The 62,792-nt window shown below is 46.8% G+C and overlaps 1 protein-coding gene across 1 annotated transcript; it reads left to right on the top strand.

Moving 5' to 3' along the window:
* The first annotated feature begins 13,355 nt into the window (after window positions 1-13,355).
* Window positions 13,356-15,398, top strand: LOC119319364 (chloroplast stem-loop binding protein of 41 kDa a, chloroplastic-like). Its single transcript, XM_037593855.1, has 6 exons — window positions 13,356-13,768; window positions 13,858-13,979; window positions 14,058-14,160; window positions 14,251-14,389; window positions 14,508-14,785; window positions 14,874-15,398. Exons 1-6 carry the CDS (start codon window positions 13,409-13,411, stop codon window positions 15,063-15,065), a joined length of 1,194 nt encoding a protein of 397 aa, XP_037449752.1. The 5' UTR covers window positions 13,356-13,408; the 3' UTR covers window positions 15,066-15,398.
* Window positions 15,399-62,792: the final 47,394 nt, after the last annotated feature.

Raw genomic sequence — 62,792 nt, 5'->3', positions numbered from 1 at the left:
TTGATGATATTTTTAAAAAAATTATTACTGTCTTATAAAAAAAATATTACTGTTATGATTTAAACAAGTTTGAACATATTTAAACACAAATAAGTATCAAACAACATTTTAAATGCATAAAAAAAATTGTGGAGCCTGGGAATCGAACCCAAGACCTCCTGGTGTGAGAACTGGCTGCTGACCAATTGAGCTAGTAGAGGGAACTTGATGTGGATCAGGTCAGGTGGAGGATAACCTATTGGCTCAAGCAGAAATAAAAAAAAATACTAATGGCGCACCAGGGTGAGGTGCGCCATTAGTATGGATGTACTTATGGCGCACCGAGGGGTGGTGCGCCATTAGTATTGTGCCGCCCCCATCATTTCCTCCCCGGCCCAAACCTATCCCCTCTCTCTCCCTCGCCCTCGCCCTCGATCCCCTTCCCCTCTCCTCTCCCGACGCCGCTACCCCGCCGCCTCGACGCCGCCTCGACGCCTCGACGCCGCCTCGACGCCCCGACGCCACCTCGACGCCTCGCCCGCGCGCGGCGCAACCTCCGCCTCGCCGAGTTCAAAGGTACCCTCTTTCTCCACGCCCCCGCTCCCCGGACCCTGGCTAGGGTTCTAACTGAACTGCTGGGGGTTTCGCATCTAGCGGCCGGCGGCGCCGCGAAGCTGGAGGAGCTGCTCGTGGAGGAGACGTGGCTGGAGGGGCTGTCCGGGGAGCTCGCAAGCCCTACGCGCTCGACCTCTACCGCTTCGTCGCCCACGAGCGCCTGCACGCCAAGGTGCCCGTCTACCCGCCGCCCCACCTCGTCTTCCACGCGCTCCACACCACCCCCTTCCACAACGTCAAAGCCGTCATCATCGGCCAGGTACCCAAATACCAAGCCACTCAAGTCTACAAATCCTGTACTTGTTCACCTGCTGCTTCATTTTCATTGTGAAGAAATGTGTGGCAGTTCCACTAACTTAATTTCATTCTGAAGAAATTTGGGCCTAGAATTTCTTTTTGTTACCATGCTGCTTGCTGAATGGAGTGATGGCATCAAATTGAAACATGGATAGAAAAAAATGATTGATTTGTGGTGACAGTGCTGCCTGCTGTATGGAATAATGACATTATACCGAAATGTGGATAGTATAATTTGGCAGTGCCATATGCATTTTCATATTATCATGCGAGAATAACTGGTTTGAGGCTATTTTGTTTGTGTGATCACATTGTGGTGCCTGACATATTTGCCACAACACTTTGTAGCCGGAAAATATGCCTGTCATATATATGCCTTTCATTCAGCTATTAGTTGGTGATCCTATTTCGCTTGCTGTACTTACCATATGGTCTTCATTTGTCTTTGAACCTACTTTGCATCTGTATCATGCACTAAGTTTCTGATTTTACCGTTTTCAGTCTATTTTTCTATTTCTGCTTTAACATAACGGAATAACTAATGGTGGCTGCCTAATGATGACAGACTAAGTTTCTGATTTATTTTCTTATAGAAGTGTAGATTCATTGGTAGCAATTGTTTTCAGTGTCTCATGTTGCAGATTGTGAATAGATAGCTAGCTAAAATATGTGTTCTGAAACACTGAGAGCAGAAACACTTACTACATACATATGCTCAAGAAACACTTACTAACGAGAAAAGGTTTTGACTTGAAATGTAATAGCACAGAGAGCACCACAAGTTAAACACCTCAATCTGTTAGTATTTGTCTGCATTTTCTCACATTCTTCTTGTATCTGATCCAGTATTGCTTGTAGTGGTTTGTCCAAAATGTTGAATGATACTGCTTGGAGATGCATATATTGTTTCACCTCTTCACATGCCAATGTATTTTCCATGTTGTGATGGAGGCCTTTTTTGCCTTGTCCACCCGAGAGGCCCTTGAGTTGGCTAGAATGTCGATTAACTTCCGTTCCGGCAAATTCGGGTACTCCATATGTCCTATTTTCAGCAAAGGTCATGCTGAAATTTTCCGTGAATTTTAGCATGACTTTGCTAAAAATAGGACATATGGGGTACTTGTGACTAATGCATGGGTGTCGACAAACCATTAATTATACAACCTTGGCTTTTAGGGTGCCTCGGTGTCGATAAAAACCGAAATGATGAAAGCTTAGGCTTTTAGGGTGCCTCGGCATCGAAAAACCCTCAATGATAAAAGCTTAGCTTTTATGATGCCTCAGTGTCGACAAACCCTAAATGATGAGACCATGATCTTGTTCCTTGACAATAACCAACCTTTTGACCAAAGTTTGTTCCTATTTAGAGAGAAACATGGCCAACAACGATGAGGCCGGGGGTTCGGGCGGCAAGGCATTCTGGGAGCTGTCCCAGGAGATGGAGGAACAACCTCACTTGTATGAGGACGTCGCCTTCCCCAACGATCCTGAGACCACTAATGGTGCCGCCGAGGATGACCCCACTGATGCCACCACTGATGATGGCGGCGCACGCACAGATGGCAGCCAACCGAAGAGGCAACGGAAGGACCGGCGCCCGACCGTGCTCTGCACCCTCAAGGAGGAAGTTACTGAAGTGGACTCCAACGGGAATCCAATGGCGCCCGAACGAATAGTCAAGGGGTACTCGCTTCAGCTCGGGTGCATTCTCCGGAGCACCGTCTCGATCAACACCGAGAACCTGAGGCATCCTGACCGAGGGAATTTGCGCAACCTCCTCTTCACGAAGCTGCACGAAAGATACAAGTTCCCCGCTAAATTTGAAAACACAAACCTCAAAGGGAATAAAGTGAACAATGCTGCCCTCACGAAGATGAGCAAGGCCCTGTCTACTTGGAAAAGCAATGTGAAGAGAATGATCGAGAAAGGTGAGAGTTATGAGAAGATCAAGGAGAAAAATCCTTCGATCACCGAAGATGACTACAACGACTTCAAGATCAATTGCTCGAGCACTGCAAACTCCGAATCAAGTCAGTGGGGGAAAGAAATGCGGGAGCTGAACTTAGGGGAACACACACTCGGTCCCGGCGGTTACAGAGTGGCGGAGCCTATATGGGACAAGGAGGAGGCGGACCGTGCCGAGAAAGGCCTACCGCCCCTCTTCGATAAATACGGTGACAAGCAGACCAGGAACTTTGTCAGGGCCCGGTACAAGAAGGACCCGAAAACAAAGGAGCTTACCACGGATCTGAAGACCAGGGCGCTTGAGCTTGTTCTGGTAAGGAGTACACCCCCTGTAATTAGCTCCATATGGTTGCATTCTAATTAATGAAGCCAAATTTCTAAATGGTTCACATTCCTTCCGCAGGCGACTGAAAGCAGTAGCGCGGGGTCGACTAAGAGCAACCCTTGGGACACCACTCTAAATAGGGCGTTGAATATAATGAAGAACAAGGATAAGCTCAGTAAGCCGACGTCAGCTGGTCGTGTGGCCGGCAAAGGCTTGTCGACAAAATGGTCGTCATACTATAACACTGGTGGGCGAAAGGAGAAAAAGACCAGCTCGGAAAGCCAGGCGCGCGAGGTTCAAGAACTCAAGGTACAGGTGGCGCGGATTCCGGAGATTGTCCAAGAGCAAGTGCAACAACAACTCGGAGCGACGATCACCGCCATTGTGCCTACCTTGATCGAGGGGTTGAGTGCGTGGATTGCGGGCGGCCAACAGGGGCCGCCCCCGATTCCTAGCTTCACGGCCAGCAACTCGCAGAACGCGATGGCGGGGCCATTGGTGTCTCCTGCGGAGGCGGCATTGGTGTCTCCGACGCCGGCACGGGAGCTTAATGCACCCGGGTGTACGCCGGCCACCACCTTTGCAGCAAGCGGCCCCTCCGTCAACTGCACGCCCGCCGTTGGCGGTGCCTCGACATTAGCTGAGCTCGACGCCATCATCACGGTAACTAATTAAGCCTCTCTCGGCCGAGGACATCATCTCCTTGCCTTTGACTGGGCATCCCTAACGCCCTACATGTTTTCGCAGGGCGCCACCGACGTTCCGTGCACTCTCCTGCACTTCGTGAACAACGAGTTGGTGGATGTCGCCAAGGGCAAAATCGTTCAACCGGGCAACCCCTTGTTCCACGGTACCCAGATGCCACCCAACTTGTTTAGGGTTCAACTGGTTCCGGTGCTGCCAGGCCGCGACGAGTTGTTACCTCCGATTCGACCCGTCGGGGCCGACGATGATGACGTGATGACCCTCAGCGCCTGCCTGAGCTGGCCCCTGCTTTGGCCGAAGAGCCAGATTCGTTTGGGGGCGGGGGACACCACCCCAAAGACAACACCGCCAGTCGTGCCGGCGCCAAGTCAGCCCCATGGCAAGACCGCCGCAACAGTGCCGGACATCCCTATGCCACTGGATCCAAACATGCATATGGCATAGGATCAGAACGACGACGACGAGGATACATTTGGCAACGTCGATCAGTACTTTGCCGATCATGGGTACGGTGGCGACTTCATGGGGCCTCCTTCTGAAGAACGCAACCCAACAAAAGACGTGCGCGATCTAGCTGGTACCGCGGAGAAGCCAAGTTGCAACAGGCGTCGTCTACAGTTCAGCTCTCAGGAGACGCCTCCAGCTGCCGACTTCACCGAGCCTCAGATAGGCGAGGTGCGAAATATTATCAGCCCCAACACACTCAAGAAGGCGGTCTGTGAGCAGAACTCGGTCCCATTACAGGAGAAGAAGAAGAAACGCAAAAGAAAGACTAACAAGGGTGCGGGCCAGCCGGCACCGAGTACGATCCGTGCTTAGGACGGGCCACCTTCACTTGAGGATTTAATGAGGAGGCTGCATGTGGCGGGTAGGCCGATGCTACCGAGAAATATGCTCGATGCTGCAACCGGTGCTATGCGGAGTCTGCATGACTGTGTTCTTTCTTTGGAGAAGCGGCGTCTCAGAGAGAAGGATGTGGCATACCCGGTTTTCGCGGCCAAGGTGCCAGAGGGCAAGGGCTTTGTGGATAACTCCATCGGGGGTACGATCGTCCTGAGGTTTGATGACATCCACGCTATGTTGAACCTTCATCCGCTGCACTACACCTTTGTTCGGCTATTTTTGCTGAGTATGGAGATGCGGATCATTCGCGGCAAGACCCCGGACATCGTGATAGTCGACCCCTTCTACATGCGTGCCAAGATCTTGGGCAGCGCTGGGGACCGGCAAGTCGCGAGTTCTTACCTCGAAGGCGTCATTCTGGCAAACCAAGATAAGGATAACTTCCTCGTGCCTTACTTTCCCGAGTAAGTCCTCCCCTCAACCGCCCCGTAACATATGAATTCTTAGATTTCGATCGTTTTTCTTTTAACATTCCGTGTTTTCTGCAGTGACACACATTGCACGCTCATCCTCCTAAGCCCCAAATATTCCATGGCCACGTATTTTGACCTGGACCGTCATTCGAACGTAGACTACACAAATGTCAAGAAGGTTCTTGATGATGTTCTCCCCGGCTATGCTAAATCTGGAGGCACCTTCACCAGGCCTATTCGTAAGTATGGCAAGCACGTGTTCTCCCACAATACGACGTTCTGCTGTGTCAAGCAGCCGCCTGGCGGTCAGAAGGGTGCCTACTACGCCATCCATCACATGCGGGCGATCGTACGGGACCATCATCAACTTCTGCTACCGAGTAAACTCAAAGATTGGGCCGCGAGCGTGTCGGCAATCCAGGACGCGGACATCAGACAAGAATTCTTTCGCATTCAGTCGGAGTTTGCGGAAATCATCCATCAAGATGTCCTTCGTACCTCGGGGCAGTTCTACCTCAGAAATCAACCGTCCAACAGTGACATCGACACAATGCTACAAATGCAGGCTGACAACGACCGTTATTTCATGACTCCCACGATAGACGGCGGCTTCATCCACGCTCCGGTCCCTTGAGTCGAGTCGAAAGCAGTGATGCTGTGTCTAGTTCTGAAACATCGATTGGCTCATGTTGTAATTAAACTTTAATGAACTTGTAGTATGTCTCTTTGGTTTCGAGAGTCGTTCAACTTAGATGTAATCGATGCTATTAATGTCTTGCTTTTCTCTTTCGACCGTTCTGTTGCATACTTATATATTGCTTATGTATTGTCTGTGAATTGGTACTAACGTTTCGTTTGGCTAGTGCATAGCGATGCCGTCGTATGTCGTGTACAAGGGTAAGGTTCCCGGAGTCTACGACGACTGGGAGGAGTGTCGGAGACAGGTTCACCGATTCAGCGGTAACAGTTACAAAGGGTACACCACTAGGGCCGAGGCCGAATCTAGATACGCCCGCTATCTAGTGGGAGAGGGGAGGGAGCGTTGGAGGAACCGGATGAAGACGAGTTTCTTCGTGATGATGCTCATCGTGATGACCGCAGCTCTCTTCTATGTGATGGTAGTTTAGATGATCGATATCGACTTGTAATGTGAAGACAAACTCGCTACTCGCAGTCTCGAGACTTGTAATATAATGTTCTATCTTTGTTCGGTCTTTTCAATTTGGAGACTAATATGATGAATTGTATTCGGAGACTAATATGATGAATTGTATTCAGAGACTAATCTTCTATTGTATTCGATGAATCTGTTGTTGATGTGTGCTATCTATATTTTGTCCAATTATACATTTTGTAACCTGTGCAAAAAACAGAAAATAAAAAAATAAAAAAAACTTAATATTCATACTAATGGCGCATCACATCACAGTGCACCATTAGTATGCCAAAGGATACTAATGGCACATCATTAAACAGTGCGCCATTAGTATGCCGAAGTTACTAATGGCGCATCTTGTTGTTGTCGCCATTAGTATGCCAAAGCACCTGGGTATACATGGCCCCCCTGGGAGGCATACTAATGGTGCACTGTTGTATATACTAATGGCGCATCTGAGGTCCGCCATTAATATACCAGATACTAATGGCGCACCAGTGATGCGCCATTAGTAAAATATACTAATAGTGTGGCACTAATGGCGCACCACTAATGCGCCATTAATGGCCAAATTAGGTGCGCCATTAGTAGGCCTTTTCCTAGTAGTGTGGCCCACCTCATTGTGGGCGGGACTCCTCCAGGTTTGGGCATGGTGCGTGACCTTCCGTTGGTGGGGTGCCCTACCCCCGTTCTTTTGAAGAGTGTTTTAGGCTGGCTTGCAACGGACATGGTGTCCACTTGTGGAAGTCGTGGAGATCCAACTCTAGTGCTTACTGGATTCTATGGCGAGGTGGTTCTTTTGGCAGCAGTGATGTGTGTTGTTGTGGGTGAAAGCCATGTGCTCGCTTTTGCTGGTAACAACGATGATGGTGCCTTAGGGCATTGTTTTCCTTCTTAAATGCATCATGATGGATCTTCCACACTTTCCCAGTCGTATGTTCTCCGGGCGAAAGCTTTAGATCCAGCATCTAGAGCAGAGTGTGATGGCGTCCTTGACTTCGTAACACCTTGGAGGCGCCGTATTGGAGTCGCCGACGACACGTTGCTTGTTTGATGGATTGGTTGTAGTGTGGTTGGCCCTTGGCCGGTTTGAGGTTTGTGGCTACAACTGGATGTGCCGGGAGAGGGTAGTGGTGTTTGGTCCTAGTCTTTTCTTGCTCATGTGTTCCTTTGCCAAGCTATGCACATTGGTCTTACCGTTCCAGCTAGTTAGCAGAAGAGCCTGGTGTTCTTATCCGAAGTCAGGTTAGCGAGACCGTGATCCATCTTAGTTTGCCTCATTCCCTATCAAGACCCGTCCTTAAGGGTGTTGTCGGATGGCAACCGAGCGATGACCAAGCTCAATCCCCTACCTTGCTTCGTCGAATGAAGATGGAAGCTAGATCCCTCGTCCGTGTTGGTTGTGTCAGCAAGATATGACATAGCAAGCGGTGACTATTTCCATCATTGTAGTTGTCATGTTGTTTCTTTCTTTTCTGGCGTGGCTTGTATTCACCTCATCCCCTATTTTCCCCTTTTGTATTTTCTCATCTATGTTGGTTCTTCTTCTAAATGAATGAAGCGTAGCATGTGAGTGAAACGTAAACCTGTTGTATTTCATCAAAAAAGAAGAAGAAGAAGAAGGCAACGGGTTCCACAAAATGAGAAGGAAGAATGAGGAGAGGGAAAGGAGGAAGAAAATAGCGGGCGAGTTGTTGGGCTAGTGGCTCGTTGTGACAGCGATGTCAATAGGTAGGTCAACACCACATTGGACGAGTAGTGAACTCCATGCCAAGCTTACACCAATGGCTATGGAAAATGAGGCATCAAGGTGAGAATGGGGGAAAATTACAATGGCGGATGTAGAGTGGACATCCCATATATATCAGGGAGGGTGCTGTTGAGGGAGTGGATGGAGGGAGCCATGCGTTTCTGGTCATGAGCTCAAGTGCCCTCTTTATCCCTGGCATCTAGGGCTCTCAAAAATCCTTAAGTAGACGATCGTACATGTTCTATCTAGTTTGTACATTCATTTTACTTGAAAGTGGGACAGAGCTTTTACTGCTGGTAGGTAACCGTTTCTATTGAGTCAATTCATTACAGGCAAGGATGACCCACCACCCATCCCTTGCCACCCATCGAGAAGAGGAACCAAATCCGCTGCCGCTACCATCAAGGAGCGCAAGTCTCCATGAAATTCAAGGCCTCCTTCACGGATGATGGCATCTCCCTGCTCGACAAGCATAAGTCTCAGTGCATCACACTCCTCAATTCCCCTCCCAACCTCCATTCCTCTGTCGCATTTCACCAAGCACCACACACACATTCTTCCTTCCGTTCTCACAGGGTTCCTTCTGCCATGGATATGGTGGGTTGTGTGTGCCACGTATACCTCACCCCACACATGCCATGATCCTCCACAACCTACACGAAAAATATATGTTGCATGGTGTATCCTCAGAAGCCGAGTGTAATTTATCGGCTACTCGGCGTACACCCTCTCGCGACCAACCACTGGACCTTGCCGCTCGTCATCATCACCGGACCTTGATGCTCGCCGCCACACCACCAAAGCGAGTCGCCATGACAACAGGCTCGATCCCAACCCTCCTTCCCATCCCCTCGCACCTCCCTCGTGCTCAGCCATGCCCAATTATTTTTATTGTAGAATTTTTTTAGTGTAGAATCCATGGATGATATGCTTATGGTATAATCCATAGAGTGATTGATACATACCGGATGATATGCTTCGTGTAGAATACATGGATGATATGATTATTGTAGAAATTTTTAGTGTACAAAATTTTTAGTATGTAATGATTGATTGATATACATGCCACCATGGATGATATGCTTATGGATTGATTGATTGATATGCTTAGTGTAGAATCCAAGGATGATATGCTTTGTGTAGAATCCGATTTATATGCTTAGTGTAGAATTTTTTTAGTATTAGTAATCCAATTGAAAAGTTTTGTGTGCATTGGTAATTTTGTATATGTTGGTGTATATATAGTCATATGCTTGATTGTTTGCTGCCCCTAATTGGTAGTAATTTTGTTTTTGAATGTATATGCAAATTGAATGTGTGTATGTTTTTTTATATGTTCGTGTATAGAGTGGTATGCTTTTATTTGATAATTTTGTATATGTTGGCATATATAGTGGTCTGCCTTTTTGAATGATGGATTGCTAATATTGCTCTATATAGATGACATGGATGTATGTATTATTATATACTAGCACATATGCCCATGCTTTGCAATGGGAGAGATATTTTTTTATGAGAAGCAACGGAAGAGATAAATGACGTGTACACCGAAAATGGTCTCTGTAGAGGTGGCCGATAGAGCGAGGAGCTATTGTCTTCTCAAGGGTCATGTTTTCCCATGAGATCTTGATACTGGTGGGGTTAGTTGATGTCCCTATGAGGACGTAACCAAATGGATTGCTAATTGCAGCGCATCAATCATGTTTTACTAGCATAATAAGCATATAACTAGGCATGAATGTCCCTTCTTTTGGGGGTTTATTCTCTTTGATTATTTCATGTGCCCACAATGTTTTAATCAAATAAACCAGCATATTCTCTTTTATTGATAAGTGCTCACAATCTCGACATATTATTTTTTATTGACACGTGCAAGCTACCACCGGTAATAATTTATGGAGTCCATGTTCTCATGATTCTCAAGACAAATTCCTTATTTCGAGACAACATAGAGACATATAAAAACTGATAGGATTTAGTGTAAAGCTCCAAGCTAGGACTATTCCTATTATAACTGCAAGCTAATTGAGTTAGTTTTGTCCACCAACACAATTGAGAAGGTCCATAGTTCAATCCTCTCGTGACCTCAATTTTTTTGTTGCTCGTCCACCCATGGTAGGCCCAATTGTGTGGTAGGCCCAATTCAGCCCACCCATGGGACAAAAAAAATTCAGGAATTACTTGTGGACGGAACAAAATCTATACATATATTTAATATGAGGACCAACAATTTTTGTGTAACAAAGGCCACCTTGCTCAGTTGGCATCCACCTGAGTAATTGGATGGGATGTTGTAAGTTTGATTCCTTACGGCTGTAAAATTAAAATATTTTTGCCACGCTCAGCAAGGATCGATGGGCCGGATACAGAGCAGGCCCAGTAGGGTAGTGCACCTGAGGCCCAATATAGCCTGGGTGACAAAGCAACGAAGTTTGCTTTTTAATTTCGCCATCTGTGTGGGAGCTAATATCTGACGCTAGTTGCGTCGAATAGCGCATGGGACGGGATCCACTGATGCACCAAAATGACCCATGTTTCTAAGGCACGAGAAAAAATGCAACAAAAACATGACTTGAAAGATCAAACTCACGACATGCTGCTAGCCACTCGAACAAATACGTCCGAATAACCAATGGCCAGTGTGCATATCTAAGAACATATTGTAACGTCAGATTCAAAACTTTTTTGTGTTTTTTTTACTTTTCATAAATGTAAGAACTAATTTCAGAATATTTTTGGAAACATCAACAATTTTTGAAATCCCGAATAGTTTTTTGAAAACTCAGAACATTTCTGAAAAACATGAAGAAAATTTGAATTTTTTTAAACTCACAAGCATTCTTGAAAACATGAACCTTATATAAAAAGACGAATTTTTTTCAATTAGTGAACAATTCTTGAAAAGTGAACATCTTTTGAACATGCAGAATAATTTTAGAAAATTTGTTTTCTAATGCAGAATTTATTTTGAATTTTTCAAAATTCCACTAAAACAACAATATTTTAGAATATCGATCATTTTCAAAATGCAAAAAACTTATTGAAAATCTTGAAGAATTCTGGAAATCGAAAACATTCCTTGTATTTTGAATAAATTTCAGTACTAGAAAAATTAGTTCTGAACATTTTCCAAAACAGGATATTTTTTCGAATTATGAAGAATTTTATGAAAATTTGACCAAAAGTTGAAGTTATAAATTTCTCGAATTTTGAATTTATCAAAAAAAATGGAAAATGAAAATGAAAATGAAGTTAAAAAAGTAGGGAAAAAGAACAGGGATAAGATGAAAATGAGCCAGCCCAGTCTTGGCTGAACTTTGGGAAGTTCTGTCTATTTAATGCCCCGTGCAGCAAATAGGGTTCTCCTAGCAGCGTTGGCAGGAAAATAAGTGGGCTAACTTTCTGATCCTCAGCGCACGGCCCCGGTATGAAATTCTGGACAAACTATTTTTCTTTTCTAGCAGATGGACACACTAATCCTTAGAAAAAATGCAGACAAACGCAAAAAAATTTAGTACCACCTTAGATAAAATATGCTTTTGATGGTGAACGGATGAAAAAACGAAGAAACACACGTTGCTTTGTTAATAGGTATACCGTATACATGTTGGTGTATATATATGACATTGATATTTTTTTATGCATTATTATGTTGATGTATGCCATATGGAGTGTATTAAATGTACACAAACTAGAATGTATGACTTGTTTTTGTGGTTTGATTTCGTGAAAGTGGATATCTAGTCTATTTCTCTTGATCAATATTTTGCCATTGCACTTTATTCTCTAACTAGATCGTTGATGGCGCGCGTTGCCGCACCCGTCTGTTTTTGCGATAGAATAATAATAGTATTCTTAAATATTATGCATAAATAAAGTGTGCAAAGACAGGTATTGATTTTGTGATTAAAATTTTAATCGTACAAAAAGTTATTAAGTACTTGTTGCATTACTCAGCCATACTAATAATACATAGAACCGGAAAAACAACATTACGAATTAATGAAGTGATATCTGACATATCATACATCAAATTTTGGATGTATAGTACATAGAAGCACTAAGTAGTAATACCCTAGTATCATATATATAAACAACATAAAGTACGTGGACCGTGCCTAAGGAAAACTGCATTATATAAACAACAGTACGGTTATGCGCTCTCTCTGGACGGCGACGGACCTAGGTTACCCGGGGTCGGCTGCGAGCTAAAGAGACCCGAGCGTCCAGTGTTTTGGGTTCTCCACTTTTGCTCTGGACGGGATCAGAGAGTATAGGCCCAGTAGGCCCAACTGAATCTACGATGGTCGAAAAAACCACGGGAGCAGCGGCCCGAGAAGGCTAGCGCTCGTCATGAAGCCTGCACGCGCGATTTGGATGCAATTAAGAGCAAATCCGATGGCCAAAAACGACTAAAAGTGACGATCCAACGATTAAAAATGCTGATGGCTTAAGAGGGCTGGGAGGGTGCTCAGTTTTAATATATCTAAATAGGGAAATGGCAGTCAAAGTGCGTCAACAACCTTAAAACGGGCTCATTGTTATGTGTCTATTTTCGACGGGGTTTTCTATGTTCAATGGTAACAAACCTTCTTCTCTAATAGGATATGTCATTTTTTTTACTCGCGACGCTCTGACAGATAGCGACACTTCTTCTTCGATTTTGTCTTCAGGACTTCGATTTTCCTAGAGTTCGTTCGTCCGGACGTAGTCGATGGAGCTCCGGCGTAGGTTCCTGCTGTCTCCTTGGGACAACGAAGTTAGGGTTTCTCGTCATGTGTCGAGATTTGGTGTCAGGTGTTTCGGATCTATACAAAGGTTCAACAACAACAACTACGGCTCCAAGGCATTATTGTTTCTTAGGGGAACGTGCACGAAGACTTCCCAACTGTCATCGATAAGGTCAACCGTCTCAAGTAAGGAAGCGATGATAAGGTCACGTCAGCGGCTCATTCCGACGACAATAGTGTCCTTCAGTGGTCTCGGAATATCTATGTAGTTTTTTTTAGTATGTTTGAGATGTTTTGTACTTCCATGATTTATTTGATCATATTGGCAAAAAAAGAAACTAAATTTTGGGAATGGGTTAAGGAGTCGTTTCACAAGTTAAGAAAAAATAAAGAAGCTCAGTGGACCAGCACAAGAGGGCACATGGCTCTAGGCCATCAACGACCCGACAAATTCAATCTTAGCATAGCGCACATGGCCTCACAGGTCGCAGCTACAAAATCTCCCCTATCCCAGCATCCCGTGCCCGCCACTCATCACTCCCTCCTCTCATCCCCTCGTCGTCCTCCTCCATGGCCTTCTCCCCGGCCACGACCGCCACAGCCGCGCGCGCGGCGGGCGCATTCACCTCGGGCCGCGTCTCAAGCTCGCCGCCGTCGTCGCTGTCGTCGCCGTTCCTCCCGCGGGTGAACGGCGCGATCGTCGCGAGGAGGGGACGCGGTGCCCGTGCGGCGGCCTCGCCGGTGCGCGCGCAGGCCGCCGGAGCCGCCAAGAAGAACGTGCTGGTCGTCAACACCAACAGCGGAGGCCACGCGGTCATCGGGTTCTACTTCGCCAAGGCGCTCCTCGCGGCGGGGCATGCCGTCACCGTGCTCACAGTCGGCGACGAGGGCTCGGACAAGATGAAGAAGCCGCCCTTCTCCCGCTTCTCGGTCGGACGCGCCGCTCCGTCGGAGTTTGTGATCGGAGGCTTTCCCTGCTCTGTTTCTGACGATGGATTCTGTGCGGCGCGTGCGTGCAGGAGCTGACGAGCGCCGGGGCGAAGACGGTGTGGGGTGACCCGGCGACCGTCGGCGCGGCCGTCGGCGGAGCGACCTTCGACGTCGTGCTGGAAAACAACGGCAAGGACCTCGACGCCGTCAAGTATGCCGGACAGGACAGCTTCCTCTGTTTCTTGACACGGGGACCGAGCGTGAAGTTTTGATGTTTGGTTGCGTGCAGGCCGGTGGCGGACTGGGCCAAGTCGGCCGGCGTCGGCCAGTTCCTGTTCATCAGCAGCGCCGGGATTTACCTTCAAACCGACGAGCCGCCGCACGTGGAGGGGGTGATCATTCATTCCATCTCCTCGGTTCTTCGGTTGGTCAGAGTTGAGTAGCCGATGATCCTGAATTCCTGTCTACGCTGGTGCTCGCAGGACGCCGTGAAGGAGAGCGCCGGGCACGTCGGCGTGGAGAAATACATCGCGGCGGAGTTCGGCAGCTGGGCCTCGTTCCGGCCGCAGTACATGACCGGCTCCGGCAACAACAAGGACTGCGAGGAGTGGTTCTTCGACAGTAAGTCAAAATCATTCTTCCTCTATCAGTGACTAATCACTTAATCATTCAGCCTCGATCAGTGACCAAACACACATTAATTGAGATCTTCGATTGAGATTGAAATTGAAATTGGCAGGAATCGTGCGGAAGCGGCCGGTGCCGATCCCGGGGTCGGGGATGCAGCTGACCAACATCTCCCACGCGAGGGACCTGGGCAGCATGCTCACGCTCGCCGTCGACAACCCCGACGCCGCCGCCGGGAAGATCTTCAACTGCGTGAGCGACCGCGGCGTGACGCTCAACGGCCTGGCCAAGATGTGCGCGGCGGCCGCGGGCGCCACCGTCGAGATCGTCAACTACGACCCGGCCGCCGCCGGCGTCGACGCCAAGAAGGCCTTCCCCTTCCGCAACATGGTAACAAGAGCACCGATCGACATATAATTGTCACTACGTTCGCAATCTCCGTCATGGATTGGTTGGAGCCTGACGAAGATGGTTGCAGCATTTCTACGCGGAGCCTCGGGCGGCCAAGGAGGTGCTGGGATGGACGAGCACCACCAACCTGCCGGAGGACCTCAAGGAGCGGTTCGCCGAGTACGCGAGCAGCGGCCGGGGAGAGAAGGCCATGACCTTCGACCTCGACGACAAGATCCTCGCCGCCGTCGGGGCGGCGCCGGTCGGCGTCGCCGCCTAGGGATGTTCGTCCTTCGATGCGCCGCAGCGGGAAAACCATTTTGAAAACACAGCCGCCTGATTATCATACATACATACAGATGACACAGAGCACATCTAATTATGTTCGGAGAAGCAATTTTTCTTTTTCTTTTCGAACGTGTGAGCCTGATGCAAGTAGCTGAATCAGATATCTGATCACTTCTGCATATTTTGCTCATCGCCAATCCGTTGTGATTATTTTATACAGAAGAAAGGTTCAAACGAACGAAAAAACGGAGGAGATATAGGCAATCACACGGCAGATATGTTATTTCGATTATGTTAGCATAGTAAACATGTATGTGCGTTGCAATGAGAGACAAAAAATTACTCGCTGATCAAATGAGTATAACTCAATACCCCGATATATGAGCGTCCTCTATTTCAACACGGTCGCTGATCATTATTTCAAAAAGAAAAACACGGTTGCTGATCACGTTGCCACATATTTTTCTATGCACCCTCGCTTATGATGAACGTGATGTCCACATGATTCAATGCATTCGACGTGGTAAATCCCAAAGGAATGAGCTTGCCACTGCATGACGCACTTGTCATTGTGCCGTGCAAGGGAATGTTGAATTTTTTTAAAACAAATTTCATCGACCATGACCTACTCCCAACGCCCAGGCATGGAGCTCACTACTCATCCATTGTTGGGTTGTCTTACCTACTGCCATCACCGTCATGGAGAGCCAGTAGCCCACCAACCCGAACTCTCATTTTTTCCTCCTCTTCCTCCCCATTCTTCCTTCTCATTTTGCAGAACCCTTCCCCTTCTTTTTTTTTGATGAAATGTAGCAGCGCTACGCTTCATTCATGTGCTATGTTTCATTCATTAAGAAGAAGAATCGGCAGAGATGAGAAAATACAAGGGGAAAATAGGGGATGAGGTGAATACAAGCCCCACCAGAAAATAAAGAAACACCATGATAGCTACAAGGATGAAAACAGTCGTTGCTTGCTATGTCATATCTCGTTGACACAAGCAACGCGGAGAAGGGCTCTAGCTTCCATCTTTATCTAAAGAAGCAAGGTAGGGGATTGAGCTTGGTCGTCGTCTAGTTGCCATCCGACAACACCCCTTAAGGAGGGGGTGTTGATAGGGAATGAGGCGAAACAACATGGATCACGGTCTCACTAACCCGACTTCACATAAGAACATTAGGCTCTTCTCCAAAACTAGGTGGAAATGTAAGACCAATGTGCACACCTTGGCAAAGGAACACGTGAGCAAGAAAAAGACTAGGAGCGAACACCACCATCCTCTCCCGCCACCACCAATTTTTGCCAAAAACCTAAAACCGGCCAACCGCACTACGACCCATACAGCATACAAGCAATGTTTGGCCAGCGACTCCAAGACGGCGCCTCCAAGGAGATTAGGAAGTCAAGGACACCATCCTCCTCTTCTCGAGATGCTGGATCTAAGGATTTCGCCCGGAGAACACACGAGTGGGCAAGTGTGGAAGATCCATGATGACGCGTTTAAGAAGGAAACAATGCCCTAAGGCACCACCATCGTTAGTATCAACAAGAATAAGCACTAGAGTTCGGTCTCCACGTCCTCCACAAGTGGCCACCATGCCCATTGTAAGCCAACCAAATGCCATCCTCAAAACAATCGGGGTAAGGCACCCCGCGAACGAAAGGTCGCACCATGCCCAAACCTGGAGGAGTCCCCCGCCCACATCGAGGTAGGCCAGATACACAAACCTCCCATTAGTAGAAGGCTGCGAGCAACATAACAAGGTTGTCAATGCTCATCGCTAGCCAGAATTAAGGCCATTGTTGGCCGGGTCTATGGACAAAAACCATCCACTAACCAGCACTCGTACCACTAGAGAACGCTTCCCGGAATGTTCGATGCAGGCCCACCGCCGCCGTGATAGAGGCCCGTGTTGACAGCAGGGAGCAGCACGGGGAGACCCAAGGATTGCGGTGGCGAGAGTATCCCAGGTTGCACTAGGAAGGCGACACATGAGTCGGGGGCTCACTCCCTTCCCCTTCTTCCTCAACCTAACTATTTCTTTCTCACAATTCTGCCGCCTCCTTTCCTCGTGTTGACGGCAGAGGTGTGTTCACTCACAGAGCATTTTGTCTGTGTATTTGCTACCAACATATCAATTTCTTAGCTTGGGCTATTTTTTTTCCTTGTACGCCCTTAGCCCAAAAGGTCCTTATTGCAACAAAGAAAAAGAGTCCGGCTCCTCCACTTTTCCCCACATCCATCGGAAACCCTAAATAAGATAATTTCTTCTTTAACTATGTCGGTGTGAAACGACACCTATGGGATCACAAGAATCCCTACTACGGTTGCGGGGCGCGGGGGTCGTGAGTAGAGCGGATCAAATAGATAGCACACGGTTCCTTTACCCAGGTTCGGGCCGCGAGGATGCGTAAAACCCTACTCATGCTTTGGTGGATTGTATATCAGTGTTCTTGAGCTAGCTGTGGGGCGTGAAGAGCTCCAAAAAGCCGAATCCTCCTCCTGGTCGCCTCGGGCCTCCTTTTATAGGGAAGGGGCTGCCACAGTGGTACACAGGAGGTGGAAAGGGTACAGTAATGCGAGTTTATCCCTCGCATTACATGACAAGTCACATTTAATGCGCCTTTCTTAGGTGTCCTTGCTTTATCGGGGACGGGGGAGAGCCCTGTCCCGTCCGTCGCCGCTCCCTCTTGTGTTGACACGTGCCCTGGCCAGCGGTGCTTGTGGTGCCATGTAGGCAGGCAAGCAGCTGAGGTGGCGCAGTGGTGGGTCTCCACGAAGATCTGCATGCCGCCACGCAGGTGCCTGCCCAACTGGTTGGGTCGGCAGCTGCATGCGAACGGCGGTGGGGGCGCGACTGGTGCGGGCCTGATGGTGGCCTCACGAGTGTCCTTGGCAAGGGCCTTGCCGGGGCCCCGGCAAGGGTCTTGCCGTGGCGCTCGCTGTCATCCCCGGCAAGGCTCTTGCCGGGGGCCTTGTGGTCCTCCTTGGCTGGGATCCCGCCAAGGGTCATTACCTTCTTAAGTGGGCATCTGGTCTTGAATGTCTTCACAAAGATCTGCATGCCACCGCGGGGATGTCTCCCGAATCCTTGCCCCATGGGGGCCGTGGACTCAAGGGTGACCTCGCTCCGTAGGTGTGGGGCGAGCTGCCACGGCAAGGACCTTGCCGGGCTAGCTAAAGCTGTCCCCCGGCAAGGATCTTGCCGGAGGGGGGGCTGCTCTGCCCCCTTTGCTCTTTGTGGTCTTGGCGTCGTTCTGCTCCTCTTCGAGCTTTGGTCTTACCTTGGTTTACCTCCCTTGCCGTGCTCGGTGTGGCGGCGCTCGTGGCTCAGACTGCCCGTGCACAGTTATAGGGGTACAAAAAGTGTACCCCCTTTTTGTACATCGACAAACTATAACCGGTTTCTCAATCTTTTCCTTAATAGGGGGATGATATTTAAACCATTTCTCCTTAGGGAGATCAACATGAGTAGCAAAGGATTCACAAAAAGAGGCTACTATCTCAGAGTCAAGTCCATATTTAGTGCTAAACTTGTGAAAAGTATCAGTATCCATAAAAGATTTAATACAATCGAACTTAAGTATCATACCTGACTCATTACCTTTGTCGAGTTCCCAATTTTCAGAGTTGCGTTTAATTCTTTCCAAAAGATTCCATCTGAATTCAATAGCCTTCTTCATAAAAGAGCGAGTTAAAGAAGAATCAAGCATTTTTTGATTATCATGAGAAAGCCGAGCATAAAAATTCTGCAAGATAATTTCTTTTGAGAGCTCATGATTGGGGCATGTATACATCATGTATTTAAGCCTCCCCGAACATGAGTGATGCTTTGTCCTTCACGAGGCCAAAATTTTTATATATAATTCCGATCACGATGAACTAGATGCATAGGATAAAACTTTTGATGAAATTCCAATTTCAACTCATTCCAATCCCATGCTCCAATATCATCACATAGCCTATACCATGTAAATGCCTTTCCCTTCAAATATAAAGGGAAGACCTTCTTCTTAACTTCATCTTCGGGCAAACCTATAAGCTAGTAGGGAAAGGTGGTTTCTCAATATAGGCGATAGGAACAATAGGATCAACACTATAAGTGATAGTATTTTCTTCAACTTTAGGGATTAGCCCTAATCTAGCATTACTCTTACAAACCACAGTTGAAGCTTTAGCATGATCCTTTATTCTAACAGGGAAAGGTGGTTTCTCAATATAGGTGGTAGGAACAATAGGATCAACATTATAAGTGATAGTATTTTCTTCAACTTTAATAGGTTCAACTAATTTTACTTCAATGGGAGGATGATATTTAAACCACTTCTCCTTAGGGAGATCAACATGAGTAGCAAATGATTCAAAGAAAGAAGCTACTATCTCAGAGTCAAGTCCATATTTAGTGCTAAATTCATGAAAAGCATCGGTATTCATAAAATATTTAACACAATCAAACTTAGGTGTTATACCTGACTCCTTACCTTTGTCGAGTTCCCAATCTTCAGAGTTGCGTTTAATTCTTTCTAATAAATCCCATTTGAATTCAATAGTCTTCATCATAAAAGAACCAGTACAAGAAGTATCGAGCATGGAGCGATTATTGAGAGAAAGCTGAGCATAAATTTTTTGAAAAATAATTTCTCTTGAGAGCTCATGATTGGGGCATGAATATAACATTGACTTAAGCCTCCCCCAAGCTTGAGCGATACTTTCTCCTCCGCAAGGTCAAAAATTATATATATAATTACGATCACGATGAACCAGATGCATAGGATAAAAATTCTGATGAAATTCCAATTTCAATCGGTTGTACTTCCATGATCCAATATCATCACATAGCCTAAACCATGTCAATACCTTTCCCTTCAAAGATAAAGGGATACCTTCTTCTTGATAACTTCCTCGGGCATACCTGCAAGCTTAAATAATCCACAAACTTCATCCACATAGATTAGGTGCATATGAGAATGTAATGTTCCATCTCCTGCATAGGGATTAGCTAGTAGTTTCTCTATCATACCCAAAGGAATCTCATAATAAATATTTTCATTAGGTGCAGTAGGTTGAGGAGCAACTCTTTGAGCTTCCGGTTGAGGTGAAGATACCACTAACAAACCCCTCAAACGATGGTTTTCCATATTAACAAGTAACAATAAATTTCAGCACGTAATATTTTTTTCCTTACCAAATTGCACTTGCCAGAAGTGCTTCACTCCCCGGCAACGGCGCCAGAAATGAGTCTTGATGACCCACAAGTATAGGAGATCTATCATAGTCCTTTTGATAAGTAAGAGTGTCGAACGTAACGAGGAGCAGAAGGACATGACAAGCGGTTTCAGCAAGGTATTTTCTGCAGGCACTGAAATTGTTGGTAACAAATAGTTTGATAGCTAGGTAATTTGTAACGAGAAACTAATAGTAACGGTAACAAAAGTTCAGCAAAGGTAGCCCAATCCTTTTTGTAGAAAAGGACAAGTCAGAACGGTCTCTTATAATAAGCCACTACAGGAATCAGGAACTTTGTCATCTGCCATCGCTGATGGAAAAGGCATGCCTGGCGGACGGCAAATGCCTTTGCTGTCAGCCAGCAGAGGGCAACACGTCCGGCTGAACGAGCTACGGCAAATGGAACTTTGTCGTCTGCTGGCGGTTGGCAAAGATGCAAAGGTCTTTGCCCTCCGCCAGCAGACGGCAAAGGACCTGGATGGCACACGTGGCAACTTAGGGCCGTTAAGGGGTTAACGATGTGCTTTTCCGTCTGCTGGCGGATGGCAAAGACCTTTGCATCTTTTCCGTCTGCCTGTAGACGGCAAAGTGCCCAAATATGCTAGCCCAGATGCCCCCCCGGTAGCTGCCACATGGCATGCTATGCTGTCGACTGGCAAACGGCAATGCTGCCAAATAGGCTAGCCCAGTGCACCCCAGGTTGCACAGGTAGCTGCCACGTGGCAGCTTTGCCGTCTGTTGGCTGAGGGCAAAGCTCTTTGCCGTCTGCAGACGACAAAGAGCCTATATAGCCCCTGGTTTTTCTTAAATTCATTCAATTTCACAGAATTTAACACACACGCACACACACACACACACATATATATAGATACACACACACACATTTGAAAATACTTTCAGCAAGCATAACAACACATATACATACCAAATCATATCCCTGCCATATGGATATGATCATCCAACACATATACATACCAAATCAAAAGTCCATATCCAACATATATAGCTAGCCAACATATCCAACAACAAGCATACAATAGTTTCGTCCATAACTACATATATAGGTAGCAAGTTTCACATTGTTCATCCTACAAAATCAAAATAAAAAGGAAGAACAATGAGAAGAGTATACTCCATCAACGCAAGCATCCTCATCGAAAGCAAATCTGCAAATTGGGAAAGAAGAAAGTTAGAAGAGGACAAAGAAGAAGAAGAAGACTAGAAGAAGAAGACTAGCTAGAAGAAGAAGAAGAAGAAGAAGAATTTTTCTTCTCTTTCGTTTTCTCCTCTCCTCTTCTTTATCTTCTTCTTCTTCTAACTAAGGTAGGTAAAAATGCCATTTTTTAGCTAAGCTAGGTAAAAATGTTAGGTGTAGGTCATTTTAGAGCTAAGCTAGGTAAATAGGTCATTTTGGAGCTTAGTAAGGTTATTATGTCATTTTAGAGGAAAATAAGCTAAGTCTGTGCCATTTTGGAGGTAACAAAGATTATCATGCCATTTTTGACCTAAGTATGCCAAGTATGTCATAAATGAACTAAAAAAAGCTAAGTATAGGTCATTTTGAGCTAACCTAGGTAGTTATGCCATTTTTAACCTAAGTAAGCTAATTATGTCATAAATGAACTAGGTAAGCTAAGTATAGATCATTATTGAGCTATCCTTGGTAGTTTTGCCATATTAAGTCATTTAGGAGGAAAAAAAATGCTAAGTATAGGTCATTTTATAGCTATCCTAGGTAAAGTATACGTCAACTAAGCTTATTATGTTAATTTGGAGAAAAAAGAGCTAAGTATGGGTCATTTTGTGGTAACCTAGGTGATGATGCCATTTTTTAGCCAACTTACGTAAGTATAGCTCAGTATGCATTTGTTATGCAAAACACTAGAGAAAACTTACGCTCATCACAACAAATGCGATGAAGATCACAACAAAGGTAACAATTGATCCAACAGCATAATGATACCAAGCCTCATTATCAATGGCATATTTTCTAATCTTCTTAATCTTCAAGCGCATTGCATCCATCTTCAAGCGCATTGCATTCATCTTCATCTTGTGATCATCGACGACATCGGCAACATACAACTCCAATGTCATCTTCTCTTCTTCAATTATTTTAATTTTTTCTTTCAAATACTCATTTTCTTTTTCAACTAAATTTAACTTCTCGACAAGAGGGTCGGTTACAAATTCCGGTTCACATACCTCCTAGATTAAAATATCTCTATGTCAACTTGATGGCCATAATTTTTCATAAATGCGAAATGCAACAAATAGTTATAAAATTGAATTTACCACATCCGAGTCATGAAGCGGGCAAGGGCCGACGGGGACGGATATCAAGACCATGGCACTATGTATAAAAAACAATCATACAAAGTAAGAAAATTATACAAGTAACTATATAAATCATACAATCATACAAGTAACTATATAAATCAAGTACAACATAAAAAATTGAATACCTAATAATAATCTGGATCGTCGGGTTCAATAAATGCTCCGGGATCAATGAATGCATCATGATCATCACTATCAGTAATGACGTGCTTATCATCATTAATAATAAATGCATCATCATGTGGAAGGCCACCTTTACGTAATTGGTTAAGCATTGACAGGTCATCCGCAACAGTAACCTTTTCTAGTTCAGGCTCTTCTTGTTCTGGCTCAGGGGTGAAGTTGGGTTCACTGTCACTGTCTTCATTGTTCTGGGGTGAAGTAGATCGGTTCTTGAAACTTTTTTGGAAAGACGTGTTTCTTGAAAGAATTTGCCTTCATATGTGTCTGGGTTAATGTGAGGTTCATAATCCTCTTAATTGGGGGAGGTGGTCTAACACATGGCGGCACTTCATAAATGACATCCCAACAATTGAGATTTGGATCACTTTGACAGGCCCACGGTAGATATAAAACTTGGGTTGCTTGTTGAGCCACAATATAGACATCGGGAACATCCAAATGGGTGCTTTGTTTGATTTCCACTAGCCCTATATGTTCATGAGTCCTTCTAGTCTCCTTCGTCTGGAACCAATAACATTTGAAGACTACGACGTTTGGTGGGTTTGCACCATAGAATTGAACTTCATAAATTGCTTCAACTCTTCCATAATACTCGGTATCTCCTTCGCCGATAGCAGAGACACAACAATTTGTAGACTTTCGGTCAGCCATAGATAGCTCTTTGCCATTGGTACGAAAGCGATACCCGTTGATGTCGTATTTGTCAAATGAACGGACCTTAAAGTCAAAAACATTAGCGACTTGTCTCAATTCTGCGTCCATAAACTCTGAATTAGCCAACAAGTTTAATACGAGAGGGATTGTTGCATTAGCCACAAATTAGATGAAGAATTGAATGGTCTAATGGAAATTACCATTTGTTTGAACCAAGAGATGAAACCGGGATAGCCGCTGATACGTCTCCAACGTATCTATAATTTTTGATTGTTCCATGAAGTTATATTATCAATTTTGGATGTTTTATAATCATTTTATAGCCATTTTATATCATTTTTGGTACTAACCTATTGACATAGTGCCAAGTGCCAGTTGCTGTTTTCCGCATGTTTTTACATCGCAGGAAATCAATATTAGATGGAGTCCAAATGCAACGAAACTCCACGGAGATTTTTTATGGACCATAAAACACATAATGGGCCCTGGCTGTGCCTGGGGGTGCTCTGAGGAGAGCACAACCCACTAGGGCGCGCCAGGAGGTCCAGGCGCGCCCTGGTGGGTTGTGCCCACCTCAGGTGCCCCACGGACCACCTCTTTGCTCGATAAATACCCCAATATTCCCAAAACCCTAGGGGAGTCGATGAAATATTGATCCAGCCGCCTCAGAGTCCAGAACCACTAGATCCAATCTAGACACCATCTTGGATGGGGTTCACCACCTCCATTGGCGCCTCTTCGATGATGCGTGAGTAGTTCTTTGTAGACATTCGGGTCCGTAGTTAGTACCTAGATGGATTCCTCTCCCTTGGTGAATTCTCAATACAATGGTCTCTTGGAGATCCATATGATGTAACTCTTTTTGCGATGTGTTATATTGGGATCTGATGAACTTTGAGTTTATGATCGGTTATATCTTTTTATATCCATGAAAGTATTTGAGTTTCTTTGATCTCTTTTATGCATGATCTCTTATAGCCTCGTTTTCCTCTCTGATATTTTGGTTTTGTTTGGCAAACTTGATCTATTTATCTTGCAATGGGAAGAGGTGCTTTGTAGTGGGTTTGATCTTACGGTGCTTGATCCCAGTGACAGAAGGGGAAGCGACACGTATGTATCGTTGCTACTAAGGATAAAACGATTGGGGTCTATCTCTACATAGATAGATCTTGTCTACATCATGTCATCATTACTCCATTTTTCCATGAACTTAATACACTAGATGCATGCTGGATAGCGGTCGATGTGTGGAGTAATAGTAGTAGATGCAGGCAGGAGTCGGTCTACTAATCTTGGACGTGATGCCTATATAATGATCATTGCCTGGATATCGTCATGATTATTTGAAGTTCTATCAATTGCCCAACAATAATTTGTTTACCCACCATTTGCTATTTTCTCGAGAGAAGCCACTAGTGAAACTTACGCCCCCCTGGTCTCTTTCTCATATATCTGCCTTTGCAATCTACTTTTCTGCATTTATTTTCGGATCTATTAAACTAAAAATACAAAAATACTTAGCTACACTTTATTTTATTTGCGATCTATTTATTCAATCTATTACAACTTTCTCCCATCCACGCACCAATTTCTGGCGCTGTTACCCGAAAGGGATTGACAACCCCTTCAACACGTCGGGTTGCGAGTGGTTGTTATTTGCGTGCAGGGGCTGTTTACATTGTGTTGCTTGGTTCTCCTACTGGTTTGATAACCTTGGTTTCATATCTGAGGGAAATACCTACCGCCGTGGTGCTGCATCATCCCTTCCTCTTTGAGGAAATACCGACGTAGCTTCAAGCGACATCAAAAGGAATTTCTGGCGCCGTTGCCGGGGAGGATCTTCAACATAAACCAGGTTCCTAATCACAAATCTCATCTCCTCTCAATCTACATTATTTGCCATTTGCCTCTCATTTTCCTCTCCCCCACGTCACAAAAATTTGCCGTGCCTCTTTTTTGTTCGTCGTTCTCTTGCTTTCTAGTCTTGATGGCCAGCGTTCCTACTCCTCCTTTCTCACCAGATTTTGAAGTTCTTTACTTCAAACAAAAACAAGGAGAAAATTTGAAAGATGCTTGGTATAGGCTTATGGAATCTTACCATATTTGCAAATTAAAGGGGACGCTAAGATCTTACTTCATAATTTTTACATAGGATTGGCTTTGCATCATAGAAAACTTCTAGACTTTGCCGCTAAAGGGAATTTTATTGAACTTGATGCCAATGCTGCCAATGAAATTTTAGAAGGAATTTTGGGAGTTCCACCTCAAAAGAAGGGGTTTGCTTTGACCCCCGACGGAGTTCAAATGTTGGACAAACTTGGTGATTTATGTAAACATATGGTTGAAATACAGAAATATAATGACCCCCTCAAATACCTTAATGGTAGTATCAATCGCATGAATACCTTGATTACTCTTTGCATCAAGCGATTGGATATTTTGGATCTAAAGATGGTTTCTTTTTCGGAGAATTTAGGGAAGCATAAATAGCCTCCCAGGTTTGAGAAAACCCTTAAAAAAGTTGCCAAAACTTTGGAAGACAAAACGATCCTTGCTTTATGCCTAGCTAAGGGCGTAAAACTATAGCGCTTGTTGGGTGGCAACCCAATGAATAAAATTTATTTTTGCTTTTTGCTTTCTGTTCTTGAGTGTTTACACAATTATGCTACTGTTATGATTGTGTTTTTTGTGCTTTAATTAGTTTTCATGCCAAGTAAAGCCTTTTGGGATCTTCTTGGGTGATAGTTGTCTGATCTTGCTGAAAAACAGAAACTTTTACGCTCACGAAAACAATTGTTAAAATCACCAGAATGTGATAAAATGCGAATTGCTTTTGCAGTAGATTAATATACAAATTACTGGTCGTCCTAATTTTTCAGAATTTTTTGAGTTCCAGAAGTATTCAAACAAATCAGATTGCTATAGATTGTTCTGTTTTGACAGATTCAGTTTTGTTTGCGTTGTGTGCTTATTTTGATCGGCCTCTGTGGTTTTCTTTGATAAGTTTTTGCCATAGAAAAGTTGGAATACAGTAGATATAATGCAAAAATAAAATATGAATAGGTTTGTTACAACACTTATAGTAGTGATTTATTTTTCTTAAACTAACGGATCTCACGAAGGTTTTGTTGAGTTTTGTGTGATTGAAGTTTTCATGTTTTGGGTTATCTTACGATGGATGAAGGAATAAGGAGTAGAATAGACTAAGCTTGGGGATGTCTCGGCATCCATGCTATTATCCAAAAATGAGCAAACAACTAAGCTTGGGGATGCCCCCGAGTGGCATCCCCTCTTTCTTCTAACGACCATCGGTATTTTACTCGAAGCTATATTTTTATTCCTCACATAAAATGTGTTTTGCTTGGAGCGTCTTGTATGATATGAGTCTTTGCTTGTTTTATTTTGCGTTTTAAGTCTTGATCCCTTGCCGGACACACCTATTTGAGAGAGCCAAATTTATGTCATGACTTGTTAGAATTGCTCTCTATGCTTGACTTAAATCTTTTATGAGCTATGGACTTGCTCTAGTGCTTCACTTACATCTTTTTGAGCATGGTGTGCTTTAGTATTTTTGAAGAAATGCTCTCTTGCTTCACTTAGATTTATTTGAGAGTTAGTAAAATTTTCAAGAAATTCTCTCTTGCTCCACTTAAATTAATTTGAGAGAAAGAAAAAAATTATGCTCATGATCTTCACTTATATTTGTTTGAGCTTATGAAAAGCAACATATGAAAATTAATTCCAAAGTGATAGATATCCAAGAAGGATAAAATAAAAACTTACGGGAAGATCATTGGACAAAATAAACTTGATTCTTAGTAATTTTTTTGAGAAATGATGATGTGATATGTGAGTTATGTTGATGAGTAATTATGCTTTAGTAAGAATATTGGTGTTAAGGTTTGTGATTCTCTATCCAAGCACGAAAGGTAATAATCATGCAATGAAATTATATCCTACTTGTGGTGCATTATTTGGTGTTAATTATGCTTAATGCTTGCTTATGAGATTATTAGTTTCTTGGTTGGTCGCTGTCGGTGTCAAAACCAGCGGATCTCGGGTAGGGGATCCCGAACTGCGCGTCTAAGGCGGATGGTAACAGGAGGCGGGGGACACAATGTTTACCCAGGTTCGGGCCCTCTCGATGGAGGTAATACCCTACTTCCTGCTTGATTGATCTTGATGATATGAGTATTACAAGAGTTGATCTACCACGAGATCGTAGAGGCTAAACCCTAGAAGCTAGCCTATGGTATGATTGTTGTTGTCCTACGGACTAAACCTCTGGTTTATATAGACACCGGAGGGGGCTAGGGTTACACAGAGTCGGTTACAAGGGAGGAGATCTACATATCCGCATCACCAAGCTTGCCTTCCACGCCAAGGAGAGTCACATCCAAACACGGGTCGAAGTCTTGAGTCTTGTATCTTCATAGTCCAACAGTCCGACCAAAGGATATAGTCCGGCTGTCCGAGGACCCCCTAATCCAGGACTCCCTCAGTAGCCCCTGAACCAGGCTTCAATGATGATGAGTCCGGCGCACATATTGTCTTCAACATTGCAAGGTGGGTTCCACCTCCGAATACTCCACAGAAGTTTTTGAACACAAGGACAGTGTCCGGCTCTGCAAAACAGATTCCACATACTACCGTAGAGAGAATAATATTTTCGCCAATCTAATCTGCTGACATGTTTTGCAGTATGACGTCACACCACGGCCCGGTCGTTGTTCGAACCATTTTTCACAACCAGCCACTGCACATATCGCAGGCGGTTTCCTTGGCACGTCTTGTCGAAGCAGAGATCGTGTGCCCTTATCACCGGATTCTCATCAATACAGGTGTGGGTAACCCAACCGCGCCATCAATTACGATGCTTGGGGAATAAGCGGTTTTACCAGGCAAGTGGGGAGGCGCAGAATCCCTCCTGCCTTTATAAGGGGATAAGGACTCCCTTTCGCACCCACGCTTTCTACTTCCTGATTCATTCCCCTCCGCCCAAGCTCCAGTGCCCAAGTGTTCATCTTCTCTGCCCACAAAAGGCCTTCCAAAGATGTCCGGATCCGGAGCAGGAGGCAAATGGATGGCCTCTACCATCCGAGAGAAGGATATCAAAAAGCTTCGGGAGGCTGGGTACCTGGCCAAGAAAATCGGCCACTGTCTCCCGACGGCGTGACAGATCGTCCCCACTCCGGAACCCCACGAGAGGGTTGTATTCCTCCCTCACTTTGTCCGCGGGCTAGGGTTTCCTCTCCACCCATTCGTTCGCGGCATCATGTATTACTATGGGATCGATCTTCACGATCTGTCCCCCAATTCCTTCCTCAACATCTCGACATTTATTGTCGTGTGCGAGGCCTTTCTCCGCATCTTGCCGCACTTTGGTTTATGGCTGAAGAATTTTAATGTGAAACCCAAGGTGGTGGGCGGCGAGCACGCCGAGTGCGGGGGCGCTATGGTGAGCAAGATGCCCAGCGTCATATGGCCAACGGGAATTTTTGTGGAATTAACACGTTAGATGTCCTCTTGGAAGGACTTAGTCATGGAGCCATCGCTATGGGTTAGCTTGAAGGGGTTAAACCGGACAAGGGACACGGGAGTTTATACTAGTTCGGCCCCTTCGATGAAGGTAAAAGCCTATGTCTAGTTGTGATGGGATTGACTGAATTTCGATGACCAGGGAGCGAATACGCTTTGCCTGGGTCTCGAGTTGTTGTCTCTCTCCCTTGAACCGCCGCCGGGTCACCCCTTTATATACTCAGGAGGACCCTGACCGGTCTAAGAGTCCCGAGGCTGGCTCATACAAGTGTCTACCTCGGTCTCCTCTTTCCTATCTTACAATGCAAGTTTATACAATCATGGCGGTTTACTATCATGGGCCCTAAATCGCCTGCGGGCTCTGGGCCTTTAAGCCTCATCCGTAAGGTGCCATCTCCTAGGTCTGCTTGGGCTTCAGTATAGGTAAATGTGAACCGACCCCTCCTGGGCGGTTTACACTTGATGGTTATATCCTCAACATTAGGCCCCAAATTGATTTGAACCTGTTCATGTCAATCTTCAATCCTTAGAAAAACTACCTGAATATCTAACAATTCTCGTAAACCGCCATATTGTCTTCTCCCTGTGAATTTTGGTGAACCGCCATGATGGAATCTTCTGTCACTGCAGTAAATCATTGTGATGTCATCCCTGTATAAAAAGATTTATAAAATTCCCTTCTCTTTAATTAATTCCCGAAGATCGAGGCAACAACTGCATCCTCTTTTGCCTCTTCACACTCCTCGATTTTCATGCCTGCCATTTTATCCCTCTTCCCTTATAAATAAGACCGGGGCTCCTTCCATTTCCCCCCTTTCCTATTAGCATCATCTTCCTCCTCGCGACCCGAAGACCTCAAGCATCATCGCCGCCGCCGTCGTCGATCTTCAAGTCTGCACCGACCAGGCCGCTGCATCACCCTGTTCGTACCAGATCTCTTGAGATACTCCACCGCTGCGTGGCCCTGGTAAATACTCCTTTCTTTTACTTGTTAGATCTACATTAGGGTTTAGAAATTTCTTCGGTGTTCGTCAGTGCTCATCAGTGCTTTTCTGCTTTTCCTTTAGCATCTTACTGAATCTAGCTAGGCCTGATAGTTTCCCCTTACGGATGGATCTGTAGCTTTACTCTGCCGCACTATAGCATCTTACTGTTCCTGTATAGATCCTTATCTGAACCTTCTCCGTTCTATTTAACACCATTGTAGGGCTCAGTAAAATTTGTTTTTAGAACAACGGTAGATCCAAAATTATATCACCATCTTGTGAAACTTGTTTCTGAAACACTTAGCAGATTTTCAGATTGGGTTCTACCTCCCAAGGGCGGTTTAACCTTTAGTAATTGATAATCCGTCATATGTCGTTAGCCCTCTCTTAAACCGCCATCTAGAATTGAATAGCAATGCCCGGTTCACTTTGTATGTACGCCTTGATTAAACTGCCGGTTTAACATTGATAAACACACGTCAATCGTAAGCCGTCCATTTTCCTTTTACAGACTTTGTAAGATGACGAAGCAATTTTCTGAAACACAAATCAATGGATATGTCACCACGGGCGCTTTAGCTTCAAAAAATGTCCTTCATTGGCGAGTTCCTGGCCCTTAGTGCCCTCCCAAGCCTCAAGATGGAGAAGTGATTGTGCTCATGCAACATTTATCTCAAGGTTTCAGCCCCCCCGGATCAAAACTTTTCCGGGATGTACTCGCCAGCTTCCAACTCCATCCTCAAGACATTGGACCAAACTCTGTGTCCAACATATGCGATTTCCAAGTATTCTGCGAGGTTTACCTGCAAGAAGAACCAACTGTTGATCTCTTTCGAGATCTCTTCCACTTAAACTGTCGGACTGAATTTTCTGACGGCCCCAATACTGAACTTGGTGGTGTGTCGATTCAAAAGAGGAAAGAGGTTGAATTTCCTCATGCCAAACTTCACAGCCATCCAAAATACTGGAACCTAACTTGGTTCTACTGTCAGAATACCGCCCTGCTGAAGAGAATCCTTTACCGGGCTACCGTCCGCACCGGCTCAGCAATACCCACCCTTTACCTCCAAGATTGTCTGCCAAAGATCGAAAAGCCTATGCACCTCAACTCGCCAAACTACGGGCTTTCCTTGCCAATGGTTTAACTGGTGTTGATCTCGTCCGCTGTTGGGTTTCATGGTGCATTCTACCATTAAGCCGCCGCCCCGGATTGATGTTTGAATATACCGACAAGACCAATGATCCGCAGCGGTTTAAAGAAATAGAACCGACTGATGATGAAGTCACTGAAAGTGTAAAGAAAATACTTGACGAACCGCTCGCCGTATGCACTCAAACTGGTCTGCGCCGTTTTTATGCCTCCAACAAACTGCCAGCGGTAAAAACCTTAACCTTGTACCTTCTTTATCCTTCTCCGCTTTAACACTGGTATAATGACCCTTTGTGCAATATCGCAGGCTAGTAGCTCCTTCTAGAAAAGAAAATCTCAAGACAAAGCGGCCAAGGCTCCTCGTGTCAAGAGCAAGCTCATCATGAAAGCTGCCAAAAAGAAAACTGCTGAGTCTTCGGAGCCGCCAGAAGATGTCAGTGACTCAGCTGAAGAGGTAAAATTTAACTCCCTTGACTTCTGTTTCATATATTTTACTGATAATGATTACTCCCAGGATGATGCGGAGGCCAGCCGTGCAGATCAAGTTGAGGTAATTTGTCTTTCTGACTTAGAACTTGTGCCGGTTCAACAATTTTGCCGTGCAGTTCGGAAAGTGAAATGCTCTCACCCTCTTGCTTATTTGGATCAAAAACTTTCTTTGAAGACACATCAAACCAAAGGGCGTCGCACAACCCGGCACAACGGTCAACAGGTCACTTCTTCCGGTTTACCTCATACACCAAACCGGAAACATCATCCAGAGGTTGCTTCTTCTGAAAAACTTTATTCTTTGAAGGGTTTCTTCCGATGCCCTCTCAATCCATCTGATTCAAATTACCAGGTGTCTTCTAATTCGTCTGGCGGTTCATCAACCACTCAGCTGCCTCCACTGAAAATCGTCCCTGGGTAAGTATGCAGCCCTCCATTTTTCCTTCATAATTCGGTTAATCATGCTAATCCTTGTTTTAATATAAGTGCCAAAGCTCATCTGAGCAAGAAGGCTAAGACCAGTGCCCCTACCGGTGAAGTTGAACCGGAGGAAACTCCTGAAAATCCTGATGAAAATCTTGATAATATCATGGATGATTCTGTCCCGCCGGAGCCAACTACCAACGCTGATCCGCCGGAAGCTGATCCGGCCACACATGAGGGCACATCAAGTCCACATGCTACACCTGCAAGTCTGGTTGTTGATCCACTAAACTCAACTGCTAATCCGCCAAGCCCTGCTACCACTCCCAACCCAGCCAAAGATGATGACATTATTTATTTGACCTTGAAAACAGTAGGAGAGGCTCCTACTGTGATATATTAAAACCAAAGTTTAGTTACATAGAATATACATGCTCTTGAGGGAGAACCCTCAAAGGGAAAGTGAAAAAGAGTCAGCTAGTGAAAGCTTATACAAGTGGTGATTGACTGAAAGATCAGAGGGGAGGGTAAGATTACAAAGTTAAGGAAAATAAAGTAATGTAGTCCCAAGTGATGATGACATTATTATTACTGGCACTTCTTATACCGCTCCGGGCAATCCAGTTACCTTGGCAAAATATACTGCCAAAGGATGAGTTTGCTTCTATGGGCAAGGGGAAGATGGAAGCTGACTTGTCAAAATATGCTAATCTTTCTGCCCAGGATCTTCATTCCGGATTCTTGAACCGGCTTTATACAAGCCGAGATAATGAAGCTGATTTGGTAAATCTGATGAAGGAATGCTATGAGGTGAACATTTTCATCCTTACCTTTGTATTTTCACTGCCTTATATCCTGTAGCCCCCAAGGGCCAGTTTAGCTTGCAAAGACAAACCGGGACTTTTAACCTTCCATACTGCACCTTGTTGACTTTTAAATTCTCGAGCAAATATACATTAGCCCCCAAGTGCCAGGATTGAAACTTGTATTAATCCTCGGGACTTTGAACAAGCAGTAGTAAAGAAGCAATCCGCATTAGCCCCCAAGTGCCAAGTGTAGAACTAGTTGTATACTTGGGACTTTGAAAAAATATTGATATACTCCTATGATTGTGGCAGGCTGATATAAACCATCAATGCACTCAAATTGTTGATCTTCAAGAGAGTATCAAATCCCAAATCCTATCAAGAAGAATCTTCCAAGGCCAAAGATGAGCTTCGAGCCGCTTTAACTTCCATGGAACAACTTAAGGAAGGATTCAAGACTGAACGTGCCAATTAGGACACCGAAAAGGATACGTTGCTGAAATGGGCTAAAGATGCCGAGTCAGCTCTTAAACCGGTGGAAGAAGAGCTTTCTGGGTTGAAGCGTCAAGTGAATGCCATGGCCTCTGTAGTATTTCGTAAGTAGTCCTACCAAGGCATCTGAAATATCCATTTTGTAGGGTGCCGGTTTAAATATGAAATTCTTAAACCGCTATAGGTAGCCGCATTGCTCATCTGGGCTCGGATGTATGGATGAAGCTGAAAGCAGCATATACTCTGATTGAACAACTGTACACCGGTGCCCAACGGGTTATCTGCGCAGTATCCTACGACAATCCGGCCCCAACACTGATCAAGGACACTCTGGCAAGGCTATCCATGGCACCAGCACAGATAGAAGAGGTGAAGCGATCCGCTGCCAGGGCTGGCGCTTTGTTGCCACTTGTCGGTGTCAAAACCGGCGGATCTCGGGTAGGGGGTCCCGAACTGTGCGTCTAGGCGGATGGTAACAGGAGACAAGGGACACAATGTTTTACCCAGGTTTGGGCCCTCTTGATGGAGGTAAAACCCTACGTCCTGCTTGATTAATATTGATGATATGGGTAGTACAAGAGTATATCTACCACGAGATCAAGGAGGCTAAAACCCTAGAAGCTAGCCTATGGTATGATTGTTATATGTTGTCCTACGGACTAGAACCCTCCGGTTTATATAGACACCAGAGAGGGTTAGGGTTACAAAAAGTCGGTTACAATGGTAGGAGATCTAAATATCCGCATCGCCAAGCTTTCCTTCCACGCCAAGGAAAGTCCCCTCCGGACACGGGACGGAGTCTTCAATCTTGTATCTTCATAGTCCTGGAGTCCGGCTGAAGGTATAGTCCGGCCATCCGGACACCCCCTAATCTAGGACTCCCTCAGTAGCCCCCGAACCAGGCTTCAATGACGATGAGTGCGGCACGCAGATTGTCTTCAGCATTGCAAGGCGGGTTCTCTTCCAGATCCCGTGTACCTGTCGAATAATGTCCTGTTTCTTTGTGAATGTAGCGCTCCTTGGCTTCTACGCCCAATAATGGCAGCCTTCCACGTGTCGAACGAATACGAAAAGTATGGGTGTTTTTACATTCACACCCCTAGCCATGTAAATGAGCCGCCTATTTAAAGGGATGGGGATTTAGGTCCAAACCACACCTCCTCCCCTCCGCGAGTATTCATCAGAGCGCATCCAACAAAGGTCGATTCCACCATGGCCAACCGTCGCAACTCTTCCTCTCGCCCTTCCAGTCCTAAGCCTGGAGACTGGGAGAGGTGCTCCATCCCGCATAGCGAGCTAGTATCGCTCCAGACCAAGGGATTCTTCCCTCTGGCCTATATGGTCCCGGTTCGAGCCGGACTTGCCACCTATAATGGCGGAGAGCAAGCGGAGAGCACCCCCAATCCCTCCAAAGGAGAGCGGGTATGCCTTGTCCCATATCTAATAGGAGGACTCGGGTTTCCAATTCATCCGTTTCTCCGGGGGCTTCTGGAGTTCTATGGCCTCCAGCTGCACAACCTCACGCCAGCCTCCATATTGCATATCGCGGGCTTCGTAGCCCTTTGCGAGCTGTTCTTGGGTGTTGAGGCTCACTTCGCGCTGTGGAAGAGGCTATTCTGCCTGGTGCCCCGTTCTCAGGAGGGGTCACTGTATCAAGTGGGCGGAGCCGAAGTGTGGCGCATCACCGGGACTGGATATTTATCCGGAACCCCAAAGAAGGCGTCCGAGAACTGGCCTTCAGAATGGTTTTATATCAAGGACGTCCCTCTGCCGGATCCTATTCGGATTGGCCTCCCCGAGTTCAACAATGCTCCCCTGAAGAAGCGCCTAAGCTGGCGTCCACGGAGCCCTCAAAGGGAAAGTGACAAGGACGTCCTTTATTTGATGGGCCGGATAAGATTATTAGCTCATTCTAGACTAACCATGATCGGAGTCATGGCCATATGCATCATGCGGGGGGTGCAGCCGCTTCAATATAGAAGCCACCCTATGTGGGACTTCAATGGGGAGGACGACGCCACCCGTCACGACCGTAAGGGGCCGGACTCGGCTGCCGCTCTGATAAAGATCTTGTCCGCTTTGTACAAGGGAGAAGAGGAGGAATTCCTCCGCGTCAACCCTCAGGGTGGATTTACCATGTATAATCCTCCAAACTGGGTAAGTGGACACTTTTACTTGTCCGCCCGTTTTGTATCCCCATTATATATTCTAACGACTTCAACACAGGAACTGCGCCAGGCTGTTAAAGAAATAAACAGCCCCCCTCCACAACCCGAGGATCTGGGACGGTCCCTCGATCCGGCCTCTCAAGAGGATCCGTACATATCTGTGGAGCTAATTGATGGGGTGTTTCATCAATTGAGCAAGGACAACGCCTTGGTGGCCATTACGGCCGATTACCCCGGGCTACTCCCGGCCTCCCAGGTAACCGAGACCGAAATCCCAGCACTTCGAAAAGGGACTCGTCCTCACGTGTTTTCGATTACCGTATAACAACCGCGTTTTGCAAAGGAGGTCCTTGAGGCGGGAGACCGAGCCTGCGGCGACTAGCCAACGAGGGGCCGCAAGGCCCCAGGGGCTGAAAAGGAGTGTGGTCCGGAGTGAGACGCCGGTGCAAAGGTATAACGCGCCATCTCATCCCCTGGTGTTATTCCTTCAAGGTGTATTAATACTCGTGCTCTCTTTAGGACAAAGAGGCCTCGCCGGACTACATCCGGAGAGGCTGCCAATCGTGCCTCCACTAGCCAGGCTCCAAAGCCTGGTCCGGAGGCGGAGGCGAACACGAGGCGCGCACCGGACGTTCCTCCTACAGAGGATGCGGACAGGCTATCTGCCACCCATTCCGAGGTGGAAAGTGCCATGAACCACAGGCGCCGCCGGACAGTTCTTCGCGACACTTGTTTCTCCCCGGAGGCATTGGATGCCTTCAATTCGGGAGACGCGTACCTCCGTGCCGCTCAAGATGGTCTAGCCAGAGCCACGGAGCAGTATGTGAAAGACATACGGGTAAGAAAATTTGATGGTTATATATATATATCAGTAGCCCCCGAGACTTGAAACAGTTAGAATAACTGTTTTAAGGATCATGTAATATGCAGGTTCTTTCAGAGAAGAATACCCACCTGTCCCAGGAGCTAGAAGAGTGCAAAGCCCAACTTGAGGCCGCACTAGCCGTGACAGGGGGGCCCGAGGAGACCCTCACTAGTAATATATGCTTCAAAAAGATAAGTGAAGTGCGGCGTGGTGCAAATCTGACAAATGCAATTGTAGATGGCGCCGGATTAGATCCGGAAAAGCAACAACTCCTACGCCAGCTGAAGGCTGGTGAGAGCGTGCTGAAAAAGGTGAGGCGGGAGAAGATCGATCTCCAAGATGCCAACACCAAGCTGGGCGTTGAACTGAAAGATGTTCGTGCCCAACTATCGGACTCCGTTAAGGAGAATCAGCGGCTTAGACGCGGCATATTTAGTAAGTGCTTAAATGAACCTTTGAAAAAAAAGAGTTCGGCGAGGAAGTCGACTAACAGATCAATGTCTGTAGGTATGCTAACAGGTCGTCCTGCAGAGGAGATGCTCGGTTCGATGGGTTACCTTCTTCCCGAGCTCTTGCAACTGCACGAGCGAGTTTGGAGGGTGATGCAAGGTGTCGCCCAGGCCTTGTGGCCATCCCTCTCCATGCCCGAAGGCCTTGGAGAGCTTGCAGAGAAGCTGAAGGGAGCGCAGCGGCGCTTCCGATTGTGGAAGATACCGGCCTGTCGTCAAGGCGCTAGGGAGGCCTGGGCTATGGTGAAGACGCGGTACACGAAGGCTGACCCGAACCACATGGCCGAGGTCGGACCTATAGGGCCCGATGGGAAGGAGATCCCTATAAGCTTAGTATACGGCCAAGTAGAATTGGCCACAAAGTATTCCCAGCAGGACTGTAAACTAGACAGCTTGTTAGATGGTATTGAAGAGGAATACAATCAGTCAGAATGACTATGTAATTTTAATTGACATATGTAATGCCTTCTAGCCGGATTGTAGATCATTTGTCATGGCCGACCTTTTTGCTTCGACCTCGGGACCTGACGGTCCAGAGTATGTCTAAATACCCTTGCGGTTATATAAGAACCGGGGTATGCATGGAGACCAGGCGTAGGGGTCATTAGTGCTTGAACAGACAAGTGCCCAACTAGTTATGTTATATTACATGGTTAGTAAGAAACATCTTCCAGGGAGAATAGTTCCGTTAAGGGTTCCTTTCCCTGGGAGGCATGCCCTAAAGTGCATGTCCATTCTGCGAAAAAGAGACGCAGTAAAAACCTCTGGGGGCGCAAAAATAAATAGGTAAAAAATCATCTTTAGTTCACCGACCGAATATTCCCTTGAGAACGCTAGCTTTTGGCTTCACCCAGTCTGAGGTACACATGCGGCTGACCCGGCAGTAACAATCGCAGAGGTGCTCCCTTTACCACCTAGCCAAACAATCGGGAACGTAGGGGTAAGCACAGGAGCCAGGCAACCCAGCTTGGCCAAAACTTAAGTCATATCGATGCATATAATGGTGAATAAAAGGTACATGCGGAAGTATGACACATGTGTTGGGCATGAAGCCCGTATAAATAAGCTTCTGTTTAACGAAGCCCCCAAGTTTGGTGAACGCGGATGACACGTCACTTGATGAGCCTTTAAAGGCTATGAGAGAAAGGAGAGGGAGAAGGAGAGAAATGTAGGATAATTATAAAAAATGGATAGAGGAAGGAGACGAACACATAGTCCGGCGCTAGGCATAGGATCTTCGGAGACGTGCTGCGTTCCATGGGTTCGGCTCGAGTCGGTTATCCGATGCATCACGCAGGCGGTATGCTCCGCCAGTCAGGACCTGGTCAATTATAAAGGGACCTTCCCACCTGGGCTTGAGTTTGTCCTTTTTCTTGTCCGGCAGGCGTAGAACTAATTCGCCAACGTTGTAATTTTTGGCCCATACTTCTCTGCTTTGATATCTTCGAGCCTGTTGTTGATAGAATGCGGAACGGGCTTTTGCCACGTCACACTCCTCCTCCAAGGCGTCCAAACCGTCCTGCCGATCGAGCTCGGCTTCTCTTTCTTCGTACATCCGCACTCGAGGTGAGTCATGAATTATATCGCAGGGCAAAACTGCCTCTGTGCCGTACACCATAAAGAATGGTGTGTATCCGGTGGTGCGATTCGGCGTGGTCCGCAGCCCCCAGAGTACGGAGTCGAGCTCCTCTACCCAGTGCGTATTAGATTACTTAAGGGACCGCACTAATCTGGGTTTGATGCCGCTCATGATAAGACCATTTGTGCGTTCGACCTGTCCGTTAGTTTGTGGGTGATAGACGGACGCATAATCGAGCTTGATGCCCATGTTTTTGCACCAGAGTTTTACCTCATCGGCCGTAAAGTTCGTGCCATTATCAGTTATGATGCTGTGGGGGATGCCGTAACGGTGTACGACCCCAGATATAAAGTCTATCACCGGTCCGGATTCGGCCGTCTTAACAGGCTTGGCTTCTATCCATTTGGTGAACTTATCCACCATGACCAGTAAGTATTTTTTTCTTGTGGGTTCCGCCTTTAAGGGGTCCAACCATGTCAAGCCCCTAGACCGCGAAGGGCCAAGTGATGGGGATAGTTTGGAGGGCGGTGGGTGGCATATGGCTTTGGTTTGCAAAAAGCTGGCAACCGACGCATCGTTGGACCAAGTCCTGAGCGTCTTCCCGGGCCGTCGGCCAATAAAAGCCTGTACGGAAAGCCTTGCTTACAAGGGACCGAGCTGCAGCGTGATGACCACCGAGTCCGGCATGAATTTCAGCCAGCAAGTTCCGCCCTTCCTCTTCGGAGATGCACCTTTGAAGGACTCCGGTAGTGCTTTTCTTATAAAGTTCTCCCTCATGGACTTTATAGGCTTTAGATCGCTGCACTATGCAGCATGCCTCGTTTTGGTCCTCTGGGAGTTCCTGCCTAGTAAGGTAGGCTAGGAATGGTTTTGTCCACGGGGCGATGACGGCCATTATTACGTGGGCTGAAGTTGTAATTTCATTGGCAGAGCCTCCAATTATGTCAGATTATTCAGTGTCGGGCAGTGCGGTTGGGTCTGGGCTGTTATTGCCAGGTTCCCCTTCCCATACTACGGATGGCTTGAACAGCCTTTCCAAGAAGATGTTGGGGGGGGGGACTGCATCGCGTTCTGCGCCGATGCGTGCCAGGACATCTGCCGCCTGATTGTTTTCTCGGGTTATATGGTGAAATTCAAGCCCTTCGAACCGAGCTGACATTTTTAAGACGGCGTTGCGGTAGGCTGCCATTTTTGGATGGTTGGCATCAAAGTCTCCATTTATTTGGGATATCGCGAGATTCGAATCCCCGCGCACCTCTAGGCGTTGAATGCCCATGGATACTGCCATCCGGAGAGCATGTAAAAGGGCCTCGTATTCGGCTGCATTGTTGGAGTCTATGTACATAATCTGGAGTACATATTGAACTGTGTCTCTCGTGGGGGACGTCAAAACGATGCCAGCCCCTAGTCCGGCCAACATTTTGGAGCCGTCGAAATGCATGATCCAGTTTGAATATGTGATGTACTCTTTAGGGAGTTCAGCCTCCGTCCATTCTGTGACGAAGTCGGCCAAGACTTGCGACTTAATAGCTCGCCGTGGCTTATAAGTTATGTCGAACGGGAGGAGCTCGATGGCCCATTTTGCAATCCGGCCTGTTGCGTCGCGGTTGTTTATAATATTGTTGAGTGGTACTTCCGAGGCTACTATTATCGAACACTCTTGAAAGTAGTGTCGTAGCTTCCGGGATGCCATGAATACCGCGTATGCAATCTTTTGATAATGCGAGTACCATGATTTGCATGGAGTGAGGACAGTGGACACGTAGTAGACCGGCTTTTGAAGGGGGAATTTGTGTCCGTCCGTTTCCCACAACCTGATGGGTTGCTGCAATGTACAATAGCATTGGTTCGCCGATGTTTGGCGCGGCCAGGACTGGGTTTGTTGCCAATATGGCCTTTATTTCGTCAAGTCCGGCCGTGGTGGCATCAGTCCACTCGAAGTGTTCGGTGCACCGAAGGAGGCGATAGAGGGGTAGTGCCTTTTCTCCCAAGCGGAAGATGAAGCGGCTCAGAGCTGCCACGCATCCGATTAATTTTTGTATATGTTTGAGGTCTTTCGGGATATCCAACTGTGACAAAGCTCGGATCTTGGCTGGATTTGTTTCGATTCCTCTACCGGATACAATGAAGCCCAAGAGCTTTCTGGCTGGAACACCGAAAACGCATTTTTCCGGGTTGAGCTTGATGTCGTATGTTTAGAGGTTATCAAATGTAAGCCTCAAATCGTCTACTAGAGATTCGACATGTCTTGTTTTTACGACCACATCATCCACGTATGCCTCCACTGTTTTGCTGATCTGGTTTGCCAGACATGTCTGAATCATGCGCTGATATGTTGCGCCGGCGTTTTTGAGCCCGAAGGGCATTGTGTTGAAGCAGAATGGGCCGTATATGGTGTGATGAATGCCATTGCGGCTTGGTCTGATTCTGCCATCTTGATTTGATGGTAGCCGGAATATGCGTCGAGGAAACACAACGAATCGTGTCCTGCGGTAGCGTCGATAATTTGATCGATGCGGGGGAGGGGGAAGGGATCCTTTGGGCAAGCCTTGTTAAGGTCTTTAAAATCAACGCACATGCGCCAGGATTTGTCCTTCTTTGGTACCATCTCTAGGTTTGCTAGCCAGTCCGGATGTTTTATATCTCTGATGAATCCGACATCCAAGAGCTTGTTTGACAGGTTTGAATCCTTTTAGGATATTTAAGCTGTGTTCGGCCAGCCTGCGTGGGATTCCTAGCATGTCTGAAGGGTACCAGGCGAAGATGTCCCAATTTTCACGTAGGAATTCTCGCAGTGCAGCGTCTACATCAGGGTTTAATCGTGCCCCGATGGAAGCTGTTCTATTGGGGTCCGTCGGATGGACCTAGAATTTGACTATTTCGTCCGCTGGTTTAAAGGAGGTGGACTTGGATCTTTTGTCGAGTATCACATCGTCCCTATTTACCGTGGAGCACAGCGCAGTCAGTTCCTCAGCGGCTAGGGCTTCGGATAGTGCCTCAAGGGCCAGTGCGACTGTCTTATTTTTGGCGCGGAGTGCTATGTCCGGATCACTAGCGAGAGTCATAATTCCGTTCGGCCCGGGCATCTTGAGCTTCATGTACCCGTAATGGGGTATTGCTTAGAAGATTGTAAACGCTTCCCGCCCTAGCAGAGCGTGGTATCCGCTACTGAACGGGGCCACCTGGAACGTGACCTCTTCGGACCTGTAATTATCCGGCGTGCCGAACACCACATCTAGTGTGATTTTTCCTATACAGCGCGCTTCCTGATTGGGGATTATTCCTCTAAAGGTTGTGCTGCTTCGCTCGATGTGGTTCCAGTCTATTTCCATTTTTTGAAGGGTTTCCTCATAGATGAGGTTCAATCCGCTGCCTCCGTCCATGAGTACCTTGGTGAGGCGAAAGCCGTCCACTATTGGACTAAGGACTAGTGCAGCTGGTGCTCGGGCTGTTCGGAATTTAGGTTCATCACTGGCATTAAAAGTAATAGCCGTGTCACTCCATGGGTTTATTGTTGCTACTTGATAAACTTCGGCAAGGCCGCGGAGTGTTCTTTTTTGCATATTATTTGATGCAAAAGTCTCGAAGACTGTTCAGACTGTACTGGTGTCCCTGGGGTGGCTTTCTGCGGCCTCCGAAATTAGGAGGTCTTCGCCAATTTTGGCCACCTGCCGGAGTATCCAACATGCTCTAAGGCTGTGAGTTGGTGTGGCGTCCTATGTACTATGAATTTTACAGGGTCCATTAAGCCATCCTTCCAGTACGGTTCCATGCCCTGTAGAGGGTTTTGGTTTTTTGGTGTTTAACCCGGGTGTCTGATGATGATGCACCCTTTTATTTCAGACGAGGTTTCTATTCAGGGCCGGATTGTCCCAAAATTTTATTTCGGTTTTCCAGGCGCTTTCCATCGCACAGTACTTTTGTACTATGGATGCCAAGTCAGCGAAGCGTGTAATATCACGACGACTTATGGCATTGAGGATTCCCTTGTCCGTGCAATTATTGCAGAAGATTGAGATTGCGTCTTCCTCGCGGCAGTCCTTTATCCTGTTCATAACCAGGAGGAACCTGGCCCAGTAATGATGTACTGTTTCTTCGGGCTTTTGCCTGATTTGGGATAGATCGCTTATATTTGGGTGGGTGGGTGGAATTAAATACGAAACCTCACCCAATCTGAGACTCAGAGGCCAAGGAGTTTCCGAACTCTGAAGTTTGGATTCTTGGATGTTGTCCAATGAATCTAGCTCGTTACCTGATTCTAAGTTCAGGTCTTGAGTTATATCCTCCCCTCCGTGGGTATCCGGCTTGGAGGGATCGGGAATCCGGACGTAGCTAGTCCTTAAGATAGATGAAGGGTCGCCGCACTGCGCCTCTACCACGGCAACATGATGGGTGACTTGGAGAGAGTTAATCTCTCTTAGACCGGGTTTAAGCCCAACCTGGTCGTAATCCGTAGCGACCCCCAGGGCGGCGATGCGATCCAAGAGCTCGTTTATGGAAGAGAGATCCATTGGATCTAACTGCGCGGCGAGTTCCGAGCTAATGTGAAGATTGCTTTTGATGACCCGAGAGGTCATCATCGGCGCAGCAGCCGAACAGGCGGTCATAAGAAAACCACCTAGCCGGAGAGTTTGGCCGACAGCCAAAGCTCCCTTAGCAACGGTGCCGTCTTTAAAGAAGGGAAGAGGCATCCTTCCTGATTGTGACGGCACAGAGGAACTCTCAATGAAAGCACCAATGTCGGTGTCAAAACCGGCGGATCTCGGGTACGAGGTCCCGAACTGTGTGTCTAGGCGAATGGTAACAGGAGACAAGGGACACAATGTTTTACCCAGGTTCGGGCCCTCTTGATGGAGGTAAAACCCTACGTCTTGCTTGATTAATATTGATGATATGGGTAGTACAAGAGTAGATCTACCACGAGATCAAGGAGGCTAAAACCCTAGAAGCTAGCCTATGGTATGATTGTTATATGTTGTCCTACAGACTAAAACCCTCCGGCTTATATAGACATCGGAGAGGGTTAGGGTTACACAAAGTCGGTTACAATGGTAGGAGATCTAAATATCCGCATCGCCAAGCTTGCCTTCCACGCCAAGGAAAGTCCCCTCCGGACACGGGACGAAGTCTTCAATCTTGTATCTTCATAGTCCTGGAGTCCGGCTGAAGGTATAGTCCGGCCATCCGGACACCCCCTAATCCAGGACTCCCTCAGCACTCACTCGAGCCAAAGCGTGGATAGCCGACTTGGATCCGGTTGACCTCACCAAAGGCTTTCCAAGCACACAAGAAAATTGGGCTGATTTTGATGATGAAGCCCTTAAAAAGGTGACAAGGGAAATGCGTCCTCTAGCGAGTCAGTTGGCAGAAGATGCTAACTTGACTGTTCACCGGTCTTATTATGATGCCAACAACAAACAGGTTAATGTTGTCATGCCGGAAGCACAAAATATTATTCTGCCAATCTGTAAGCATACTTATGCCCCTGACGTTGATCCGTCGGAACTTATCAGTGAAGAAGCTATCTTTCAGGCCTTAACCCGGATTGACTGAACCACCACAAACTTCCAGCCGCTAAGTGGGGAGGAGGAGGCTGATCCAACACCAAATGACCCATCAACTTCACATCAACATGGTAATGAGGCTTGATCCGGCAATCAGAGTGATGCTCCATAAACTTTGTTCTGTTGGAAACACCATACTTTGGTCTTTAAAGCGCCGTGTAATAGGCTAGTGAAAATACTTTGATCCGTTGCCATCGTGCACTGGGATATACTTTGCCTTGATCCGTCATGATAATTTTAGTACTGGCTTATGTATTTTCACAATATTATGCAATCCCTGTGTCTGCATAAGAAAAATCTGTCCGGGCGGTTTACCACCGGACGGGTCAAAATACCCAACACAACTTGGTAAGCAACCGTGGTTGCTATAACGTAGCAATAATAAATCATACCTGTGATACGAAACATTGCTGTTGGTTTACCAATTGTTATTTTAGGAAGGGTGAAAACCCAACTTCCACCATGCCATGCTGGTATATATGATATAGAACCGGGTTGTGATGAACACCGGACGATTGCTGGAGACAAGGTGTCAAAGCCAGACCGGTTTGAAGGATGCCGGGTTACCTTTTAATTGTATGCTTTAACAGAAAAGATCCGTAAGCCACACCGGGTTAAGAAACACCGGGTTAACATAAATATTATGGAAGAACAAAAATTGGCAAGAAGCAAACAAAAAACCATGGTCAAGGCTTTTCAAGGGCTGCCAGGCCCAAATCGAGGCTTTTCATGGGCTGCCAGGCCACTGAGTTAAACCGTTTTGACAAAGCCTTTTAAGATGGGCCTCCAACTAACCAATCATCGTTTTAATTTTGACAAGTTCAGGGTCTCAATGAAAGTAACTGTCAAACGTTCGACGGGTCGTGTCAGGATTACCTGGATAGGAGTGGCTTACTTGATGAAGGCTGGTTAACCCGGGGTTTTAGGTGAATACACCTGGCTGCCAAGCCGTGGGTCAATACCCGGCTACAAGGGTCCTTTCAAACTCTTTGGTATTTGACACAAAGAGCCCCCAAGTAACTTTGTGAGCTGTGCTCAATGGGTGCCTATGTTTGAGTCGTGCTTTGAGCAATCAAACTCTCTTTGGCCCCTTGGGTGTGAAACTCCGAAGCTAGGTAGTGGCATGATAGCCGGTTTAACAGGAAGTACTTCGCTTTATTAGCTGAAGCCCCCAAGTTAACAGATATTTGAAGGAAACGGCGGAGACCCTGCTTAATAGCAAGGATGCCGGTTTATTATATTGATCATAATATATACATTGTTGAAATATGTACATAAGAAAAGCCTGCGGCTTCAAGTGTAATAAGGCCGTAGGAGAGCTATGTTCCATGGTCGCCGGGTCTCCTCCTCAGAGCTACGTGAGTCTTCTCGAACGTCAATGAGGTAGTATGATCCGTTGTGCAGATCTTTGCTGACCACAAAGGGCCCTTCCCAAGGTGGGGATAACTTGTGCATATCGGTCTGGTCTTGAATGAGCCGGAGCACCAAATCACCTTCTTGAAAGGTTCTTGTCTTAACCCGGCGGCTGTGATAACGCCGCAGGTCTTGTTGATAAACCGCCAATCCAGCCAAAGCCATGTCCTGTTTCTCATCTAACAGGTCCAGCGCCTCTTGGCGTGCTTGCTCGTTGTCCGCTTCAACATAATTCGCAACCCGGGGCGAGTCGTGATGAATATCACTTGGAAGGACAGCCTCAGCCCCGTAAACCATGAAAAAAGGTGTATAACCCGTAGATCGGTTTGCGGTGGTATTTATACTCCATAACACAGATGGTAATTCTTCCACCCAACAACCCGGCGTCCGCTTCAAAGGGACAATAAGCCGAGGCTTGATACCCTTCAGGATCTCTTGATTCGCCCTCTCAGCTTGGCCATTAGACTGGGGGTGAGCCACGGACGCTACATCAAGCCGGATGTGCTCTCGCTGACAAAACTCCTCCATCTCACCTTTAGAAAGGTTCGTACCATTATCTGTGATGATGCTGTGTGGAAAGCCAAAACGGAAAATAATCTTTTTGAGAAATTGAACCGCCGTGGCTGCATCACATTTACTGATGGGCTCCGCTTCAACCCACTTAGTGAACTTGTCAACCGCCACCAACAGGTGGGTCTTCTTGTCCTTGGAGCGCTTAAAGGGTCCAACCATATCAAGCCCCCAAGTAGAAAATGACCAAGTAATGGGAATCATGAGTAACTCTTGAGCCGGAACATGAGCTCGACGTGAAAATTTCTGACAAGCGTCACACTGCTTTACCAGATCCTCCGCATCAGAATGAGCTGTCAACCAGTAGAACCCATGTCGGAAAGCTTTAGCCACCAAGGATTTTGAACCGGCATGGTGACCACAATCCCCTTCATGGATTTCACGTAGAATCTCTTGTCCTTCTTCAGGAGAAACACAACGTTGAATACGCTTGAAACGCTAGAACGGTGTAACTCGCCATTGTGAACAACCATAGATTTGGACCACCGGATTATCTGTCTGGTGAAAAGCTCGTCATCTGGTAACTTGCCCTGGTTCAGATACGCCAAATATGGAACCGTCCAATCCGGAGTGGCATGTAAAGCGGCTACCAACTGGGCCTCCGGATCAGGAACAGCTAAATCCTCCTCTGTAGGCAACTTTACAGACGGGTTATGCAAGATATCTAGAAAGGTATTGGGTGGTACCGGTTTACGCTGAGAACCCATTCGGCTTAGAGCATCTGCTGCTTCATTCTTGCGCCAGTCAATGTGCTCCACCTGATAACCCTTAAAGTGACCTGCTACAATATCCACCTCGCGCCTATAAGCCGCCATGAGTGGGTCCTCAGAATCCCAAGTACCAGAAACTTGCTGAGCCACCAGATCAGAATCTCCAAAGCATCGAACCCGGCTTAAGTTCATTTCCTTAGCCACACGAAGGCCATGGAGTAAGGCCTCTTACTCTGCTGCATTGTTAGTACAAGGAAACATTAAGCGAAGAACATAACAAATTTTATCACCTCGAGGGGAAGTAAGGACAACCCCAGCCCCCGAGCCTTCCAACTGCCTGGACCCATCAAAGTGAATGCTCCAGTATGTATTATCCGGTTTGTCCTCTGGTGCTTGTAACTCAGTCCAATCATTGATGAAGTCAACAAGCGCATGAGATTTGATGGCTGTTTGGGGCGTATACTTCAACCCATGGGGACCAAGCTCAATTGCCCACTTTGCAACCCAGCCAGTTGCTTCTCTATTCTGGATTATATCGCCCAAAGGAGCAGAACTAACCACTGTGATAGGATGGCCTTGAAAGTATTGCTTGAGCTTCCTACTTTCCATAAAAACTCCATACACTAGCTTCTGCCAATGCGGATATCTTTGCTTGGATTCGATCAGTACCTCACTGATATAATAAACTGGCCATTGAACTGGATATTCTTTTCTAGTCTCCTTACGCTCAACCACAATCGCCACACTGACCGCACGGGCATTGGCAGCCACGTACAATAATAGAGGCTCATTATCAACCGGAGCAGCAAGGACGGGTGGTTCAGCCAGCTGCCACTTCAAATCCTCAAATGCCGCATTGGCGGTGTTACTCCAGACGAATTTATCTGTCTTCTTCAACATCTGATACAGGGGAATCGCCTTCTCTCCCAAACGGCTGATAAACCGGCCGAGGGCTGTGATTCCGCTCGCCAGACACTGAACATCATTGATCCATGCCGGTTTAGCCAAGGATCTGATCGCTTTGATTTTTTCCGGATTGGGCTCAATGCCTCTGTTGGACACAAGAAAGCCCAAGAGCTTGCCTACTGGAACACCAAAAACGCATTTGTCTGGGTTGAGCATCATTTTGTAAACCCGAAGATTGTCAAACGTATCCTTGAGATCATCTATCAAGGTTTCCTGCTTCCTGGACTTCACCACAATATCACCCACATAGGCATGAACATTACGCCTGATCTACTTGTGAAGACAATTTTGCACACAACGCCGGTAGGTTGCTTGGGCACTCTTGAGCCCTTAGGGAATAGAAACATAGCAGAAGGCTCCAAGGGAGTGATGAAGGCTGTCTTCTCTTGGTCCTTAACTTCCATTTTAATCTGATGATAACCTGAATAAGCATCCAGGAAACTCAGGCGCTCACAACCCGCCGTCGCATCAATGATCTGATCAATACGCGGGAGAGCAAAAGGATCTGCTGGGAAGGCCTTGTTCAAATCAGTGTAGTCCACACACATACGCCAAGTGCAGTTTTTCTTAAGAACGAGCACCGGATTAGCCAACCACTCGGGATGAAACACATCGACGATAAACCCAGCCGCCAGTAGCCGAGCTACCTCTTCACCAATGGCCTTGCATCTTTCTTCATTAAAATGGCGAAGGAACTGCTTGACTAGTTTAAACTTGGGATCAATATTGAAAGTGTGCTCAGCGAGTCCCCTCGGTACACCTGGCATGTCAGAAGTCTTCCATGCAAAGATGTCCCGGTTCTCACGGATGAACTCGATGAGCGAGCTTTCCTATTTCGGATCGAGATTGGCACTGATACTAAACTGTTTGGATGAATCACCAGGGACAAAGTCAACGAGTTTAGTCTCATTAGCCAGTTTGAACGTCAGGGCTGCTGGGGATCGTAGCAGAAATTTAAAATTTTCTACGCATCACCAAGATCAATCTATGGAGTAATCTAGCAACGAGGGAGAGGGGAGTGCATCTACATACCCTTGTAGATCGCTAAGCGGAAGCGTTCAAGTGAACGGGGTTGATGGAGTTCTACTCGTCGTGATCCAAATCACCGAGGATCCTAGTGCCGAACGGACGGCACCTCCGCGTTCAACACACGTACAGGCCGGGGACGTCTCCTCCTTCTTGATCAAGCAAGGGGAGAGGAGAAGTTGAGGGAAAACTCCGACAGCACGACGTCATGGTGGTGATGGAGCTTGTGGTTCTCCGGCAGGGCTTCACCAAGCACTACGAAGGAGGATGAGGTGTTGGAGGAGGGAGAGGGCCGCACCAAGGGAAGGGTGCGGCTGCCCTCTCTCTCCCTCACTATATATAGGGGGAAGGGAGGAGGGGGAGGCGCCCTAGGGTTCCCTAGGGGAGGGGCGGCGGCCACAGGGGAAACCCTAGATGGGTTTGGGCGCCCCCACCCCCTAGGAAACATGCCCCCCAAGCCGGGAGGGGCGACTGCCCTAGGGGTGGCGCCCCCACCTCTCCTGGTTACGTGAGATGGGGTGGGAGGGACGCTCAGCCCCTTAGTGTGCTGATGTGCCCTCTCCCCTTGGCCCATAAGGCCCCCCAACGCTTGCTGGGGCCTCCGAAACCCCTTTCGGACACGCTGGTCATCACCTGGTACCCCCGGAACAATTCCGGACTCCAATACCCTTCGTCCAATATACCGATCTTCACCTCCGGACCATTCCGGAGCTCCTCGTCATGTCCGGGATCTCATCCGGGACTCCGAACAACCTTCGGTAACCACATACTATTTCCCATAACAACTCTAGCGTCACCGAACCTTAAGTGTGTAGACCCTACGGGTTCGGGAACCATGCAGACATGACCGAGACAACTCTCCGGCCAATAACCAACAGCAGGATCTGGATACCCATGTTGGCTCCCACATGTTCCATGAGGATCTCATTGGACGAACCACGATATTGAGGATTTAATCAATCCCGTATACAATTCCCTTTGTCCAGCGGTATTGTACTTGCCCGAGATTCGATCGTCGGTATCCGATACCTTGTTCAATCTCGTTACCGGCAAGTCTCTTTACTCGTTCCGTAACACATCATCCTGTGATCAACTCCTTGGTCACACTGTGCACATTATGATGATGTCCTACCGAGTGGGCCCAGAGATACCTCTCCATCACACGAAGTGACAAATCCCAGTCTCGATTCGTGCCAACCCAACAGACACTTTCGGAGATACCTGTAGTGCACCTTTATAGCCACCCAGTTACGTTCTGACGTTTGGTACACCCAAAGCATTCCTACGGTATTCGGGAGTTGCACAATCTCATGGTCTAAGGAAATGATACTTGACATTAGAAAAGCTTTAGCATACGAACTACACGATCTTTGTGCTAGGCTTAGCATTGGGTCTTGTCCATCACATTATTCTCCTAATGATGTGATCCCGTTATCAACGACATCCAATCTCCATGGTCAGGAAACCGTAACCATCTATTGATCAACGAGCTAGTCAACTAGAGGCTTACTAGGGACATGGTGTTGTCTATGTATCCACACATGTATCTGAGTTTCCTATCAATACAATTCTAGCATGGATAATAAACAATTATCATGAACAAGGAAATATAATAATAATTAATTTATTATTGCCTCTAGGGCGTATTTCCAATAGTCTCCCACTTGCACTGGAGTCAATAATCTAGTTCACATCGCCATGTGATTAACACTCACAGGTCACATCGCCATCAACATCCAAAGAGTTTACTAGAGTCAATAATCTAGTTCACATCACTATGTGATTAACACTCAATGAGTTCTGGGTTTGATCATGTTATGCTTGTGAGAGAGGTTTTAGTCAACGTGTCTGCAACATTCAGATCCGTATGTACTTCACAAATCTCTACACTATATTTGGAGCCATTTCAAATAACTGTTCTACTTGGAGCTATTTTAAATTGTTGCTCCATTATACGTATCCGGTATCTCTACTCAGAGCTATCCAGATAGGTGTTAAGCTTGCATCGACGTATCTCTTTACGTCGAACTCTTTATCACCTCCATAACCGAGAAACATATCCTTATTCCTCTAAGGATAAGTTTGACCTCTATCTGGTGATCTACTCCTAGATCACCTTTGTACCCTCTTGCCAGACATGTGGCAAGGCATACATCAGGTGCGGTACTCAACATGGCATACGGTATAGAGCCTATGACAAAAGCATAGGGGACGACCTTTGTCCTTCCTCTTTCTCCTGCCGTGGTCGAGCTTTAACTTCATACCTTACAACTCAGGCAAGAACTCCTTCTTTGACTGATCCATCTTGAACACCTTCAAGATCATGTCAAGGTATGTGCTCATTTGAAAGTACCATTAAGCATTTTTTGATCTATCCTTATAGATCTTGATGCTCAATGTTCAAGTAGCTTAATCCAAGTTTTCCATTGAAAAACACCTTTCAAATAATCCTATATGCTTTCCAGAAATTCTACATCATTTCTGATCAACAATATGTCAACAACATATAATCATCAGAAATTCTATAGTGCTCCCACTCACTTCTTTGGAAATACAAGTTTTTCATAAACTTTGTACAAACCCAAAATTTTTGATCATCTCATCGAAGAGTATATTCCAACTCTGAGATGCTTACTCCAGTCCTTAGAAGGATTGCTGGAGCTTTGCATACTTGTTAGCATCTTTCAGGATTGACAAAATCTTCTGGTTGTATCACATACAACCTTTCCTCAATAAAATCATCAAGGAAACAATATTTTGACATCCTATCTGCAAGATTTCATAAATAATGCAGTACCTGCTAATATAATTCCAATAGACTCTTAGATCGCTGCGAGTGAGAAAGTCTCATCGTAGTCAACTCCTTGAACTTGTTGGAAAACATCTTTACGACAAGTCGAGCTTTCTTAATGGTGATACTTATCATCATTGTCCGTCTTCCTTTTAAAATCCATATGTACCCAACAGCCTTACGACCATCAAGTAGTTCTTTCAAAGTCTACACTTTGTTTTCATATATGGATCCTCTCTCGGATTTTATGGCTCGAGCCATTTTTCGGAATCCGGGCCCACCATCGCTTCTCCACAGCTCGTCGGTCCATTGTTGTCTAGCAACATGACTTCCAAGATAGGATTACGTACCACTCTGAAGTAGTACGCATCCTTGTCATCCTACGAGGTTTTGGTAGTGATTTGATCCGAAGTTTCATGATCACTATCATAAGCTTCCACTTCAATCGGTGTAGGTGCCACAGGAACAACTCCTTGTGCCCTGCTATACACTAGTTGAAGTGACGGTTCAATAACCTCATCAAGTCTCCACCATCCTCCCACTCAATTCTTTCGAGAGAAACTTTTCCTCAAGAAAGGACCCGATTCGAGAAAAAATCCCTATTGTTTTCGGATCTGAGACAGGAAGTATACCCAACTGTTTTGGGTGTCCTATGAAGATGCATTTATCCGCTTTGGCTTCGAGCTTACCAGCCTGAAACTTTTTTCACATAAGCGTCACAGCCCCAAACTTTTAAGAAATGACAGCTTAGGTTTCTCTAAACCATAGTTCATACGGTGTTGTCTTAAACGGAATTGCGTGGTGCCCTATTTAAAATGAATGTGGTTGTCCCTAATGCCTAACCCATAAACTATAGTGGTAATTCGATAAGAGACATGATGGTATGCACCACATCCCATAGGGTGCAGCTATGACGTTCGGACACACCATCACACTATGGTGTTCCAGGCGGTATTATTTGTGAAACAATTTCCACAATGTCTTAATTGTGTGCCAAACTCGTAACTCAGATATTCATCTCTATGATCATATCACAGACATTTTATCATCTTGTCACGACGATCTTCAACTTCACTCTGAAATTACTTGAACCTTTCAATAATTCAGACTTGTGTTTCATCAAGTAAATTATACTCAGCATCTACTCAAATCATCTGTGAAGTAAGAACATAACGATATCCACTGTGTGCCTCGGCACTCATTGGACTGCACACATCAAAATGTATTACTTCCAACAAGTTGTCCATCTTACTGAAAATGAGGCCTTTCAGTCATCTTGCCCATGCGGTATGGTTTGCATGTCTCAAGTGATTCAAAATCAAGTGAGCCCAAAACGATCCATCTGTATGGAGTTTCTTCATGCATATATACCAATAGGCATGGTTCGCATGTCTCAAGTGATTCAAAATCATGTGAGTCCAAAGATCCATCAACATGGAGCTTCTTCATGCGTTTTATACCAATATGACTCAAATTGCAGTGCCACAAGTACGTGGTAATATCATTACTATCTTATATCTTTTGGCATGAACATGTGTATCACTACGATCGGGATTCAATAAACCATTTATTTCAAGTGCAAGACCATTGAAGGTATTATTCAAATAAACAGAGTAACCATTATTCTCCTTAAATGAATAATCTTATTGCGATAAACATAATCCAATCATGTCTATGCTCAACGCAAACACCAATCCCGATGGCAGACGGAGCGTGCGATGTTTGATCACATCAACCTTGGAAACACTTCCAACACTTATCGTCGTCTCACCTTTGGCTAGTCTCCGTTTATTCTGTAGCCTTTTATTTTGAGTTACTAACACTTAGCAACCGAACCGGTATCTAATACCCGACTACTACTAGGAGTACTAGTAAAGTACACATTTAATATAATGTATGTCCAATACATACTTCTTTCAACCTTGCCATCCTTCTCATCTACGAAGTATCTAGGGTGGTTCTGCTTCAATGACCGTTCCCCTTATTACAGAAGCACTTAGTCTTGGGTTTGGGTTCAACCTTGGGTTTCTTCACTAGAGCAGCAACTGATTTTTCGTTTCATGAAGTATCCCTTTCTTGCCCTTGCCCTTCTTGAAACTAGTGGTTTTACTAAACATCAACAATTGTTGCTCCTATTTGATTTATACTTTCGTGGTGTCGCGAATAGCTCAAGGATCATATCTATCCCTGATATGTTATAGTTCATCATGAAGCTCTAGTAGCTTGGTGACAGTGACTTTGGAGAACCATCACTATCTCATCTGGAAGATTAACTCCCACTCGATTCAAGTGATTGTAGTACTCATACAATCTGAGCACATTCTCAACGATTAAGCTTTTCTCCTTAGTTTGCAGGCTTAGGAAACTTGTTAGAGGTCTCATACCTCTTGACTTGGGCACTAGCCCGAAATCCCAATTTCAGTCCTTGGAACATCTCATATGTTCTGCAATGTTTCAAAAACGTCTTTTGTGCCACAATTCTAAACCATTTAGCATTACGCACTGAACTATCATGTAGTCATCAAAACGTGTATGTCAGACGTTCGCAGCATCCACAACTGACGCTTGAGGTTCAGCTCATTGAGCGGTGCATTAAGGACATAAACCTTCTGTGCAGCAATGAGGACAATCCTCAGTTTATGGACCCAGTCCGCATAATTGCTACTATCAACTTTCAACTAAATTTTCTCTAGGAATGTATCTAAAACAGTAGAACTAAAGCGTAAGCTACGACATAATTTGCAAAGTCCTTTTGACTATGTTCATGATAATTGAGTTCATCTGATTATTTCATGAACTCCCACTCAGATAGACATCCCTCTAGTCATCTAAGTGATACATGATCCGAATCAACTAGGCTGTGTCCGATCATCACGTGAGACGGACTAGTCATCATCGGTGAACATCTCATGTTGATCGCATCTTCCATACGACTCATGTTCGACCTTTCGGTCCTCCATGTTCCGAGGCCATGTCTGTACATGCTAGGCTCGTCAAGTCAACCTAAGTGTTCCGCATGTGTTCCGGGGCCATGTCTGTACATGCTAGGCTCGTCAACACCCGTTGTATTCAAACGTTAGAATCTATCACACCTGATCATCACGTGGTGCTTCGAAACAACGAACCTTCGCAACGGTGCACAGTTAGGGAGAACACTTCCTTGAAATTTTAGGGAGGGATCAACTTATTTAAGCTACCGTCGTTCTAAGAAAATAAGATGTAAAACATGATAAACATCACATGTAATCAAATAGTGACATGATATGGCCATCATCACTTCGCTCCTTTTGATCTCCATCTTCGGGGATCCATGATCATCATCGTCACCGGCATGACACCATGATCTCCATCATCATGATCTCCATCATCATGTCTTCATGAAGTTGTCTCGCCAACTATTACTTCTACTACTACAGCTAATGGTTAGCAATAAACTAAAGTAATTACATGATGTTTGTGTTGACACGCAGGTCATAAATAAATTAAGACAACTCCTATGACTCCTGCCGGTTGTCATACTCATCGACATGCAAGTCGTGATTCCTATTACAAGAAAATGATCAATCTCATACATCACATATATCATTCATCACATCCTTTTTGGCCATATCACATCACACGGCATATGCTGCAAAAACAAGTTAGACGTCCTCTAATTGTTGTTGCAATTTTTTACGTGGCTGCTATAGGTTTCTTAGCAAGACCGTTTCTTACCTACACCAAAACCACAACGTGATATGCCAATTTCTATTTACCCTTCATAAGGACCCTTTTCATCGAATCCGATCCGACTAAAGTGGGAGAGACAGACACCCGCTAGCCACCTTATGCAACTAGTGCATGTCAGTCCGTGGAACCTGTCTCACGTAAGAGTACATGTAAGGTCGGTCCGGGCCGCTTCATCCCACGATGCCTCCGAATCAAGATAAGACTAGTAATGGCAAGTAAATTGACAAAATCGACGTCCACAACTACTTTGTGTTCTACTCGTGCATAGAAACTACGCATAGACCTAGCTCATGATGCCACTGCTGGGGATCGTAGCAGAAATTTAAAATTTTCTACGCATCACCAAGATCAATATATGGAGTAATCTAGCAACGAGGGAGAGGGGAGTGCATCTACATACCCTTGTAGATCGCTAAGCGGAAGCGTTCAAGTGAACGGGGTTGATGGAGTTGTACTCGTCGTGATCCAAATCACCGATGATCCAAGTGCCGAACGGACGGCACCTCCGCGTTCAACACACGTACAGCCCGGGGACGTCTCTTCCTTCTTGATCCAGCAAGGGGAGAGGAGAAGTTGAGGGAAAACTCCGACAGCACGACAGCATGGTGGTGATGGAGCTCGTGGTTCTCCGGTAGGGCTTCACCAAGCACTACGGAGGAGGATGAGGTGTTGGAGGAGGGAGAGGGCTGCGCCAAGGGAAGGGTGCGGCTGCCCTCTCTCTCCCTCACTATATATAGGGGGATGGGAGGAGGGGGAGGCGCCCTAGGGTTCCCTAGGGGAGGGGCGGCGGCCACAGGGGAAACCCTAGATGGGTTTGGGCGCCCCCACCCCCTAGGAAACTTGCCCCCCAAGCCGGGAGGGGCGGCTCCCCTAGGGGTGGCGCCCCCACCTCTCCTAGTTACGTGAGATGGGGTGGGAGGGGCGCTCAGCCCCTTAGTGGGCTGATGTGCCCTCTCCCCTTGGCCCATAAGGCCCCCCAACGCTTGTCGGGGCCTCCGAAACCCCTTTCGGACACGCTGGTCATCACATGGTACCCCCGGAACAATTCCGGACTCCAATATCCTTCGTCCAATATACCGATCTTCACCTCCGGACCATTTCGGAGCTCCTCGTCATGTCCGGGATCTCATCCGGGACTCCGAACAACCTTCGGTAACCACATACTATTTCCCATAACAACTCTAGCGTCACCGAACCTTAAGTGTGTAGACCCTACGGGTTCGGGAACCATGCAGACATGACCGAGACAACTCTTCGGCCAATAACCAACAGCGGGATCTGGATACCCATGTTGGCTCCCACATGTTCCATGATGATCTCATCGGATGAACCACGATGTCGAGGATTCAATCAATCCCATATACAATTCCCTTTGTCCAGCGGTATTGTACTTGCCCGAGATTCGATCGTCGGTATCCGATACCTTGTTCAATCTCGTTACTGACAAGTCTCTTTACTCGTTCCGTAACACATCATCCTGTGATGAACTCCTTGGTCACATTGTGCACATTATGATGATGTCCTACCGAGTGGGCCCAGAGATACCTCTTCGTCACACGGAGTGACAAATCCCAGTTTCGATTCGTGCCAACCCAACACACTTTCGGAGATACCCGTAGTGCACCTTTATAGCCACCCAGTTACATTGTGATGTTTGGTACACCCAAAGCATTCCTACGGTATCCGGGAGTTGCACAATCTCATGGTCTAAGGAAATGATACTTGACATTAGAAAAGCTTTAGCATACGAGCTACACGATCTTTGTGCTCTGCTTAGGATTGGGTCTTGTCCATCACATTATTCTCCTAATGATGTGATCCCGTTATCAACGACATCCAATGTCCATGGTCAGGAAACCGTAACCATCTATTGATCAACGAGCTAGTCAACTAGAGGCTTACTAGGGACATGGTGTTGTCTATGTATCCACACATGTATTTGAGTTTCCCATCAATACAATTCTAGCGTGGATAATAAACAATTATCAGGAACTAGGAAATATAATAATAACTAATTTATTATTGCCTCTAGGGCATATTTCCAACAAGGGCCGGGTCATGCTCAGTTGTGGGCTTCTTCAGAGGGGTCATGTCTGCCGGATCAACATTGTCCTTATAAAACTTCAGCTTCTCTGCAGCACAAACCGATTCGGCATAGGCCGCTTCACCTTCCTCGCAATCCAAAGCAATATTTCGACTTCCATGTACTGTGATCGTCCCCTTATAACCCGACATTTTGAGCTGTAAATAGACATAACAGGGTCTCGCCATGAATTTCGCGTAAGCCAGCCGTCCAAATAGCGCGTGATATGGACTCTGGATTTTCACCACCTCAAAGGTCAATGTTTCAGACCTGGAATCATGCTCATCTCCAAACACAACTTTCAAAGCAATCTTTCCAATAGGGTATGCCGATTTACCTGGTACTACACCATGAAAAACAGTATTTGACAGTTTAAGATTCTTATCTGTCAACCCCATGCGACAGAAAGTCTCATAGTACAGGATGTTGATACTGCTCCCTCCATCCATCAGAACTTTGGTAAACTTATAACCCCCCACCTGAGGTGCCACCACCAAGGCTAGTTGACCCGGATTGTCAACCTGGGGCGAGTGATCCTCTCTGCTCCACACAATGGGCTGCTCTGACCATCATAGATAACGTGGCACGGCTGGTTCAACAGTATTAACTGCCCTCTCGTGAAGCTTCTGATCCCGCTTGCATAGGCTAGTAGTGAACACATGATACTGCCCGCCGTTCAACTGCTTGGGGTGACTTTGGTAACTTGACTACTGCTGATTCCCTTGGTTATTCTGCTGGCTATTACCATGGTTGCTCTGATGGACCTGGTTATTCTGAAATCCAGAGCTTGAACCGCCGCCCCCATGGAAACCGGGACCTGAACCGCCCGACGGACCCTGATCGTACCGGTAGAGATCAGAGTTTTTGAACTCCCTCATTATGTGACAATCCTTCCAAAGATGTGTGGAAGGGGCCTCCTTGGTTCCATGCTTTGGGCAGGGCTGGTTTAACAAGCGCTCCAGATTCATCCCTCCACCGCGCTGGAGCAGTTTACCTTTACGATGCTGCATGTTTGTGTTAGCCACAAAATCTGAACTATCCGCTTTGCGCTTACCATTATTCCCATGACCTCCTTGGTTATGGTGCTGTCCTTTTGCACCGCCGTTCTTCTTTCCCTTCTCCGGTTTCTCCTCATCAGACACGAGATCCTTGGTATTATTTGAATCGGCATATTTTACCAAGGCTGCCATAAGTGTTCCTATGTCATTGCAATGGCGCTTGAGCCGTCCCAACTTCATCTTGAGTGACTTAAACCGGCAATTACGCTCCAACGTTAAGATTGCTTGGCCAGCATTAATCCGGTTTGACGAATGCAAAATCTCTGAAACCCGGCGCACCCAATGAGTTGTTGACTCGTTCTCCCCTTGAACACAGGCATCCAGATCCACAATGGACATAGGTTGTTTGCAGGTGTCTTTGAAATTGGCTATAAATTGGGCCTTCAGCTGCCCCCATGACTCGATGGAGTTGGCTGGTAGGTTTTTCAACCAAGTACGGGCTGTCCCCTCCAACATCATCGTGAAATATTTTGCATAGGCCGCTTCATCCACCTCCAGCATCTCCATCGCCATCTCATAACTCTCGACCCACGCCTCAGGTGGCTGATCAACAGTGTAATTTGGTACCTTCCGCGAACCTTTGAAATACTTAGGCAGTCGTACGTTACGGAGAGCCGGAATAAGACACAGCACCCCCCCAGGAACTAAAAGCAACCCCAGTGCCTCGGTCTACCGATGTCGTTGGCTGGATTGGGACGGTTTGATAGCGACCTGCATGCGGTGCTGCCCAAGCGGCCTCCCTGCGTGCTCTGCCATTATCTACCACATCCTGAGCATTTATCTCACCGTGCACCACATTACGGTGCCGGGCGCTGCTAGACACTTCCGGTTCATCCATGTGCCTGCTGTAGCTTTTGCTTGGACGAGGGGTCGAATGAATTCTATCCCGGCTATAGGAATAAGCCTGCTGCTGCACCATGGCGGTCTGAAGAAGATCCCTGGCCCGCCGCATCTCAATCGCCGCCAGTGAATCACCCTCCATAGGAATAGCCGCCAGGTGAGACACTGCAGCAATCATATTATCCAGAGGGCTTGAAAAGTGACCTGGCGGTGTTGGCACATATGGCGGCGGGTTGTTCGTCCGTCGAGGTGGTTCCGTTATGCGTGGCTGATCCGGCGCCGCTCTAGGTGCATCGGTCCGGTTTACGGCTACCGGATTACTTGTCCCAGCCCCTGGCGTATTAAAGAGGTTCAAACCTTCAAAGACCGGTGGCATACGCGATCGGTACTTCCGCCGCATTACCTCGTTTGGTGCGTTCTGATCCAACATGAGCCGGTAATTCTGTGCCTATATCAGCTATGACTGGGCGTCCAAAGCGGCCCGTTCTTCAGCCATCCTAGCATCCTCAGCTGCCAGGTCCTCCTTAGCCTGTGCTATCTGGTCTTTCAGCTTTGCAACGTCCGCATTATGCTGGTCCTGCGTCTCCGGGGTAACTACCGCGGTTAATAAGGTCGCCCAGGCATCCATTAGACCGGAGAGAACTTGAGTCGGCCGGCGCACCGGGCCTCCTGCCGCAGCCGCTGTTGAAGACTACAAAGTAGGCTGTGTTCCGGCCATGTAGATAGTAACCCGACTTGGCGGTTCAAGGAGATCCGGAATACTGTTGCCGTCGGAATATCCTTTGAACCCATCGTCATGAATTTGGTATAGGGACTCGGTTTCGCCGGTGAATGATTCGCTGTCGGAGTAAACAGTCGTCTCGCCTTCAGACACCGATTCAAATCCGGTCCCATGGATACATCCTACGAACGCCCGCTTCATGGCAGGCTTAACATGGGTAGGGCTCGCGCGCTGAGTTGTTTCGACGAGGTCGGCGTAGATGTCCAGCTCAGAGCCCGGTTCGCCGATCTTGCCGATGAAGACATGGATTCCTCCAAAGGGGACCCGGTATCCGTACTCAATTGAGCCGGTCTCGGGGCCCCACCCTTCGTCGTTGATGTAGAGCTTGCCACGATGACTCTTGGTCATCCGGCCAATCGCGTACCCTTTGAGTCCTTCAAAGCTGCCCTTCAGGAACTCGAAACCATCATGCGATAGCCCCACGGTGGGCGCCAACTGTCGTGGAATTAACACGTCAGATGTCCTCTTGGAAGGACTTAGTCGCGGAGCCATCGCTATGGGTTAGCTTGAAGGGGTTAAATCGGACAAGGGACACGGGAGTTTATACTAGTTCGGCCCCTTCGATGAAGGTAAAAGCCTACGTCTAGTTGTGATGGGATTGATTGAATTTCGATGACCAGGGAGCGAATATGCTTTGACTAGGTCTCGAGTTGTTGTCCCTCTCCCCTGAACCGCCGCCGGGTCAGCCCTTTATATACTCAGGAGGACCCTGGCCAGTCTACAGAGTCCCGAGGCTGGCTCATACAAGTGTCGGCCTCGGTCTCCTCTTTCCTATCTTACAATGCAAGTTTAAACAATCGTGGTGGTTTACTATCATGGGCCCTAAATCGCCTGCGGGCTCTGGGCCTTTAAGCCTCATCCGTAAGGTGCCATCTCCTGAGTCTGCTTGGGCTTCAGTATAGGTAAAGGTGAACCGGCCCCTCCTGGGCGGTTTACCCTTGATGGTTATATCCTCAACAGGAACCTTTAATGATTCTGTCAAGGAGTGGCAACAGCAGTGGTTTTATATCACTGAGCCGCGCGGCATGGAATGGGCCGCCTCTCCCGAGTTTCGATCCGGTGCCCCCCTGCGGCTTACATCCTGGGTCAAGAAAGGCCTGGACTGGTCCTCGTCCGACGAACTGTTGGTGCTCCAGACGCGCGTTAAAGATATGGGGGACAAGAACATTGAACTTGTCAATGTAATCCAGGTGATGTTAGTTCGCCGGATCCTGCCTTGTCAACACGGGACTTGCAATCTATGGGAATTCGATCCGCCAGGCACCAAACCTTGCGAGAGCTTTTCGGCTCCTCGCACAAGGACATTTGGAAGGTGCTTTTCAAGTCCAGCAAATCATGGCCGGACTCCGCCGAAGACCGCGGGTACCAACTGTCCCGCGCTGCAAGTTCGGTAAGTCATCAAAACTTTTTATCCGTGTAACCCAAAGGAAGCGCTTAACGTGTTTTATACAACTCTCCCAGGCTAGACGAAGAAGGCGGAGCGAATCCATTGTCCGGCCCCGTTGCCCTAAGAACCGGACGCCCCACTTCTGACAAAGATGCTGGTCCCGGCGCCTTACAAGGTGCCGAAGAAGACGGCCGAGAAGGGGGCCAAAAAGACCCGGGGCGGCCTTCGTCGCCGCGGTGCTTCGGACACAATATCCGAAGGCTCTGATGCCCATTCCGCCTCCGAAGAGGATGAGGAGGAGGAGCAAGATGAATCCCCTGCGGTGGGAAGAAAGAAGAGGACGGCCTTCGTACACTTGGAGGCCGAGCTGCCCAAAAGGGGAAAGGCTCCTCTTCCGGAGGAGTCCACTGCCGCCGCCGACAGCGGCCCGGCATGGGATCCCAGGGCCCAGCCCCTGGTGAACTCGTAAGTATATAAAATCCGAGTATGTTTTAGGCGTCTAGACTCATCACGGCATAGTATTTTAACCTAAGCCATATTTTTTGTAGTCCGGCGAGGTCCCGTACCAAACTATCCTCATCAGAGGATTCGCTAAGCTCAGATGCTATGGAGAGCGGGACGCCCCCAAAGGCCCCTTCCTCCAAACAGGTGCATAACACCGAGGCTTCGTCCCAGAAGGACCCCGGCCAAGGAGGAGAGGAAAAGACCATGAAGGCGGCGCCTGGAGGTCAAACCTCAGGGGCCGGACACATGGGGGAACAGATTCCCATGGGAGCTAACGGCGGGGGCCATCCTGAGTTCGGCTCCCAGCCGGATGCGATTCCGGAGATCTATACGGCTCCAGAATCAAGCAGGTGGCCTCCCTCGGCTGGAGGGGGCATGCCTGTTCCGGCGGCGACCTCTGTCCAACCAGAGGTGTCGGATGCTTTGTTGGTGGTGCTGAAAAGCACCTCCATCGTTGATGAAGACAGTGCCCTTATGGGTGCGGTGATTGAGAAGATTCAGTCAGTTGAGAGTGGACTGAACAAAGCCTGTATCAGCCTTATAAGAGGCTTTGAGGTATGTTTTATGAGTTTCCGAAGAGTATCATAGTATAGATAGTAGCCCCTAATACACTGTTCGGTGAAAGAAAGAACCGGACAGAGGATCGAATTTATGATCGCAGGAAGACTCATTGAATGACATCGATTTCTCTTCTGTTATAAGCAGGCGTCTATAGCGGCTGCTGCCTCTCATACTGCAGAGATCTCCGGACTGAATCAAAGGCTGGAGCGGGCCAAAGAAGAACTTGGCCAATTGAGAATGCAGTTGAGAGATAAACAAGGTATGCACAAGCCTTGCTCGCATTTATTGCAAATGAATTTTCAGTATGAAATAAGCTTCATGATTTGT

Source organism: Triticum dicoccoides, chromosome 6A (genome assembly GCF_002162155.2).
Source record: "Triticum dicoccoides isolate Atlit2015 ecotype Zavitan chromosome 6A, WEW_v2.0, whole genome shotgun sequence".
NCBI lineage: Eukaryota > Viridiplantae > Streptophyta > Magnoliopsida > Poales > Poaceae > Triticum > Triticum dicoccoides.
The sequence above is the reverse complement of the archived record's forward strand: the minus strand, read 5'-3'. Positions and strand labels throughout refer to the sequence as shown.

Excerpts from the sequence above, each read along its gene's own strand:
- LOC119319364 (XM_037593855.1), top strand. The coding sequence starts at position 13,409 with ATGGCCTTCTCCCCGGCCACGACCGCCACAGCCGCGCGCGCGGCGGGC. Across the intron at positions 13,980-14,057 it reads AAGGACCTCGACGCCGTCAA|GCCGGTGGCGGACTGGGCCA; the intron begins GTATGCCGGACA and ends GGTTGCGTGCAG. Across the intron at positions 14,161-14,250 it reads AGCCGCCGCACGTGGAGGGG|GACGCCGTGAAGGAGAGCGC; the intron begins GTGATCATTCAT and ends TGGTGCTCGCAG.